The 71,566-nt window shown below is 36.9% G+C and overlaps 3 protein-coding genes across 4 annotated transcripts; 1 reads left to right on the top strand and 2 right to left on the bottom strand.

Annotated features, from left to right (window-relative positions):
- The first annotated feature begins 18,005 nt into the window (after nt 1-18,005).
- On the top strand, nt 18,006-40,984 carry LOC121405601 (cytochrome P450 4V2-like). 2 transcript variants are annotated; one of them, XM_041596530.1, is made up of 11 exons: nt 18,006-18,452; nt 18,894-19,012; nt 21,300-21,385; nt 25,394-25,587; nt 29,214-29,283; nt 32,879-33,005; nt 36,262-36,465; nt 37,200-37,302; nt 38,641-38,775; nt 39,987-40,166; nt 40,554-40,984. In XM_041596530.1, the coding sequence occupies exons 1-11, from the start codon at nt 18,287-18,289 to the stop codon at nt 40,715-40,717; spliced, it is 1,548 nt and encodes a 515-aa protein (XP_041452464.1). In that variant the 5' UTR covers nt 18,006-18,286; the 3' UTR covers nt 40,718-40,984. The 2 variants fall into 2 exon arrangements, with proteins under 2 accessions (XP_041452464.1, XP_041452465.1); XM_041596531.1 differs by lacking the exon at nt 38,641-38,775.
- A 4,085-nt stretch (nt 40,985-45,069) lies between these two features.
- Nucleotides 45,070-53,443, bottom strand: LOC121432266 (hematopoietic prostaglandin D synthase-like). Its single transcript, XM_041630128.1, has 6 exons — nt 53,321-53,443; nt 52,783-52,924; nt 49,828-49,920; nt 48,597-48,712; nt 47,016-47,123; nt 45,070-45,771 (listed from the first exon to the last, which is right to left on the bottom strand). Exons 2-6 carry the CDS (start codon nt 52,922-52,924, stop codon nt 45,601-45,603), a joined length of 630 nt encoding a protein of 209 aa, XP_041486062.1. The 5' UTR covers nt 53,321-53,443; the 3' UTR covers nt 45,070-45,600.
- Nucleotides 53,444-60,295: 6,852 nt separating this feature from the next.
- On the bottom strand, nt 60,296-64,961 carry LOC121432019 (cytochrome P450 2J4-like). The gene is made up of 5 exons (XM_041629832.1): nt 64,210-64,961; nt 63,726-63,875; nt 62,780-63,129; nt 61,489-61,951; nt 60,296-61,225 (listed from the first exon to the last, which is right to left on the bottom strand). The coding sequence occupies exons 1-5, from the start codon at nt 64,628-64,630 to the stop codon at nt 61,035-61,037; spliced, it is 1,575 nt and encodes a 524-aa protein (XP_041485766.1). The 5' UTR covers nt 64,631-64,961; the 3' UTR covers nt 60,296-61,034.
- Between the last annotated feature and the right edge of the window lie 6,605 nt (nt 64,962-71,566).

The raw sequence follows: 71,566 nt of genomic DNA, 5'->3' as shown, positions 1-71,566 counted from the left end.
TCTCTGCCAAATGGAATAGGCATCATGATGACCCTGTAACAATTTCATGAGATGTTGGGGGTATAACTAATGTCTTCTCACATTTTTAAAGCACAAAATAATTTTTTGTCTTTTGCATTTATATTTCTTTATTTTGACCTCACGTACCCAGTCGCACGCACCACGAACCGTCCTCTCTGAGCACTTCGCGAGGCGCGATAGTGCACTGTATCTTTTCCAAGAACCGTCCTCTCTGTTACGATGCCCACTGTGGCGTAAATAATTCACTTCAAGAAAATATAAAGATACGGGATGATTTGGAACCTGCACTGTCGAAAGAAAACGCCGGTAAATAATTTGCTCTCCTTGTAGGTGCACTTATTGCTGGTTTTAGAAAAGCTTTTCTTTAAATGCGTTTTCTGCCAAACTAACTTTCGCATCGAAGTGCGCATAGAGGACGGATCGTGGTGCGTGCGACGCAGTCCTTGATATATCATATACATGGTCATGTTCGCTTGAATAATTCAAATACCCATGCAGCTGAAATTTTCTTCAAAAGGAATGACTTTCTTTAGTGTATTAGTACAGTAGGGTTGTATAGTTGTTTATCGTCTTTCAGGAGACAATAAAACAAATTGGTAAATCGTAAAACAGGTCAGGCAGGAATGGTCAACATTGGCTCTCGATCCCAAGTTAGGGAAAATAGTCGGAGAAAACCCTCTTCATGCTCAGCGTCAGCCTCCCAATCCGAGGAAATTGCTCGTGAGCACTAGACTCCCGACACCTCAAAGAGGTAACATACATTGTGACAAACCCAGATGACAAATATGCAAACACATCATTACTGACACCACAATTTAAATGGCAAATGATGTTTCTCTGCGCCCGCAGAGACATGACTGCGATGCCAGTAACATGCTTTACTGTTTGTTCTGCGCACACTGCCATCATGCAATCTATATTGGTGAAACCAGCAAGAAATTCTGAATCCGCTTCAATAACCACAAGAAGAAACGTACCAACCTTCCTGTTGCCAGACATTTCTGCCTCCCTGGTAGCGGTAGCGGATGTGAAAGTGCATATTTGGGGGAGGATACAAATCAGCAAACGAGAGAACAGCAGAAATACGAGTAATTGTTAAATGTAGAATTTGTGAGGGTGATGGTATGAACAGAGATCTGGGATTCCTAAGCGGATATTCATTCTTTCGTTAGTTTCGTTGTGCCATGATGTTTGGTATCGTATCATACAAGAATTTATCTTATTGCTCAAAAATACCTATTCTTACTTCGTACTTTTCGGGGGAGAATCATTTTCTCTGAACCAATTTGATCTTCGTTCTATCATCTCATCGCTTAATTTTCTTATTGTTATGTAACGAGTAATGTTATTGCACAATATTTTCTTTACTGATTCGTAACAATTTGATCATCACAAGCAAGCGTTACTATGACTATAGTTGTTTCTGTGAAGGGCGCGCATCCTCAGCCAGTCATCATAGCAACATACAGTAATATGTCTGAGGATGCGCTCTCTGATTGGTCTGATACCACTCATTGTTAACTCCTGAAGAAGATGGAGGACCGTCGAATGAACAATAAAAACTTTATTGGCAATCAAAGCATTATCATCAGCATTATTTTGTTACCTTACTGAAGCCAATACATGAAACTTTAAGATATATGTATGTATGCAGAAAGAAAGAAGACTGCCCGAACCCTGAAAAATGCTTGGCCACCAATGTAATCTATATATGTATATATATATGTGTGTACAGTTATACATGTACAACAGCGTTTGGCAACTCTTTTTTATTTAAATATTGTAAAGAAATGGATGAAGAGAACAATGGTAGGCGTAGCTTAAATCAAGGTTCCCCAGAGCTATCTACCCTTTGGAAAAATTGGTGATGCCGAAAAAACCCTACTGTACTAATACATTAAAGAAAGTCATTCCTTATGAAGAAAATTTCGGCATCACCAATTTTTCCAAAGGGTAAATAGCTCTGGGGAACCTTGATTTAAGCTACGCCTGCCATTGTTCTCTTCATCCATTTCTTTACAATATATACATATATATAGTGCATCCCACAAATAGTAAAACCGAGATTTATCAATGATTTATTATAACTTAATCACAAATACAATAGACAAAGGACATGCCGTTGTAAAGCTTCGAATCTCCTCTTTCATCTGAAATTACTTAGATTATTCCTCATTCACACATGAGTGAGCAAAAACAATTTGAAGAATGGATACCAAAAACTTATTTGGCGGGGGGTATCTGAATTTCAAAAAGAAAATCACATGCCTAAAAACTGAAATATCTGCTATTTTATTTGATACCTTAATTACAGAAAATGGTCAAGAAGTAAAAAGGTTCTGTTCCCTCGAAACAGTGAATGCTTATATTTCCATAATTTCATTAAATAAACTTGTTTTCACCGGTTTCCCAAGGCCACAGAAGCTATCGCGCGGTTAACAAACGACTAAATGCATGGCTGATCGTCAACAAAACGCAGTGTCGAGTGAGTCTGGACGCTAGCCTGTAAAACCTCTTAATTTATGAAATTATTGAAATTAAAGCCTTATTTTAAACAACCAGAACTTCGTTGTTTTTTAACCATTTTCTGTAATTGAGGTAATAAATTACAGAACATGGACAACAACACAGACATGATAAATCAACTCAACAATGACAGTAAATATTATACAGGGGCAGAATTTACTGATTCGTTTTCGAAATCAATCATCTTTAGCCTTTTACATATTAACTCTAGAAGCCTCAACAATATTTATGAAAACCCTGAACACCACCTTGAACACCTCCTTCAAAAGCAAAGCTCTACTTGGTTGAAATGCAACAATTTGTCTTTAGATATAAACAAAACACATTTATGCACTTTAAACTTCATAATACTCATGCAGTTAACAATGAAATAAATGAATATTGACAGTGTAACCTTACAACAAAAACAACATTCAAAGTCTTCAGGAGTAACTATTGATGAAAATTTATCCTGGAATAATCATTCACGCCAAATCACCACTTCCGTATCCAGAGGTGTTGGGATAATTTCCAAATTAAAATACTTATTACCCCCCCCAAAAAAAAAAAAAAAACCTTTTCTTCTTTATAATATCTTGGTTCTCCCTCACATATCATATTGCAACATAGTTTGATGGTAATTGCGGAAATACAAACTTAATTCGGTTTTCTTGTTACAAAAAAAGAGCAGTTCGTATTTGTACAGGATCATAATATCTTGCTAGATCCAGTCCTTTATTTTTAAATCAAGAACATAAAAAATTTCAGATATAAATACATTTCAAGCTGCAATCCTTATGTTCAAATACAAAGAGGGGAAACTTCCCCCTTCCTTTCAAAATATGTTCACAATCTACAAAACCATCCACTCTTATCCCACACGAATCTATGCAAAATTTCGTTTGACAAATCCAAAACTAATAATAGCACACAAATCGATCCGACAATACAGTCTGACATTAAGTTTTTTTCTACACTTTATTCATTCAAAACTGTTTTGAAGATAAATACACTGTTAAAATATACACTGTAAAACTGCGGTGTTAAAGCTTGTGTATAGTTTTGGTAAATCCACCAAAATGCACCTACATGTATCACTATTCCAATTCATTGCTAGCTAATATGAATGGATATGCCCTATAACAGTTATGATGTGGAGGATTATGACAATGTGGTTTACAGGATAAATTTTGCGATTTTACATGGAAATTTAACTTGATCGGGTCACCCGATCAAATTAAAATATCTGTGTGTTTTTGTCTTTCAATTAAATCCTATTCCAAATCATGGAATGGGCTGAAACTTTCAAGATATGTTCTTTGTCTGTAACTTTTGGATATCTAATCACTAAATTTATAAGATAAGTGCTTGAATGCCCATTTTTTTAATTTAAAACAAGCATCGCCGAGAGAGGGGGCTATATATCCAAGATTTGAATATTTGAAATTGTCTCAGAGAAGTGCAGTTGGAAAAATATCTAACGGTCTCTACGCTTCAGTAAGACTGTCATATTAAATGATATTCGATTATCAATCACATTATTGACCCTTTACCAAAGCTATACACAGGCTTTAAAACTGACATCAATTGCTGTTAATAGAGAACCACACCCTGAGGTGTTAAAATTACACCCTAGAGATTAAACGTAACACCAAAGAGTGTAAATGTAACAACAAAAGGTGTTGTAATAACACCTGTAGGTGTAAAACTAACACCACCAATTTAACACCGGTGTAAAATAACTGGTGTGGTCTTCTATGTACACCTGTTAACACCATAGTTTTTGCTGTGTAATACCTAAATCTGTGTGTGTTTCGTACCAACCGATAATACACCACACACACACCCACCTGCACTCTCGCACACTTGCTTTTTATCAACATGATTATAACTTTCTCATTTGAATTTTTATTTCCCTATCTACTTTTTGGTTATATGTTCCTATCATATTGTGCAATAAAAGATAAGTCTCTTTTATTGCATTGTTTGTCTGAATTTCCTTCCCCTTTTATATATTTCTATGAGATGATGTTTGAAAATACAATAACAATAGAATACATTTGGCAGATATATATTTTTTCTTCTAAGAAAATTCCACCTGAAACATACTTTATTCCCAACGGAATCCCAATCGCGTGAAAGAGCTTAATTAATACGCTCTTTCATTAATTTTGATACCAAATTCGTCATGGTAGTATTTATATTTCTAAAGATGTACTTGTAGTAAATTTTACAATGCTGAGCAAGTGAACTAATTTCACTGAATTCCATGGGTGTATGTAAACTTTTGGCCTCAGCTGTATTACTGCGACATTCTTAAAGGGGAATGAAACCTTTGGAACAAATGTGCTTGTTTAGAAACAGAAAAATCAAAGAATAAGAATAAAGAAAGTTTGAGAAAAATCGGACAAATAATGAGAAAGTTATGAGCATTTGAATATTGCAATCACTAATGCTATGGAGATCCTCCAATTGGCAATGCGACAAGGATGTGTGATGTCACTGATGAACAACTTTCCCTTTGGTGGACTATAAAATACCCTCAAAATGTCTCTTTTTGCTTTTTCTTATGATGATACAAACTCTTTATCCATGATGTATTCTTAAAAAATATGTATTACATGCCCTCATGTAGAAAGAACATATGATCTATGGATAGATGTGATAAAAGAGGCAATTCAAGTGAAATATATACTAAAGTACCGGGAGAGTTGTTCACAAGTGACATCACACATCTTTGTCGCATTGCCAATTTGCTATCTCCACAGCATTAGTGATCGCAATATTCAAATGCTCATAACTTTCTCATTATTTGTCCGATTTTTCTCAAACTTTTGTTGACCTGTTTCTTTGATTTTTCTGTTTTCACACAAGCTATCTTGTTCCAATGGTTTCATTCTCCTTTAAGGTTAAGTTCGGGAAGAATTTGTTTCCATTTAATATAATATGAAAAATATGTACCTATGTATTGGGACACTAACATCCTGAGATAACTCCTACAGGCAAAGTATGGTTCTCTTGATTATTATGATAGTTCATGGGATATATACTATAAAAAAAAACGAAATCAAAAGGTAGTAATTATTCAATTCTCTTTGTCGTAAATGCAAATTGAATGCAATTTATTCTAAACATACATGTATACTAACATTTCAATCCACTGATTCTCCTCAAAGTCATTTAGTACTGATTTACATAAGCAATTAAAAACAGATCAAATTTGCCATTCAGTTAATCTAGGTAAATACTATAGGCGATCAAATTTAAGTAAAGCTCTCAGGGGGAAAACGATGTGAAATTGATTCTCTCTGCCATTTTTTTTGAACTGGAGTATAATACAGGGGACTGCTAACTGACTATATAAGGGCACATTTTTTTTCTTCATTTTTTTATTTCCCTCTGATAGGGCATATATTTGCATAAACATCTTAACAATGATATAATTGACGTAATACAATGCATATGGTCGCATGTCATAAGGTGGTCCAATTTCGCGAACAGGGTAAAAATGGTCAAAAATTTTATTTTTTGATATGTTATAGCTATTACCATTCTCTAAATAATGGAAAAGTTTTAAGTCTCAAATACCTTTATTTTTCCTTAAAATGACTAATTAACAGCTAATTATTACATAGACGTCAATGTAAATGTGAATTTTGAAATGTGTTTTTCTCAATTTGGACCTGCTGCACATAAAATGGTGTCAAAAGTTAATGTAACATTGGATCACCCTAGTAAATTGCAGTTGTAATCTTGAAACATCAATAATTATATCTGTACCAAAAATCGAATAATTATCTATTATTGTATGCATATTAATTATACTAATTAATTAACAGTATTTAATTTCACATTTTTGCCCCCAAAATACCTGTCACTGTATTTATATGCTTGGCAAAATGACAACATCATGGGTAGAAATGTTTGTTGCAATGATACACAACATTTGTACTAAAAATTAAGATTACAAATTAGATAATTAACCAAATCTCTCCGGTTTACTAATTGATTAGGTTGCAGATCAGAGCTGACATACACATGTATTCCATTGCTGCATATTTTCAAAATTGTCAAAGTTTTATGACATTTAGTTGTTCCCTGCTTTAAAACGTCCAGAAATATGAGGATAACAGTCATATTACATATTATAGTAAGTTGTTAATTAGGTTTAATTAATATTTTATCATTTACCGCATCCACCGGCTCCGCATCCACCGGCTCCGCCACCCCTGTTACTTCAAACTTAATGTGCTATAGCTTTTGTTCCTGATATTGTACTGATCTAATTCATAGTAATATATTTAGCCTATAGTTCTGGCTTCAAAATGAGATATTACTCAATAAATTTGGTCAAGATACTGTGATGTAGCAACAATTTATCCATGGCACCGTGTGGAAAATTGTTCATACGCCACCCTTTTTGCATACCCAACTTATGAAATGCGACCATATCATACACATATAGTGTAGGCCTATACAGGGTGTTTCAAAGAAAGGCAACTAAGGACACATTTCATTAAAGGGGAAGTTCACCCTGAAGAAAAGTTTGTTGTAAAAATAGCAGAAAAAAATAATAAAAAAGAAAGTTATTAGAATTCAAAGTTTTGGATTTGTGACGTCATAAACGAGCAGCTGCCCCATATGTTATGTAATATAAAATGCATGAATTTCAAATTTTATATGGTTCCCAATGACTTAATTTTGTTTCTATTCATGATCGGGTGTGAAATGATTTGTATATTAAGAAAACTACAGTAAAAACCATTTTAAATTTTCTGAGAAAATGAGATTTCATTATTTTTTTTACCATTCGCTATGTAGGAATGCTGCTCGCATATGACGTCACAAATCAAATAATTAAAATTCTAATAACTTTTAATTCTTTGATGAATTTTTCTCAAACCTTCGGCAATATTTCTTATTATTTTTCTGCTATTTTAACAACAAACTTTTTGTCAGGGTGAACTTCCCCTTTAACAATACACACAGAGTGCACTCTCACACACACAATTATAGTGATGTGTGTATGACATTGTGAAACACCAAGCTTTTATGTACAACCCATTTTAAACCTAAGTTGGCAACCACCATCCCCACCATCCTATTGAGAATGGAAACGCACGCATTTTGGCGTGAAGACCTTTTTTGTATATTACTATGTGTGCTTGCTTGTAAACGATTAAAATCAAGAAAAAATGTGACTCATTTTAAATGAAGACCCTGTTATTCAAGAGAGATAAAAAATAAAATTTTCCGTGCCTGCACAATTTTCTGCACAAGGCAAATATACCTTTTCCTTTCTAGTAGTTCCTTGTGATTTAAAAGTTCAACGACATTGGCTTGTCACTTAGTATCATTCCCTGTAGCTATTGGGCATGTGGCCTTTGTTACCATATTTCATATCTGATATACCAGAAATCCAACCACAAGTATATATATATGGGAATACAACATAATTTACAATGCAACACTCTGCCTTTGTTTTCAATCGGTGTAACATCAGGCATCTCCATCATATCTCTCGTGGCAGGTTCAGTGTTCACACTTATGATCTCGTTATATGAACATATTACAGACATATTCATCTCATTCCCCAACTCGTCCTCATCCCATGTAACCCGCACATGAAGGTTGACGTCTATCACGTTTCCGACGGATTCAGCAGAGCACTGTACGACAAAGGTTTCCGTTGCATCCAATGTAGGGGAAAATGCTAGGTGTCTTCCGATTAATTTCAAAGAATTAATTGACTTGGGTGATCTGTCCTCGTAAAAATCTTCATCGTGATAGTCAGTGACCCAATGGATGAGTGGATCGGGGTGCGAGGTTACAGGACATGTGATCACTATGTTAGAACTGTTACTCACGCTGCAGAATCCACTACGGAGAAGGGTCAATGGACATGGGTAACCATGTGCTATCAAGGACTCCAAACTATTCCCCTTCCCCACGGTGGCCGAACTAGCACAAGTACTATCTATTGTGAACGAGTCCTCAATGTCTATCAGCCATCGGTGCGAACAATCACATGAAATTGGATTTTTTGCAAGGAGCAATGAAAGTTCATAGGGTGGTCTGTCGGAAGTGCTTGAGGGCAGAAGGCTCTGAGGGATCTCATTCAAAGAATTGTCCTCCAAATTTAATATCCGCAATGAGTAGAATACAGGGTATCCTGGCCCACTGTCCCAATTGGAAAACCGGGAGAGGTCATTACCGGAGAGATCCAAGTGCTGAAGCGGATGAAATATGTCTTCTGTTGCTCCACATCCAGACAGAGCTTTGATGTGATTATGAGACAGTGTCAGCTTCTCGACTTGAGGAAACAAGGTTGCAAATTCCTTGACTTCAAGTACCTGGATGAAGTTACTGCTTAAGTTTAGTTGAATGGCACTTGGAGCAAAGATTCTTGGAATGGCTTGAAGGCCACTCTTACACCATGCAAAATATTTGATTTTAGAAGCATACACAACAGACGTTTCATTGAAAGTATTCAGCTTAACATCAATGAGAACTAAACAGACCACATTTGTCCACTCCTTTAACACAATCCCAGAAGTTTGATTCATTGGTGGAAACCTGAATTCCGTTTCTGGCGTTGAACAGCCGTCATCAAAGGTATTCATGATCTGGAGACTTATCAGTTCAATTAAAGTGGTGTGTGCATTGCAGAGAATGCTATTTGGAACTTCTAGATTATTGGAACCTTCAAGGGTAAGTGCAAGAAAGATCCTTGGGAAGGTGTCTAAGAAACAATTCAATATGGGCTGGGTCACCTCCGATCCCAATATACCCAATCTAAGCGATGACAACTGAATTGGACACGCTGTATGGAAGTGGACGAATGGATTTCCTTTTAATATCAAAGATCTAAGTTTTTCCAGAGTTGAAAATATGTCAAAATCAAGTTGTTCAATACGATTGTAACTTAAGTCAATACTGATAAGAAGAGGGAAATCACGTCTTAGAGTTTCAGGAATACTTGATATTCTGTTCCCCTTGAGCCCTAAAAGGCTTACCTTCATAAGTGTTTCTTGCAGTACAGGGAATTTGACAATATTGCAATATGCCATTGATAGTATTTGCAAGTTTGGCGTGTTAGCTAAAGCAGTGTAGTCGATAAATTTTATCGGGTTATAGTCGAGATATAGATCAGCAAGTTTTGGTAAAAACGGTAGGTCTACGATTTGCGATATTGAATTGTTTGAAAGGTCCAAGTGGCTTAAGCTGAAAGATCCTATCAGCGATGATCCATCAAGTTTCGCTATCATGTTGTTAGGACAGTTAAGGAAAACGATGTGCCTATTGTGTTCCATGACCAGAGCAGTTGTTATTCGATTATCATCAAGGTATATTGTTGCCGTATTTGTGGAAGAAAATGCTCCTTGGTTAATTCGCTCAATTTGATTGTTTGAGACATCAATAAATAGAAGTCTATGGTTACGAAACTGACCATCTATTTGCAGTATTTGGTTGGATCGCAAAGCAAGAACAGAAAGCTCATTTAAGTTACTGAAGTCTTTTGCAGACACAGATGCTATCAGATTGTACGACAGGTCGAGATTCTCAAGAAAATACAATCGTGAAATATCTGGAACGGCCTGTAGTAAATTATTAGTGATGGTTAATACAGCGAGCTTGGATAGGCATGAAATATCTCCAACTGTCTTTATCGAGTTTGAACTGAGATCGAGTTTTATCATTTTTGATGAATTGGTTAGTTGTAGGTGTGGAATCTTGCCGTCAGTGGCTGTGAATGAAATGAGGTTCGGAACCTTCTCTTGCAGTGATGATAGGCTTTTGTCTCCTTTGATGTGAGAGACGTATAATCTCTCTAGACTTGGTATAAATGGAAAACCTTGCGTTGGGTCTTCCTCGGTTTGATAACGTAAAACTGCACTCGTCAAATTCACGTTTTCAAGAGCAGAAAAGTTTGAGAGTTTGTTTTGTGAAATGTCGATGTTAGTGAGAGTATTTGAAAATGAATTCTGCTCAATTATGAAGATGACATTTAGGTAAAGCCGGATCATCTTTAATTGAGGCAGAGAGAACGTACCCATCGGAATAAGAGATATTCGATTTTTACTCAAATCAACTTCACGGAGTTGGTTCAAACCGAAGAAGGATTCACAAGTCAGAGAACGAATTAGATTGCCCTGAAAGGAAATGTAAATAAGGTTTCGTGGAAGGCTGTTCCTCTGAATGGTACGTAGCTTGTTGTGTCCTAAACTGAGGAATTCAAGATTTGGGACATCGACGTGAAAATCAGGAGGGATGGATTGAATAGCGTTGAACTCTAAGTGCAAAACATGCAAGGAATTAGATTTATAGAAAGTAGGGATTCGTTGAAGAACGTTTTCACTCAGCCCAATGCTCTGGAGATGTCTCAACCCTTGAAAAAGGAAACTGTCAAGCTTGATGAAAGCATTTCTAGACAAATCTAGCAGAGTGACGTTCCTGTACTTGCGTAAGTGGTTGGATCGTATTTCCAGTGGTATATCTGTTGAATGTTTACCAGACTGCTGCTCCTTTAGATAGTCTGCTCTGAAGCGATGCCATTGCTTCCCCCGGAGAAACACACCACGACAAATAAGTGCCGGACCATCACCTTGGCAAGAGCAGAACTGACATATGTCTACTTCTTGTTCTGTAATTGTCGCGACATTGGTGGAAAGGAAAATGTAAAGGAACAGCACAATTTCCCTGTCAAAGTGCGCCATCTGTCAACATACAAACAAACAAGAGAACAGAGATTGGAATGACAAGAGTCAAGCAAGGTGTTTTCAGATTTTATCATGCATCTAGACCAACTTGATATTTTGTAATTGACCACAGAGTTTGTTCAATAATTTTACAAGTAAATACCTCAGTCACATTTGCTGCGGCCGCCGTATATTAAGATCGAATAGCAATTATATGGTCGCGGCAGAATTTCCACGGCCACTTCATGGAGCAGTCGCCGTACGACGTATTTTTAAATTTATGGAGACAGAAAATCTGACGTATGTCCTGGAAATGTTGAGGTAGGGCGACTCTGCGGCGGTCGTATTTGGTAGAAGCAAAGTGGCCTCAAGGCACCCCTACGGCTGCCGAAGGGAAACTATACAGGGAGCATAATTATAATGCGTGGCCTGTCGCACTCATGATATTTTGTAATAGACGTTTCATTTAAAACAAAGTTTCGAATGTGTCGCACCATGCCTACCAATTAAGCAGAGAACACCAAAGGAGGAGAAAGGAGGAAAGAAGAACACCCTGCGATCCCCTAGGGCAGTCGTAAGACCACCGTACGCTCGACGTAAGACCGCTATATCCGTCCTACGCCATGGCTACGGCTAGTCTAATATCTACGGCGAGCGTAGAAATGAAAAAAAAAATGTTATAACTCCGCGATATAATTCTACGGCCATCTTTGCGGTCTGTAAGAAAAAAAAAAGGAATCCGCCGTAGACCCAGCTGCTGCTGCAGATTTTTGGGGGCCGTCGCAGAAATCTCTCGAATTCAGGTATGCCGCCATACGCCTGCCGTAGAGCATATGTGACTAATACCTTGGTCACATTTGCTCTATACGACAGCCGTACGGCAAGTCGAAAACAGCCGTTTTAATATTTTTTGTCCAACTACATATAGGTGCTTTGAATTTAAATTAATAAAATGGCAGTTTTCGACTCGCCGTACGGCCGCCGTAGAGCAAATGTGACCAAGGTATAAACGGGTTTCTCGGAATAAAGGGTAAACTCCAATAACCGTTACAACTACACTCGAAAAAAGGTGCTGGTTAGAAATCTTTGTCCCGTATTTGGAACCCTTTATTATTCCTCAAAGAAGCAAAAATTGGTTCTAAGCAGTCCTGATGATTTATTTTGGCTGTACAAGAGCCCCTGTACAACCAAAAATGTGCCAAAAGGATAGAACCAATTGATAATAACTATGGTGATGATAATAATAATAATGATAGTAAACTAATGGTAATAAAGGGTCCACACTTTTCTGCGTTTGTTATTTGGTATCGTAATACCCCAGTTTTAAGTAAGCCACTGTATAAGCGTTAAAACGTTCAAGGAATAAATCCTACCGGGTACACATTTGCCAATATGGACGAATTCATACCTGAAAATAATGTTAGTGGGAACTCCACGCTGAAAATGAATAAAGTAAAATTCTTCAAGCAAAACGCTGAAAATTTCATAGACATTCGAAGAAATAAAGAGCGAAGTTATTGAATTCTATGTTTAGCAATATTTGTGAAAACAGTTATATGCATCCGTCGTTAATGAATAAGAAATAAGTGGGCTGATGTCATGTCCCCACTTTCCCGTTCTTAATTTATTAGATAAAGTCATGTTTATACATGTGTGTATATGTCTCCCTTGTAACAACGTAAGTTGCAGCAATAAATATTTCATGCATTAGTTCAATCAGTTATCATTCATGATCCATGATGGACAAAATTTGAATAAATATAATTTTGTGTAATAAGATACAAAGGAATAAGTGGGAATATGATATCAGCTTGCATGCTCTTTGCATATTCATGAAGGCATGCATGATGTCACCTGAAGGAACTGTTTTTCGGACCCACATGTGATTACAGACTCGAATAAACATCAACAACTTAATAACATATTTGGAAATTTAAATACTTTTAACTTTTCAAGTCATTACTCTTTCTTCACAATCCTTTTAACAAATGGATTTCGAATATTCAAGTAAAATCGATCACAAACACCCAATACGTATGTCTTTGAAATGATATGATGACTGCAGAGGTATCAACTTTGGGTTGCTGACGACTACGCCATGCACTCCCAGGTTGCCTGGAAACAGTTCCTCTACACCAACGTCTAATCTGAGGTCGTCGGTGGAACTGAAGCCGGCAGCTCTCTGGGTATTCGAATCATCTAGCTCCTCGAATTCTGCCTGGATATCTAAGTGCAGCCCTAACGGAGATGTCTGCTGATATCTAAAAATGATCTCCTCTATTGCCTATATACATTTACCCTGTATTTATCCCATATCCCAATAAAGTGTTTCTACTGAGGAGAGACGAAACTAAACTTGTAAAAAGCAGATGAATTAGTAATAACATTATGTCCTCTGTTTTACCTTACCGAGTTAATTCCCCGCTTAGGTAAAAAAAAGAAAAGAAAGAAACTTCTGGAAACTGAATATATTTCTATCTAATATGGACAACAGACGATACACTTGATAGAATTGATTTGAATGGCCCAGACTTCTTGAATCGATATTAATTATACAGTGACTAAATCAATCTAGAGTTTTCTTCACCCTATTTAAATGTCAGCCCTAATCGAATAGCAAGGTTTCCTTATGTTAAAAACATACAAGCAAATCGTAATATAAACGCGAGAGACTGCCGTCTGGAATGAAAGCATGATTTTGAAGGCAGCCTCGGCAAAAAGAGGGGTTGAAAAAAAAACATTGAGACGCTTTGCAAATGATTCTTAATGCTTGGTTGCGAAAATTGGTATGCATGTACATTGATGCTATTGTATTCTTTTAAACAGCTCTTATGAAGAGCGTTGAGCAAAGATATTACACAGGATTGATTATCATCAAAAATATTTCAGGCCGTACACTTTCAAAAAAAATATTGGGTAAAAGTGCTTCATGAGGGTAATTGTGTGTCTAATCAACATTATTTGTTTTGGGGCATTTTTATTTATCCAGTGTGATAAAAAAATTTGCCCATTCTAAAGTAATTGCTGCTTATTTTTGAACCTTACTGGAAATGCTTCCAGCATTGAGTGAAATACTGCCCAAAGTTGGTTGGACACATATTGATAACCCTCGTGTTTGTAAAATTTTATCCAATATTTTTTTTTTACAGTGTAATTTGTGAGCTATGGTAGAGGTAAAAATGGCAGCAGTAGCCTAATTACAAGGTAAACAAGGAATCTGAGCATTGGCAAGGAAAAGAGTGGGCCTTTCCCGTCGGATTTCGGTCAAATTCCGAACTTTTCGCATTTTCATACGGAGACACTCTCTACAACGCACAAATTCCTCTGAAAATGCAATTTTGAGTCAAATAACAATGGAGAGAGCTTACACTTTAAAAACACTGAGATTTTAAGACAAAATTGGGTAGAAAAGAAACATTGCATGTTTGCTGGGTATTTTATTTACCCCGTATTGGGCAAAATGCGTGGTTAAGGGTAAATTTTAACGCAACATTGCGTAAAAATTACAAAATATCTGGTATCTTTTTACCCAACCAACATGCATGTTCCCATTTTACCCAATATTGGGTAAACCTTTTTTATAATGGACTCATAATCGTGCACAAAAGCATTATTCTTCCAGTGATTTTTAAGCCGATTTTAAAAGATTTATTTAAGAAGGCGCTGAAACCACATTTACTGATAGACTGTTCCAAGAACTAATTACTTAAAAAAAAAATAATTTCCTTATATCAAACCTTGCACTCTGCTTCTCAAGTTTCTGTGAACGGCCTTTTGTCCCCTTCCTTACTGCGTACAGGCAGGTTAAAGGGGAAAGTCACCCTGACAAAAAGTTGATTGTAACAAAAGCAGATAAATGATATATTCTATTGCTGAAGGTTTGAGAAAAATCCATCAAAGAATAAAAAAAGGTATTATTTAGTAGACGTATTATGTCTCAGTGGATAGGTCTCTGGACTTTGAACCACAGGGTCAAATCCCACTGCAACACTCGCGTTCGTTGGCAAGGCGTTTATCTACTTTTACCACTCTCCATCCAGGTGTAGTAAAATAATAGGTACCCGGTATTTAGGAATTCTTTGAATGCTCGAGCGCCCTATCAGGGTATCCGTGCTAAAGCCGAGGTAATAGTATACTGCGCTTGTATTAAGCGCTTAGCGCTATATAAATGTTGCATTATCATTATCATCATTATTATTGTTGTTATTATCAATATGTGATTTATGACGTCATACGCGGGCTGCTTTCCTATTATCCTATTATGAAATGTCATTTTCTAAAAAAAAATGAAAATGGTTATTACTGTACCTTTAGTATAATAGATAAATAATTTCACACCCGTTCACAAAATGAAAAAAAATCCTCATAAACCATTTAAAATTTAAATCTATGCATTTTATATTACAAAACGTATTACGGTTATGACGTCAGAAATACAAAACTTAAAATTCTAATAATTTTCTAAATCTGTAATGGATTTTCAAACCTTTCCCAAAATATTCCTTTACTTTTAATGCTACACTTTAATTTGGGACTTACAGTGCTTCTATAGTGACTACGAGTGCAGATTTTCTAGTTTAAATTTGAACTAGAATTAAGTACTCGTATACCGCAGTCACTATACTAAATTAGCGCATCATTTTTTACAATATATTTTCACAACAAACTTTTCTTCAGGGTGAACTTCCCCTTCAATGCCGGGAGTCATAAATACCATGTAAATACGTAATATTGCCAACCATTTCTCCTCTCATAAGTCTGTGAAGAAGAGATGACAGTTTCTATAATGATGCGAAAAAAGTGATTCTTATATTTACTATAGTAAATGAGAATATACGATTCAGATTTGTTTTGAAAAAAATAATATGGAAAAGGGGCTTTCTTTTAAATAACTGGAATATATTTCATGTGGTGAAATGGACAGCCCTCAATTAATTCGTTAATTTCGAAAAATTACTAAGGTTTAAAGCACCAGTGAGTTAGCATAGTTTTATGTTATTCGGAATATAAAATAGTATAAGAATATCAATATGCAAACATTTCTGACAGGCATTCAATCATTTCTTTATGCATTTTTGTACTTGATTACAATATTTTTGTATTAAAAAATATGTCTCGAATCTAAATTTATTTGGATCTCCTCTCGGGGATCGATGCCTCTTCGCTCCGACTTAACTAGGAATTTATTTAAGTGAATCAAGCTTTACTTACGGTTCGTAGTGAAAATATATCGATTGATGTCTTTCCTGCTTGAAGAATAGCAGAACTTTTTCTTTAGTTCACTGAATACGTGCAGCGAAACTTTGCCGATTAAAACCTGACGAGAAGTGAAACGAAATGAACAACAGATTGAAGGGATATAAAAATGCAGCCTTTCTTGCTGAATAATGTAATTGAAAAGAAGAGGGCGCAACTACCAATTTCTGATTTGATGGTGCGAATAGTGTGTTTGATATGACCTGTCTATATACGTTGTGCGTTTTTACGAGCTAAAAATATTTCTGATGTCACTGGAATTTATCATAGGAAAGGGGGTGTAAAGGCAGCAATGATCAAGACTGTTATAATCACATCATGGCAAGTTTTTTAGATAATTGACCTGAAAACGGGACTTTTCCATCACATTTTTAATAGTGAACATGAAACATATCTCATTAAACAAACAACGCGAGCGCGACCTCAAATTGTTAGATATATTGACCTGAAAAGTTTTTAAGTACATAAAAAAAACTTTTTGCAAACCATTATGGACCAGTTACGTATTCCACTAAATTGAAAAGCGCAAGCTGAAATATAGGAAATGCAGCATGGCGTGAAAATGGACATTTTTAAGACTATTTACATAAATTTATGAACACGTATATCACTAGATAAATTAAAGAGCTGAAATCTTCGGATGTGTTAACTCGAAAATGGGACATTTTAAGCAAAATTTTCAATCGAGAATATCAAATATTTCTTAAGTAGTGTGTTATAATTCAAGTGGGCTTATATTACAAGACTACATTGTTGAGAGTGTTACATTGTGGGTAATTAACCTGGACCGATAAGGAGGAGATGAAGACTTAAGGTGGGGCTATTAAGGCCTCTGGTTTTGGTGAAAAATAAATGTCTCACGTTCTGAGCTGTGGCAAACGTTTTTTTTTTTTAACCGGGGGTGCTGGTGTTCATTTCAATTCGAAAGCAAAAAGGAAAGAAAGAAAGGGTTTTCACTGCAAAATCGAATTCATATGATCCCGAGAAATTTTGAAAGCAAAAAAAAAGCGGGATTCCGCCAGCCATTTTGGTTACATTTTTATTTCGATTTTACACACCTAGATTACCTGAGGGCGCTGCCTATGGAGAATAATACTCGCAGCATGCACCCCCCAAAAGATTATTGGTGAGCACCCCTGCTTCCCGGTAGTCTGCCGTGCAGACCCTTCACTCGAGTAAAGGGTCTGAATTGCAGCCTACGCATGCCTTGTGTACTGAATGCCTTCTCGCTCTGAATTGAAGCAGCAAGTTTTGTATGTGCTAGTCTTTGCGTGGAGACACACTTGTTGATCAAAGTTTCAATCGGGTCTGTGTCTGCAGATTGGACTAGCTTCTCAGCGCCATGCTCACTTAGGACACAAAAGCAGAGCTTTACAAACAGAATTGATTGTTTTATACATTTATCGATATAGCGATATATGCCAATTTGGCACAAGACCAAGACTGAAGACACAGGAATAAATCAATTGCAATGAGAATGGACTTTCAACCCCAAACAAAACAGTATTCATTTGCGAAGCATATAGTTTTTACTCAATGTTCTTGGTGTACTGATAGGTCTATCATCAATTATGTTTTAGATCGGGTGCAAAACTCCTCTTTTCTCTGTATTGCCATGACTGACTATATTATAGAAGTATATAAACTGCTTGAATAGATACGTTTAGCCCGGTAATTATCAACCCTAAGGTCGTAAAGACGCTATCCATGCTATTTGTATATAGTTGGTAGTCATATAGCGGCAGTCATATACTAGCCACAAAGTGAGCCGAAAGAGTTCAACCAAACAACAGATATCATCGACCATGGAATACGGCCTCGTCCTCCCGTCCGTTCTCCTTATCGCCTTCGTAGCCTTGGCATCCATGATCGTCAAGGCCATCCGAATTTTTGTTTTCATCAGTAAATTCGAGGGACCCCCGGCGCTTCCTCTTGTTGGCAACGCCCATACGTTCAAGAGCGACCAGAGAGGTAAGTAAGATGGAAATGTTATCCTCACTGGTGTAATCGCTGAATGTGGGGGACGTTGGGGACCAACCCCCCCCCCCCAAAAAAAAAAATAATAATAATAATAATAATAAATAATGATAATAATGATAATAATAAATGATAAATAAATAGATAATGATGAAAATAAATGAACAATAAAAATATTTTAAATTTTTCGTGCAAATTTGATTTGCTTTGAGACTATTGGGGAATTCAAAATCGGAGAATAAAGCCGAATGTTTAATGCTTGTTTTGCTGATTATTATTCTACAGCGGTTATTTGTTGCATTCAGTTATGTATTTATTGATTTGCTTTCTACAATAAATAGTACCCTTTGTTGTTTTTCTTTGGATGATTGTCCATGTGTATCAATGACAAGAATCGCTGTTTTTTTTCATTATTTTTCCTCCACAACAAAACAGAGTTTTTTGTTGACATGAGACATTTGATGGATGAGTATAGGGCTAGAAGCGGAGGGCTAATGAGAATGTGGCTTGGACCTGTTCCGGCTCTGGTCCTATATAAAGCCAAACATATGGAGGTAAGTGACTTTTATTCTGATCTCTGGGCCCGTCTTACAAAGAGTTACCATTGATCCGATCAATCCCAACTATGGAAAGCCATCAACATCTAGTGATGTTTGTTCAAAATATTTTCTTAACTATGATGTATAGTCATGCATTCACTTTTTTTTCTTGAAATTTTGCTGTGCTTCTCTTTGTTTACAAAAGACATAATGCAAATTTCCTGTAAAAAGCAGAAGCGGATCTAGATGTAGGGTTGGGGGGTTGCAACCCCCCCAAAAAAAAAATCCGGGGAACATTTTTTTAAATCTTATCTTTCTTTAAACTTGTTATGTTATTTTATTCTATTTCTATGTATTTGTTTCATTTATTATTATTATTATTATGGAAAATGCAACTTAATTTTACAAATTTTCATGGGGGTTAATTTGGCAACGACCTCTATACCAAAAATAGTGGTGTTTTAGATGCAAGAAAACGCCACTTTCACACACAGATTTTCAAAAATTTTCCCTACTGTGGGAGGGGGGACACCCCCCTCCACACCCTCCCCCTCGCTCGCTTGGACTCGGTCGCTACGCTCCCTCGAATACCACCCCAACCCCCCCCCCCTTTATAGAAAGTTGGATCCGCCCCTGGAAAGAATTATGAAATTGACGGATTTCCAAAGAGTTACAATTAATTGGATCAATCGTAACTCTTTGTAAAACGGGGCCCTGATCTAAGGTGACTAGTCAACGTACTGATCTAATCCAAGTTCAATTTATCAGCTCACATTACATTCGAGTCATTCATAACGGACAGTGAATATTAATGTAAGAGTTTTCTTCATCATTAAACGCGAGGGAAGAACCACGTAGTTGTAATGTAAAGCAATTTTTTTTTTTGGGGGGGGCGTTCCATGATTTTAACACATACCATGGACTAAGTTAGACCGTACGTACTTCAGAAAACAAGCCTCAATGGTGTATCTAAGAATTTACCTGGGCCAAAACTGCTTCGATTGGGGGAATGGCCTTTTCTATTTCTTATTTTATGCTACAAAAATCTATATCGTGTACAAAGTCATTTCTTAACAATACCTTCCTCCATTATTGTGTTTTATTATTGTTAGATGCATTAAGAAAGAGCTAGCTACGGGAAAGTAGGCAGTTTGAATAATTATTGTTTCCTGGAGATTTACAAACAGATCTCTTGTCTGTCTGTGAACATCTTGGGATTAACTTGCATTATCATGATTATCTTAACGAGCGACTTACAAAACTAAAATTTGTCTGAAAAAAATAAGTTTTAGATAAATTATGGAGGCGTATTATGGAGAGAACAAGCTCTGGGGAAAATAGGCATAGTTTGATTAATTATTGTTTCCTGCAGAAACAGATCTCTGTCTGTCTCTGAACATCTTGTGATTATCTTCCATTGTATTGTTAATAATGAACGACTTACAAAACCGAACTTTGTCTGCAAATCTACAGTTTTGGATAAATTATGATGGTGAACAAAAAGTAGGCATATAGTTTGATTAATTATTGTTTCCTGTGCAAATATATCTCTGTCATGGATATCTTGTCATTATCTTTCAACATCTTGTTAATAACGAGCGACGCACAAAACCGAAATTTGTCTGCAACTACTGCAAGCCCAGTAGGGGAGAAGAAGCAGCTCTCACCCCACCCCTCCCCTCTCTCCCCCTCTCACATCCCCCCTTCTCTCTCTCCCTCTCTCTCTCTCTGTGACAAGTCATCTTACGAAAAAGATTCATGATTAGTTTCTTAATCAAATTTAAGGCTATAAAATGAAACGGATGTCTGGTATGTAAGAATGTGTCACCAATGCGAAATTAGTTTCAATTTGTTTAAGTGAATATAGGGCTCATAAATATATAATTACACACCCCGGCCCTCTCGTTAACAATATTGTAACCCTTCTTTATTCCATTTAGTTTTGCAAGCTCTTTTTTCACCCCTCTTTCTTTTCAAAATCTTTCAAAATCATAGCGGGTCGCCCCTACCTTTTTAATGTCCGCCCCTTTGTTCAGAAGACATACAGTTGTGCTCAAAAGTTAGTGAACCCCCCCCCCCCCGAAAATGCACTCCTTCATGCTGGGTGTTGAGAGAAGACAACAACACTACAATGTTTGGCAAGCCCAGAGAAACAAACTTTATTGGATGCGATATTTTGATACCTGACTTCACGATTGAATATCTAAAATTTGGCTGAACTTGAACACATTATGTTCATTTTCTGGATATGAGGTCCACTCACGTTTGAGCATCACTATAATATTGATTATCTTGGTATCAGGTCGTATTAAACAGCACACGTCATATCAGAAAGGGATACATATACAAGTTTCTTGAACCATGGCTTGGATTAGGGCTGCTGACAAGGCAAGTATAACTACAGTCTCTTAAACAAAAGTATTATTGTTATTATTATTGTTATTATTATCATTATTATTATTATTGATAATAATATAATTATAGTTGTTTTTATTATCATTATTATTACTATTATCATTGTTATTATTATGAAGATGATTATTATTGTTGTTGATGTTGCTGTTGTTGTTGTTGTTGCCATTGCTGTTGTTATCATCATCATTATCACCATCGTCTACATACTTCACTTTCCCTACGTACGGTCGTATATTTTCTTAAAGCTGTGTTTTACCACAAGTACTATGAAAAAGCCCGGAGGCCAATTTAATTCAATGGAAATAATTAATCATTCGATACATAAAATGTCCACGATGTATGACATGAATTATAAAACAAAAAATATAAATCCGGTGAGGGAAATGAAACTAAACTAAAGCATGTTTATGTTCACTTCTAAATTCTTTTCTTGCCACCCTTCATGGTGTTTGATAAGAACCGATAACATGGGTCTTATATTTATTACGTTTGTTTATATGATTTATAATTATGATTGATCAATTAAAGGTAAATGCTAGTTTTGGTGACGATATCAAAATGAGTTCGTACAGAATCCAATGAAATGACCACTAAAGTGTCTGTTTGTATAAATAAAACGCATGTGCCAAAGGATTCTGGAAGAAATTGTGTAATTGCTGAGAAATCAGCAAATAAGCACGGGATTCGGGTAGGGCGTCGGGCCCGACCACTGATCTCTATAAAAAATCTAGAGATCAGTGGGCCCGACGCCCTGAGCAATAATTATACATTGTCCCACGTGCGCTTATCTGTGTTGGGGATTTTCGGTGTGAACATTTTTCAGCGTAGATTTCAAGATTTCACAAAGTCCAGTTAATGTAACTGTACCAGATCTAGATCCTCGATGATATACTTGCAATTAAGCCTTGTTTTACAGACTTTCTCATGAAATCAGTGTTAACTGCAACTACTGGAATTTCTCTTTAAGAGGTGATTCTAAAAAATGGGCAAAAGAAAATAAGTGGGTGTTGAATTTAGGAAATATCATTATATTCCACCATTTTCTTTTTTTTTTCCTTTTTCTTTCTTGGTCATGAAATTTGTTGGGGTCCAGTGCAGCTCCAATCAGCACGTCTTTGCAAACTTTATTATGCTGATAAAATTGCAAGTACCTCTTAATGATCAAACTGCACGATCAATTATCAATGTACACAACGATAATGTTTTGTGATAATTATGAGATGGGAAATCGCAAGGGAGCAAAGTTTACTTATATATTCTAAATGTGTATTAAAGGGGTACTCCGGGCTGAAAGTATTTATATCTAAATAGAGTAAAATTCACAGAGCTATATAATTGCTGAAAATTTAAACAAAATCTGATAAGTTATTGAATTTTAATGTTTAGCATGATTTTTTGTGAAAATATAGGAATATGCACGTCATCATGACTATTCATTAGGTGGGCCGATGATGCCATATCCCCACTTTCCTTTTTCTTATAATTGTTTCAGTTTTTCATACATGTGTGAATAACGTGTCTCCTCTGTCATGAAATAAGTTGCAGCAATGAATATCTAATGCACTAAATCAGTTGTCAATCTAAATTTTTCAGTTCTTGGTAAAAGAAAAATTCAATAACCTAATTTCATATGATAAAAAACAAAAGAACAAGTGGGGATATGGCATCATCAATATGCTCATTGACTATTCATGAAGACATGTCTTGAACTGTTTCACCGGAATAATGCAAATCTTTAAGATGCCATAACTTTGTTATTCGTTGTCCGATTTTGATCAAATTTTCAGTGTTTTGTGTGTCTGATTTTTCTTTATCTATTTAATCCATATTTTCAACGAGGAGCATCCCTTTAACTGTGATCAAGCGTTGAAATGGATAATGTTGAATGAAACTGTAAATCTTCAAAATCTATCTAAGTTCATCTGAATGCTCCCCCGAATCATGGTTGGCTTTTGAATTGACCAGGATGGGAGCCGGCAAATCTGGCATTCGAGTAATAAGAAACAAATATGATCCGCTTAAACTGGTAAAAAAATAATAACCAGGCCTAAATCAAAGATACTCCATTTTTTAACAAATCTTTGTGTAATGGTGTCCCTGGAAGCATATACCAACTTTGCACAGGTTGCGGGTGGGGCGAGAGACGTAGGTCCATGCTGTACACAGCAAAAACTGTGGTGTTAACCGGTGTACATAGAGGACCACACCAGTAATTTTACAACGGTGTTAAATTGGTGGTGTTAGTTTACACGTAAAGGTGTTATTACAACACCTTTTGTTGTTACATTTACACTCTTTGGTGTTATGTTTAATCTCTAGGGTGTAATTTTAACACCTCAGGGTGTGGTCGTGAACACCAATTGGTGTCAGTTTTAACACCGCAGTTTTTACAGTGTAAGCAACTACCGTTTCCTGCATGTATGGTATACTTGCAATAAATGAGTCAAAATATGGCATAATGTTAAGATACACAAATATAAAGTTTTATTTGCTACAATAATGCAATGATTAACATAAAAAATGAGTAAAAATGCATCCAAAGGGAACATGTTTGCTGCATGTGCAGTTTTTTTTTCTTCCATATTGGCCAAAATGCATGTTTTAAGAGTAAATTTCAGCGCAACAGCGTAAAATTTACAAAGCATTTGGTATCATTTTACCCAGCAAGTTCCCATTTTACCTAGTATTGGGTGAACTTTTTTTAGAGTGCACTTACCCATATAATTTGCTATCAATTAATTCCAAAGGAAATCTCTTAATTCCTTCGAATCACATCTTATATTAAGTACGCCCCCATCTTTAAAATTCATTCCGGAAATTTCTTGTATGTGTATAAGAACAGAAGTTTAGATGTTTCCTATTCTTGTTTACAAACAGAGCACATCTCAGTGTCTATTACTTTCGCTTTCTTTAAAGGACAAGTCCACCCCAACAAAAACTTGATTTGAATAAAAAGAGAAAAATTCAACAAGCATAACACTGAAAATTTCATCAAAATCGGATGTAAAATAAGAAAGTTATGACATTTCCAAATTTCGCTTCATTTCACAAAATCAGTTATATGAACGAGCCAGCTACATCCAAATGAGAGAGTCGATGATGTCATTCACTCACTATTTCTTTTGTTTTTTATTGTTTGAAATATGAAATATTTTGATTTTCTCGTCATTGTCATGTGAAATGAAGTTTCATTCCTCCCTGAACACGTGGAATTCCATTATTTTAACATTTTGTGCTTCAGGCAAGGAGGTCCTAATCGTCAAATTCGTAAAAATTGAAATATTGTTTAATTCAAACAATTAAAAAACAAAAGAAATAGTGATGGAGTGACATCATCAACTCTCTCATTTGGATGTAACTGGCTCGTTCATATAACTATTTTGTTAAAAATAAGCGAAACTTTGAAATGTCATAACTTTCTTATTTTACATCCGATTTTGATGAAAATTTCAGTGTTATGCTTGTTGAATTTTTCTCTTTTGATTCAAATCAATATTTTTCTGACGTGGACTTGACCTTTAACTTTGATTTTACTAGTAAGCATCTTATATCGGGAATAGCTTTAAAAGGCAATGGGTATATCTAAAATAATTGTTATCTATAGTATACATGTGCTTTGACATCGAATATATTTCAGAAGTAGGGGTTTGATAACTATTTTCTTTTAATATCATTAAGATCTTGGTAGGCATTTTTGATACACAAAAGTTTGTATTTCCAAAACCTATAAAAATATCCAACTTTTTTATATACAAATATCGCTTCTCGACATATTGATATTTAATTCTCTGTGTTATAGTAGAAGCAATTAATCGCCACTTTAATTAACTGGCCATTTTCATCGACTAAACCTTAGATAATAAACCAATATCAAATAATTCTCTCACATTTGGCTATTCGTATCGTAGATAAACCACAACTTAGGCCCAAAATTTGAGTTAATCTCGAGCAATAATTTTGATTGTAATTATCTTTCTGCAGTTCCGGTCAGAAGTGGTTTCATCGTCGTAAGCTACTTACTCCGACCTTTCATTTCTCCATTCTTCAAAGTTTCCTGGATGTTTTCAACGAACAAAGTATGATCTTGGTCAAGAAACTTGAAGAGTTCACGGAGAACTCCGCCCCGGTCAATATATTCCCCCTTATTACTTATTGTGTTCTGGATATCATATGCAGTAAGTCACCAACCGCCTTTGGTTTATATACAGAAAGCTGTCGCTCCCCCATTCAAAAAAAAAGAAAGTAAAACAAAACATTCTGATCATAATTACATCCTCCAAAATCTTCCCCTTTCAATGTTTTTTTTAATTTGCGGCGGAATCTAGGGGTTGTTGTTTTCTCAGAGCATTTTTTTTATAAAAGGGAAAGACGATGACAATTCTAGCAAAAAAGTGGAAGAGGTATGATCTGCTCCGTGCATGTACCCCCCCCCCTTGAACGAGACCAACGTCAGTTTGAATAGCAGGTTAAGATTTTGGCGCTTTCCGACAGTGAGGTGCCACTATGATCAGAGAGTATAGGCAAGGGGGTAAAACCCTGAACTAAACAAGTTGACATGATGTACTTGGACATCCTTCTTCTGATCGTTGTCTTAATTTGTTTCCCAAATTAGCAACGTCCCCAAGGCCAGCTTGTCCGGGGCCATTCAAGACCGAATATTATGATATTATTTGATGGCAAAGGCCGCTGATTTCAGATGAACCCAAAATACCTGATATTTCTTTGCCCAGCGATGCTCTTTGCTCTAATTGGTTATGTAGCAGGGGCCGCAGAAGCGGGGGCTGGGGATGGGGGCTTCAGCCCCCCCCCCCACGTTTTCCCCAAACCGTGTATGAAAACAAAATGACCATAGGATTGTGATTTTTTGCACGGTAAGCCCCCCCCCCCCTTGAAAACCGTTCCGCGGCCCCTGTGTAGGCCTATCGTTTTCCAACACCTCCATTGAAAAAATACATGCTGATATACATGTTCAGTCATAGATATAATCCATATAAACCCACACCCACCAAAACCACTAACCATATTCATGTTAATCTTTTGAGGACGATTAGTTTTTGTTTAAGTTTACCTCAGGTTTTCCGATTGTTTTGAATTCAAGGTGTCTGGGAGTCTATCACTCTTAAAATTTTGGGCAACATACTGTCCACACAACAATTGGTTTTAAAAAGATATCACATTTTGGGTAGTTTTCACCCAAAGCGCACGCATCGTTGGTTCCCAGAATTGGATAAAGTTTTAACCATATGTTGTGTGGGCAGTACAATGTTGCCCAACATTTTTAAGAGTGTGCAGACTATTTATTTTATTTCAAACCAATCCGAATGGCTGGGCCAAATTCAAAGTTTTCATTATAGTTTGATGAAAAATGAAAGTGTTATCATGCAGCTATAAAATATGACATTTCCTCTTTCGATTCCTGCAACCTACTTTTGAATCATACAGCCAGAGTAATTTTACATCAAATATTTCATGATGAGTATATTCGTCTATGATTAATGAGCCTAGAATCTTGTGGACGGTACATCCATCCACTCCATATCCGAAGAACAGGCGTGGGAACAGTAATAATATAAAGATCAACATGGATAAAATATTCCCAGCCGGCCATCTTAAAACTTATCCCTTCACGTATAAAAGTTCATTATTAAAACATGATAAAATAAAACTCTTGGAACATATAGATGTATAACATGTATAATCAATATAAAATATCGTTTAGCAACTGTTCATTAAATGAAACATCCAAGTTGTGCAAACAGCAGTGGTTTTTTCACATTTTCTGACATGCGGACCTGTACTTTTACTTCAAAATGAAAGCTTATAATGTGAAATAATCACATTTGTATTTCCATAGTAAAATGGCAAAGATTTGCTCTTTCAAAAAATGAAATGTGATGTGCACGCGCAAAACATCTTTTTTTTACATTATACTATATAGCAGGGGTTTTAAAGTTTTTTTTTCTTTGAAGGGCCAGATGAGACTCCAATTAAACCTGAAAGGGCCAGGGTGAAGTGGATACTTAGAAGAAAAAAAATGTGCGCGAAGCGCAAGGACCCATGCGGTCGGGTCCTATATGCTCTCGTGTGCAAGCTGGCCCTTATTTGGGAGCATTCAATCCAACAAATTTATGACAGTTTCATATGGAACGTAGGCAAAATTATAAAAGATTTCAAAATACAGCGAGAGTCATTATTAATGATAAAAAATGTAGTACTTTGTTAAAAGAAATCTAGATTATACCTATACATACCTGGTATAGGGGAGACAGATGATCTCTTGAAGTATCAATATGTTTTTGTAGTCAAAGTAGAATGCATAATAGAGCATGTCTGTTGTAGACTCTAACAAGGGTGTCCATCTTCTAGTCACTTTCAATATGGGAAAAGTGACAGCAACAAGGTGTTTGAACCTTGGTACAAAAGGTGTAATTGCCAGACGAAGGCACTGGTGCAAATGTTTACTGGTCAAGCAGGGGCCGCGGAAGCGGGGGGGGGGGGGGGGCTCCAAAACCATGTACAAAAACGTAAAAATTACCAAATGATTGTGATTTTTTTTTGAAAACCGTTCCGCGTCTCCTGTCAAGGTATTCGATATGAGTTAGTTTTTGTGGAAAATGCACTTTCGCACTTGTATGTAGATCCAAACATGGTGAGAACAGCGCTGGTAATCTAATAAGAAAGTAGATCGAAAAGACAGAAAAGACTCCACTAAACATTGTTTAAAAGTCAAATTAATTTGACTGCCATTACTTTTATTACGGTTAGGTCTACATGGTTACAGAATGTAATCAAATTGAGCTATGTTTCATATTGTGACTTAAAAGTGATTTTAAAAAACAACCCAGCAGAGTCTCGTGGGCCGGATTGAGAAGCTCCGTGGGCCGGATCCGGCCCACAGGCCATAGTTTGAAAACCCCTGCTATATAGTATTGCATGCGTGCATGCATTGCAAAAAGTCTCCGTCACGTCATTTTCAGTGCACCTGCATGGTTTGAGCATCACGAACAAAATAAACGAATAAATATAAAGTAGGAAAGAAGGTGGATGGGCGTACTCGACAGTACACCCCCGCCCCTATCACTTTAAATAACATTTTTTTTTTTTAGAAACTGACAACATTCGGCATTTGCACTTCCCAAAATTCTCCCGGTCTCTCGACCCGGCCTTGACCAGAGGGTTGCGTCCGAGGACGTTCTCTCGCCCTCGAGATGACCCACAACACTGCAAATAAGACATTCTTCATACGGGGAAAGGGAGGGGGAAGAGGGGGCAGACTGCCCCCCCTGACGAGTCACAACCCATGCAAGGGACATATCCCTGCCCCCTCCCCTCTTACGAGTTACAACTGATCCCTGGCCAGCTCCTTCGAACTTGTATTTTTTTTTTCTTGCTTGTCAATTTTTTTTCTGGTACACGAAATCCCTTTAATTATGGTTGAAGAACTTCTTTTTTTTCTTGCTTGTAATTATTTTTCTGGTACGAAATCCTTTATTTGTGGTTGAAGACCTTTTTTGGCGGACGAATTTGCCCCCCCCCCCCTGTGGAAAATCCTAGGTACGCCACTGACAACGACGTTTCTTAGGGTTTCGTTCACCTGAACCTGACCCAAATAACAATGTACCCTCCTTTTTAAAGGAAAATACAACCTACTAAAGATTATTCTCAGACCAACGTTAAGATATTCATGTGAATAAACAAAATTATATTTTTGTATAAGAGCCGATGATTCATTGATAAAGTTATTTTACCAATTATGTTTTTTTTCTTTGTTATAATATATATATTTCATGTATACCCACAGTTACAGCGATGGGACGTTCTTCTAACGCACAAGGGGATGAGGATAACGAGTACGTGAAAGCAGTATCAAGGTAATAAAACAAGCATGCTGTTCCAATCTTCTTCTCTTTGTTTGATTATCATGATAGCTTTCATTGGATATTCAACGAGGATTTCCACAATATTTACAGACTGCACGCGCCCTGATTCAAGTCGCTGTTACGTTCTTCAGTTTGATTGGTCAAAAGTGCAAATCATCGTGATGACGCATGCGCACGGTGTAGCTGCATAGTCATCTTTTTATGATTTTTTTTTCTCTTTGATGTGAAGCTAACCAATATACATTGCAGATATCATTTTGTACGAGGATTTCTATCATAGATCCACATCATCCTCACCGAAACAGCTCGAGGTTAAAATAGGAGCCGCGGAACCGAAGAGGGGGCTGGGGTGCTTCAGCCCCCACCCCCTTTTTCCGCAACCGTGTACAAAATCGTAAAAATTACCATCTGATTGTGATATTTGCAAGGTCAGCGCCCCCCCCCCCCCCCCATCCCCACTTTCGGCTCAGCCCCACTTTCAAAACGCGAATATTTCTTGATACCCTTTGTTACGATCGGGGATGGAGGAATCTGACCATCTCCCCCCCTAGAATATTTTATGACATCCTAAATTCCTATATTCTGATGACTATGACCATAATGAGGTTACAAGACTTCTCCACAGACTGTCTGTGTGTGGCGAATCTAGAAAAAAAAAGATAAAAAGGAAACTTTAATTAAAGAAAAAACAAGAAGAGGTTATAAGCAAATTGAAAAAAAAATAAAATAGGAATAAATCAAAATAAAGTTCTGAAGAAAGAAAAAAGAAAGAAAGAAAGAAAGGAAGGAAGGAAGGAAGAAGGAAGGAAGAAGGAAGGAAGAGAGGAAGGAAGAGAGGAAGGAAGGAAGGAAGGAAGGAAGGAAGGAAGGAAGGAAGGGGGGAGGAAGGAAGGAAGGAGGGAGGGAGGGAGGGAGGAAGGAAGAAAGAAAGAAAGAAAGAAAGAAAGAAGGAAGGGGGAAGGAAGTAAGGAAGGAAGGAAGGAGGGAGGGAGGAAGGAAGGAAGGAAGGAAGGGAGGGAGGAAGGAAGGAAGGACGAAAGAAAGAAAGAAGGAAGGAAGGAAGAAAGAAAGAAAGAAAGAAAGAAAGAAAGAAAGAAAGAAAGAAAGAAAGGAAGGAAGGGAGAAAGGAAGAAAGAAAGAAAGATAAAAAGAAAGAAAGCAGGAAGGAAGGAAGGAAGAAAGAAAGAAAGAAAGAAAGAAAGAAAGAAAGAAAGAAAAAAAAGAAAGAAAGAAAGAAAGAAGGAAGAAAGAAAGAAAGAAAGGAAGGAGGGAGGAAGGAAGGAAGGAAGGAAGGAAGAAAGAAAGAAAGAAAGAAAGAAAGAAAGAAAGAAAGAAAGAAAGAAAGAAAGAAAGAAAGAAAGAAGGAAAGAAAGAAAGAAAGAAAGAAAGAAAAAAGGAAAGAAAGAAGGAAGGAAGGAAGAAAGAAAGAACGAAATAAAGAAAGAAAGGAGGAGGGAGGAAGGAAGGAAGGAAGAAAGAAAGAAAGAAAGAAAGGAAGAAAGATAGAAAGAAATTATGATTTTTTTTCTCTCCGGAATTTATTGATATGATGATAATGTACAAAAAGGATATATTAGCGCGTACCGTGACAGGTCAGGATTCATTTGCTGTAGAAATTGACGAGACAAAGGAAACGGAAGGGGAGAAATGCGAAATACATTTTGTAGGGTGGGCAGAGTGTTTTTTGAATCTGATAATGCTCTTGGTAAAGTTATGCATAGGTTTTGCCCAAGGCGTGGATTTGCACTTCAAACTTGATTTTCATCGCAGCAACAACAAAAAAATGTATGATGCAATAATTATGTTGAATTAAGGAGGTTTACGCAGTAAGCAATGCCTCTATTTATAGGTGACACTATTTTATTGGTACTGATTCTGATAAAGGTAGCATGTATTGGAATGTACATAAGACCAAAATGTGGTGGAAGACTCATCGTCATGGGTGGAAATCTGTCCCCTACCCAATGGTAGGGGGACCAGGGGCTGGAAATTTTGACAACCAATATAAGGTCGTTTTTACCAAACCAAAAAATTGACAAGCAAAAAAAATATGAAAAGGGTTTTCACCCAAAAATGTACGGTCATTGAGTCCAAAATACACTTATTATTGTATTTTTCTCCATCATAAAAGACCAAAAATAGTAGGGGGACACTTCATATTGTGTTCCCCCTAATAAAATAGTAGGGGGACACTTCATATTGTGTCCCCCCTATTATTTTTGGAGGGGGCGCCCCTTGGATTTCCGCCCATCCCCAACGTCGCAATTGTTTGTTGTTGTTTTAATTGACAAGCATGGAAATCGGACCGGTCGTAGTTTCTTGGACTGATTATTCTCTGTGTTACTTCACGCTTAAAATGTTGGGCAACATACTGTCCACTGTGTTTGGGTAATGTATGTTGGTAAATAAATATACTATTCTAGGCAATTATCATCCAGTTGAGCAAGATTATTACCCAATATGGACAGATTTTAACCAATAGTTGTGTGGATAGTATGTTGCCTAGTATGGTTAGAAGGGTAGAAACAATTGAAGGTACGAATTGGAACCATTTTGTTCTTTATTTGGAACCAAAAAAGGGGTTCTCAAAGAGTTTCTTAAAGTACTCAGGAACAGAGGCGTCGATCCTGGGGGGGGGGGCGATCGCCCCACCAGTGAAAATATTGGGGGGCAAACATATCGTTTTGCTCCCCCCCCCCCCATAATTCCGCATGTGCAAAAAATAAGATATGATTGTAATGTTACACAGACATCAGCAAGCGAGACGGAGATACACAACTCATTCTTTATTTAGAATCGTGCTTAAAATGTCCGCTTTTTCAGATTGGAATATATAAAAAAAAATTAGCTCCCGCTTCGCGCTCACATCATTTCTATAGCAAATCCTTATTTTTCATGATTAGATAGATGAACAGAATGACCCGTTTTCAGTTTTAAACACCAAAAGAATTCCCGCTTCGATTTGCAATAATATTTTGTTGGATCTTATTTTATTTATCTTGTTCTTTATTAAAAACTCAATATATATATATATATAAAACGTCTGCTACGTTATAATACGTTTAATAGGTATGAATATATGCTCTGCTTTATATAGCATTGAGCACTTTGCACAATCATCGGCATCTTCTCATCTATGAATATATATATATATATATATTCATATGTATGTATGTATAAATATATAACCTTTGCCGTTTTGCCGTTTTGCCTTTGGAAAGTTGATGATTTTTGCCCCCCCCCCCAATCTGAAAAATGGATCGACGCCCCTGCTCTGGAACCTTAAGTGCTATTATAGTTAACGAGTATTGCGATGAACGAAAGGGGGTTAAGGCGGGAGTATAATGACGATAATATTTTGCGTGGGTGGGTTGGCGTTTTTGCCTTATTTTTGAAAATTTACGAGAGAGCTAAGCAAGCGAATGGAAAAACTGATGAATTTCTTTTAATCAATGATCAAGTTAGAAAACATTACACGGAAATTAATCTTCCTTGGATGTTTCACTGATATTTATGACCATGTTAATTGTTTTCGAAGTTTTTGCTATTTTCTAATGATAATAATTTTCTCGATATAATTGCACAGAATGAGTGAACTGCTGACTGTAAGAGGAAAGAATTCATTGCTTTGGCCAGACTTCATCTTCAAGAAATTGGAGATAGGTAAAGAGCATGATCGCACGTTGAAAATTCTCCATGACGCCACAAACAAGGTAAGCTGGAAATGAAATATTCATTTGTTAAATGAGGGAATTACCTGTTCTGGGACCCGTTGCAGAAAGAGTTGCAATAAATATCTTATTTGCTTGAATAGCTCTGTTGTTCCTTTTTGATATGTTTTCTTTTAGCTTTGAATATTACTTCTTTAGGCAAGAACATTTTTTTTTAACCGAAGTATGGGAAACCCCCCTTTTTAAATTCCTTTCATTCTTTTAGCTTTGATTATTACTTCTTTAGGCAAGAACATTTTTTTTTAACCGAAGTATGGGAAACCCCCCTTTTTTAAATTCCTTTCATTCTTTTAGCTTTGATTATTACTTCTTTAGGCAAGAACATTTTTTTTTTAACCGAAGTATGGGAAACCCCCCTTTTTTAAATTCCTTTCATTGTGTTCTACAAAGGTAAGGTTATGGTGCCTTTGTAAAGTGGCCACGATGGGTGGGGGCTTGGGGTGACCCCCCCCCCCTTAATAAAAAAAATCACGACCAAGAAAAAAAAAGAGAGAAAAATAACAGAAACATACAAATTGAAATATGATATCATTTACTGAATATTGTGTCAAAATCACAAAATTTGATATTTTAATTATAAAAAGTGGAAATTTTTGCTTGCTCGCTTCACAACTGTTTAATACATTTTACCCGATCTGCCATATCTTGCTCCTTCAAAATTGACTCAATACAACTTTGCCATTGAAAGACATGAATCCCTTCCTGTTTGTCCAGTCCAGCACATAATTAAATTAGGTGAAGGATTCAATAACCCCTTGAAAATAGGATTCATAGTTTCCATAGCATTATTTTGTTTCACATACCAGTAATAAAAGGATTTGAATAATTTACAAATTCTTCCAATTAATAGTGCAAATCTTCTAACAAAAAGTCTTATTTTCTTACATATGAAGGACAATTCAAAGGTAAAAGAAGTTTGAATGACAAACAAAATAATTCAGGTAAATAAATAAATTTGTAAATGAAACTTGACAGCACAATTAGAAGGGTATGGCAAAGATAATGAAAAGATTAAGAGGAAGTCTGCTGATTAGCCAAAAGTCTGCTGATTAGCCAAAACATCAAATTTCTCATTTATGTCATCTTGGCGCAAGCCTCTCTTTAAACCCTCAACAAAAACTTCCCGTGTTCGCACAAGCATGAACAAAATTTATATTTTAAAACGGCATTTCAAAGATAAGATCTCAGAGCATCTATTAACATCAAATATAGATATAATAATTTGAAACATTTTTTATAGACTTTTCAAAACTGTCCCGTTTATTTATACGCACTGTATAATGTAGTAAATAAGTATAAGAACCTTGATCCATGAAGCAATAGTAGGCTTATGCAATCCTTTTAAGACGTCGAAATGGACATGATGTAAGTCCGCAAGCCTGGTAGGAAATAGTGACATAACTTAGATTCATCATCAGTTATTTTAATGTGTAAAGGGTAAAATCCATTTTGCGGACTCAAAAAAGATTTCTAAATTGCTTCACTCCATTAGTGGAGCTTTGTGTGCTTTCTAACTTGCTAATATTTCAAATCATGCAGTGTACATATCATGCAATAGATTATATTAAATATGGCTAGGACCATAAAAAAGTAAATTGCGTGTATAAAATGGCCCCAAAAGACAATTAAAACAAAAATTTGCACTAAAAAACATGAAACGATCGTTTTCAAATAAAGGCAAACCTCATCTGCAGATATTTACGCAAACACACTCACACAAAGCGGCACACACACCCTGACAATGTTATAAATTTATCATTAAGTAGGCCCTACATATTTTTTAACGGGATAAAGTTGAGCAATCTGTTAAAGAAGTTGGGAGTTGATTCCATTTTTATACCGTCCGGTAAAAGTTACTGAATTTCAAGAGTAAGAAAGATGGAAATGATATTTCTGTCGAGTAGCATGAATGAAAATTTGAGTTGAGTGAAAACATCATTTGCAATATTTCAGTCAAAAAATTTAGGAAATTACATGAATTATGTGAGAAGTCATGGGGCACTCTCTTGTTCCTTGATCTAAACAATAATATAATTTGTTTTGGCTAAATTCAGAGATAATCTTATCGGCTTTGAACCAGGTAGATAATTTTGCTATTTCCGTGTTTACCAACAACACAAGGTGTTTTTTTATGTTACTGTTACTAATAATTGCACAAATATCCTAGGTTTATTTGGATTCCCACATCACCCTTACTTTCCAGAAATAAGTAGGCCTATCAAGTCCACCCGAGGACACGACTGTACGCAGCATAGAGGACATAGTCCCTAGAAACTTTGAAATCTTACATTTTATTACTGAAAATTTTCACAATCTCTCTTAATAATAATATAGGTTATTTATATTGCGCACATATCCACCTTGTTAGGTGCTCAAGGCGCTCCTATATTACCCGGCTAAACTAGGCGTTCATAGCGCACACAGCTTTTTAAGGAATTACTTCCTACCGGTACCCATTTACCTCACCTGGGTTGAGTGCAGCACATTGTGGATCAGTTTCTTGCTGAAGGAAATTACGCCATGGCTGGGATTCGAACCCACGACCCTCTGTTTCAAAGTCCGAAAACTAATCCACTGGGCCACAACGCTCCTCGCTCTTTGTGCACGAAATCCCTCGAATTCACTTCCGACAATGCACAATTTCCCCCAAGACAACTTCAGTCGCTTCACTCCCTCGCGTCTCTCGAGTTTCTTGATTGTTGTATGCGTCTTGCCCCTCGGTCCCTGCCCCTTGGGGGAAAAAATCTGCGAACGACCATGCCCGAGGCTACATGATCTCTATTCAGACCGCCTGAAGTTCGTCAGTTCCAGGTATTCTCTGATCGGGAAATTTACCCCGATCAGAAAATACCAGGTATTTTGGTAATGTGCGTAATTTCCCTGAAAGAAAATACCCGCTAAATAGGTACTTGGCGAAATTACGAGAACTTTCGCGGGGATTTTTCCAAGGTCGCAGGTATTTTGGCGATGTGAAAGCAAATTACGGGAACTTTTAGCCCAGCGTGGCGGCGCCGTTGGTGGCTGCTGGGCTAGTGATTTTGAATCTCGCGCCTTGCCTGTTTATCAGACCATACTGCGCATGCTCGTAACTTCAGGAACTCATCCCGAAGGGCGAAGTCCCTGTTGGCAAAGTCCCTGTTGCGGTCTGTTATGCGTTATACAAAAAAGCTGTATAGAGCTGGAATTATTACTCACCATTTTTTTATCATAATGTTCATCACATTCGCATCACATCTAGATGATACAGGAAAGACTTCAGGATTCGACGAAAGACTCTCGGTCTTCTTGCAAGGATGATGATGATGGTAGTGGTGGTGACGGATCGGTTACAAGGAGACGCAAGAGAATCGCATTTCTTGATCTACTCCTTCAGATGCACCGAGAAGACGCGAGCTTCACGCTGGACGATATTCGTGAAGAAGTCGATACTTTCATGTTCGAGGTAATACATCGTTCCACTGTCACGATTCGCTCCACGATCGTAGTGATCGTAACAGATCGTAAGATGAGATCGTATCACGACGTGAGCAAGGCATTTTGTCTAAGCACGTTGCAGTTTCACCATTATTCAAATAAATGGAATTGTTTAATGCATTACGAATACCAATGTGAAACTTCTTTTATTAAGAAAAAACGTCAGTCGTGGCAATCGTATTGATCTTATAAAAAAAAAATTTGAATGGTCTGCGATGAATTACGAACGTGGCGTAAGGATCAGTGACATCAATATTCACTTTCTTGTGTAAACCATGCACTTATCTGTACATTGACGCGTGATGGGAGAGAGAAAAGGATAGTCAGGCGAGTCAATATGGACTTGTTGACCACCCTCATAAACAAAAGAAATTATTTTGGTCTTTCAACAATTTCGGTGCACAATTATCATTTCGTTTGGTTTCGTGGTGGCCCTTCTTGAATATAAATTCAATTATCACCAAGAGAGGGTGCTAGAATACCCACAAACGCAAATTTCGAATTTCCACCATGAATCAAATTATGAAAAACCAAATAAGCGTAGTCGGTTAGTGTTCACATTTGTATGTTTCGAATGTTAGGTCAAGGAGATCTCCTTGGTTAGATTATACCCAAGCGTGATACACACTGGCCATAACATTATTCCAAGTATTTTAGACTAGGTCTAACATCCTTTCTCTGATCTTACGCTCCATATCCCAGGGCCATGACACCACTGCTGCTGCAGCAGGATGGGCTATCTTTCTGATTGGACACCACCCGGATGTACAGGCTAGACTACACATGGAAATGGACCAGGTCTTTGGTAGGTCATGATAAACATTACTAACAGTTGAAAGTTTACTTTGGGCGGCTCTTTCTATGAGTTCAGAAATGTGGGGGGATGAATGAATGACCATGAATCAAGTGCATTGGCGGCGGAAGCAAAAAATTTTAGGAGGGGACAACCAAAATTTTTTTGACAAGCAAAAAAAAAAAAAAAAAAAAAGATTCTCAACCCAAAAATTTCAGGGAGGGCGTAGGAAAATAAATTGACAAGCAAAAAAAAAAAAAAAAAAAAAAAAATTAGGGGGGGACACGTCCCCCCTGTCCCCCCCCCCCCCCCGCTTCCGCCGCCTATGATCAAGTGGGTGCCTATAATCAAAGCATCCATTAAATGGTTCTCTTACATTGGCAAAAGGTGTGCTTGTGGCAGATCCAAGAATGGGCCCAGGCACATCCGGTCCGTGCCCCCCCCCCCCCTTGAGAGCAATAACAAATGTTCATTTATGTTAGGGAAATTTGTCGTGCATGCATACGCAAGTGAGGACTTTTCTTTTCTTTTTTTTTTCAGGGGGGGGGGGGGCTTGTCAATTTTTTCCTGACATGAATCACCATTGATTGTGAGGGAGTGAAGATTGTCATTATTACGTGTATTGTCCAAATTACAAGTCATTGACCTTCGGAACATGATTTTTCTTTGTTGTGTCCCTTCGTTGTGAATCATTTATGGGGCTGTAATTTGGTATATCAGGGAGGTGGACACTATACCCTCTTTCTTAAATCGTCATCCATAAAAGCAGTAAAAACGTCTCTACTTGTCATAAATTATGTAAATAGGACATGGCAAGACATGAAGCTATACCTCTCAAAAATGACTCAACGTGCATCCTCTATGTAGTATGATTATGCCACTCATTCCACTGAATGTTGTATCCTCGGAACAAAAATGGCACAGTCGTCGTAACCCAAGTTAAGGCTCTCGAGTGATACATTCCTCAGTGTCCCTATTCATACTATTAAAGTATGGTAATTGGTTGCCTTGAATAAATATGATAAACGGCCGCGGGAGGCGAATATACTTTCCGTACATGGAAACGCTATGGTACATGAATTATTCATAAGTTGAGCTAAAAAAACTGAAGTGCGCAGGCGCATGGACTCTATTCTATAGCTTCATCAATTTGTATATACATGAACGAACGGACGAGCACACTATTGTACATAAATGAATGAATGTATACAGTCCATGCGCCTGCGCACTTCAGTTTTTTTAGCTCAACTTATGAATAATTCATGTACCATAGCGTTTCCATGTACGGGAAAAATATTTGCGGCCGGCAGCATCGTAATTCATTAGTCTGATGATTTATGTACTTGACAGGCGATTCTCTGCGACCTGTGACGTCAGATGACCTATCCAGGCTTCCATATCTCACATGCGTCATCAAGGAAACCCTTCGTATCCTCCCTTCTGTACCAAGTATCTTCAGGAAGCTTGATGAAGACATCATCTTAGGTAACGTCCGTTCCACGATGCATTGAGCACTTACTTTCATGAAGCTACAGCCCCAACTGAAACGGTCTCTAATTAGACCGATTGTATGATCATTAATTTACCATTCAAATAACGCTAGCTTTCATCAGTTAGAGTCGTTTTCACTAACTGCGACAATAGAGGCTGTTTCAGAGAACACTATACCCCAATTTCCCCTTAATCAATTCTCTTCTCCAAGTACGACAAACCCACTGCCCCAAGAAAGCAATTTAAGTATCAAAACAACTCTTTTTTTTACCTCGGTCCGAAGATAACACAACAGCCCGAGCGCGGTCCCTGCAAAGCATGTCATCATTTTATTTACTTACTTTCCTTATTTCGAGGTCGATTTTCTACGTTCGAAATTGAAAATGAACTAACATTGGATTTCTGAATAGATTCAAGATTCAAATATTTATTGTCTGTAAAAACACAGAAATTCGGCCTCCGCTGGCATTAAAATTTACATGACAAACTTATTCAGCATTACATACAAAATACATAAATAATCAGTACAAAAATGACATTATACAATTCCACCAATTTTCAGCATTCTCTAGCACGCCCACACCACTGCAGATGCGCATAACAGCAGATTTAGCGGATCCGCGCCACAGCACCAGTGCGGCGAGCCAGAGAATACTGAAAAATCCAGATAAATAATGTAGTACGAATAAATTAGATTATGTGACGTTAAATAGAAAGCAAGGAATTCTGTAACTGGCACAGGAACAGAAAGTCATGGGACAGTGACAGAATTCCTTAAACAAAAAAAAAACAACAACAAAAGAAATACCATAAATAAGCCTTATAAAACATGCGATGTCTAATTTCATTCAGAAGGTCCTACTACAGGCAGAGAAGTCTTACGTAATAGCACAGCTGTTGTTTATCATTTCGTCCTTTGCTCAATGCTCATTTACTGGCCTGTGTAGGTGAAATTGAGACAACGGGGATTACCTGGCCCAGAAGGGTTTATCGGGGCTTGGAAATGTTATTGAGATTTTCAAACGAAATTTTGGGTAAAGAACCGCAGTTTGCAATCTGAACTGCGGTCTTTCTCCAAACGGGGGTTTGACGTAATGACTAGTAAAAAAGTATATGCCCGTCTAGATTTACATGAAACCATATTTGAATATTTACCTGACTACAATTCACTTTTTTTCACTACCTTGTGTCACTAATGATTATAGATGGGAAGGTTGTCCCGAAGGAGACTCTGGTGGCCTTGAGTATCTATGGTCTTCATCAGGACCCGGAAGAATTCCCCAACCCTGATAGGTTTGACCCGGATAGGTTTCTTCCTGAGAATGCAGAAAAGAGACATCCGTACGCTTATGTGCCCTTTTCAGCTGGACCAAGAAACTGCATTGGTAAGAGTCATCGGGACACCAGGTTGGGTTAGTCGAATGGCCACGAACGTAGAGGGCGTTTCCACTTTGATGCCGATGTTGTCGCCCTTTATGTTCGTTGTTAAATGGCCAAACTGTATTGGAGAAAGGGATTCGTGGTGGTTCAAATCCTTCTCTCTTTGGAGTCTGTGATTATTCTCTAAACTATTAGTGTGATTGATGGAATGTTCGCCTCTTGGATGGAAGGTCTTATGTAGTTTCGACCCCCTGATCGGCACTCTTGTCGGGCACTCGGCTTAGCATTCAGACCCCGAGTGAAGGGTTTGCACATCAGACTAGTTAAGTATGACTTCAAATACTTGCACTTTAAGTGATTTTTCTTTTTCATCACTTTATGAATGAACGCAGGTCAGAAATTTGCTATGATGGAAGAAAAGACACTCCTCGCCAGCATCCTTCGAAAATTCTCGATAAAATCTGTCCAGACCGTTGAGGAAGCTAAACCTGCTGGACAGCTCATCATTCGACCGATAGAAGGCAGTATGTTGGTTAAGCTCAGTAGGAGAAAGTAAAGAGATGGTATCAGTGGTAGGTTCAACAATAAAGAATTGTAGTTGTCATTGTCATTTGCATCTTGCCAAACAGGACCATCGTTTTCTGATTGGATTTTCCAGATTCAAACTTTAGATAAACCAAAATGAAACAAAAGGCATGTTACCAAACTATTTCATCCATTCACATTCGACTTTGCATAGAATGACGATTAATTTACACCAAATTTTGTTGATTCTCGTTTGATGATGACGATGGTGATTGAGATGATGATGGTGGTGGTGATGATGATGATGATGATGATAAGGATGATAACAATAGTGATGATGATAGCAAAAGACAAAAATGATGAAAGATATATGGATATTGCTAAAAAGAAGCATGCCTTGCATTACAAACGGACATGAATATAAATTACAAATAAAAAGAATCTCAAGATATTAATCAGTAAATGTAGCAGGGGACATCAAGAGGTAATTTTTGCAATGCACCGACAGGGCCGTAGCTAGAGGGGGGTATGGGGGTGTGACACGTACCCCCCAACATTCATGGCAGTCGGCAAAATGGAGGATAGGGGAGAAAAAGAAAGAGGGAAAGAAATGAAGAGAAAAAAGAAAGAAGGAGACAGGGGGAAAGAAAGAAAGAAAGAAATAAAAATAAAAATAGGGGTACTAACTTCGAAGAAGGTTATGACTTATAGAGTAAAGACAACCAGTTGGCAAATCCAAGTCCATGTAGCCAGGCTTCGAGCCCTACTAGTCAGCCGAATACAAAGGACAAAATCAGATGGAGCTATAATAACACACAAAGTAAGCCACCGGTCCTCGCCCAATATAAACAAGCTTGTAAGTTTGCAAATTATACCACAATCATTGACGATTTAACGAACACATTAGTTTTGTAAAATTAGAGGCAAGACTAGGTAAAGAAATAAAGGGTGGGATGAATTTCCAAGGTTTCATTTGAATAATCAAAGCCAAAGTATAGTTGGCAAATTATAAAGGGGGCCTTTTAAAGTGACAGAACACTTTGCAATCTACCAGTCAGCAAAGTGATGTACAAATACTGCCCCGTTTCAGATCTGAAAAGAACCGAACACAAGACTTAAAAAACTGGTAACTCTGCAGTTGGCAAATTCATTAAGACAAGTCTACAACTTGTAGACTTGTCTACTCCTCTCCCCCATCGGCTGGTACCCCCCCCCCAAAAAAAAAACCGAAGAAAAATGAGAAAAAGAGGGAGAAGAAAGAAACGTAGTGGGAAAGAAGAAACTATTGTACATTATAATGTTATATTATGTTATGTTGTATTACATTATTTTTTCATAATTTGACCCTAACCCTATAACTTCATGAATTCCTAAAATCAGTCCTTAAAATGTCTCCTTTTCTAATCTAAATATCAAAATTTTCAGCTCGCGCTTCGCGCTCGCATCATTGGATTTGTGAAATACGTATAGTCTTAGTAGATACCCTATTTGGATACCATGACTATGACTACAAAAACTCTTCATGTGTTTGGATGTGATTCTAACAAAATCAGCAATCGCTTAGCACTCGCATTCATCAGATGACTATGGTGAGATATGTATACTCTTAATGGATTCTAAAAAAAAAAAGAAATAGTCCTTAACATGTCCCTGTTTAGCCGGGGTCAATATATACATAATTTTCAGCTCGCACTTCGCGCTCGCATAATTTTGTTATTGAAATAGAAAAGGTCTTCGTAAATTCCTACAAAAAAGACTTTAAATGCTTCTCTTCAGGTCTGAATTTCCAAAATTTTCAGCTCGCACTTCGCGCTCGCAATATTTGGTTAGTCAGATGCGCATTTTAATCATGATTATAATGACTACAAAAAGTGCTTTATGTTTTCTTACAAAATCAGAAAATGCTCGGCACTCAAATTAGATGAGTATGGTGAAATGAGTATTCTTTTATTTGATTCCTAAAAATAGTCCTTAAACTTTCTCTGTTTGGGGTCAATAAATACAAAAATTTCATCTCGCACTTCGCGCTTGCATTGTTTGTTTAGCGAGACTGATAAGTATTTCTATTTTTTAAGAATTGCTATTATGTCCCTTTTTAGGTCTGAATATCAAAAATTTTCAGCTCGCGCTTCCCGCTCGCATCATTTGCTCAGTGAGGTACATTACATATCAGTTTAATGACATAGTCATTTAAATGTCTCTATAAGGTCAATAAGCCTATACGTGGCAATTGAGCACGCTTTGCGCACTCACTGAGTGACTCTAAATTTTTGCCAGTGCCCCCCCCCCCATGCCGTGGCCCACGTTACGCCACATTAGGGTAAATCATTATACTGCAAGTTAGCAACTACGGCACACTAGCCTTTCTATTTTGATCCAAAATATTTATTTTTACAGTGCAAATATCTTTGTATATCTTTGTATAATTTACCTTAAAGTATTCACCAAATGCCACTAATTCAATTCTAAAAATTCAAAATCTTTTTACATGTGATTATTGTAGGGGGGCACATCCCCATGAGACTCCCCCTGTGCTCACGTTGGCGCTGTCACACCAAATTTAGTTGGCAAATTTAGCTGGTACACCCCCCCCCCCCCAACAAAATGCTTCTGGCTACGGCCCTGTGCATCGGAGTTCGAGATTTAGAAAATAATAATTAAAAACTTACCGTATCCAGGTACCTCATAAGAAGGCGTCTATCTTCAATTTACAATGGATTGTAAAGAGGTGCGATTTGATCGATATGGATTTGAGAACTAATGAACAATCTTTTCGAAAGTAATGATTTTGCCAATGCCCTCCAGTATAGATTGTTTTTCCATTATGATAGCCTTTTTCATATCGCGCTGCATAAATCTAAAAAAAAAGTTTTGTTATCCTCCTGATTTTGATAGATCAACGCATTAAAGTAAATACAAGTTGCATACCAATACAGATAAATATTTCTTTGTTAATATGCCAATGTATGAAACGATTTCTGATGTACCTCGAGAAATAAATTCATATATTTTTTAAACATTTATAATCCTTTTATGCACTCAAAATGGGCTTATTTAAAGTGACACTGTGTTATGCAAATAATTGAGCCTTAAACCATCGAGAAAGTGACTGTATTAAATCATTTGAGTCTAATTTAGTGTTCCATATTTTCAGTTTTTTTCGCCTACAGGCTGTTATGAATGAACATTTAGGTCACTAAACATTTTAAAAGGGCGATAGAATGAACAATGATCATTGGAACTGTTTATTGTAGTTAGTTAAATCAATTGTAAGAATCATTATTCCGAAGACCACTTGCAGAATTTTATGTTCATAGTTAACCTCTTGCCTAATTATTTTAATTCTTATCTTGTGGGGATCTTTCATTTCCACTGACTTTAGACCATAATTACAAACCGTTCATACGTTACTATCAAAGTTGATGTGTTCGTAAAGCCCAATAATGTTTTTTAGACTTTTCAATTATGTACATGGTTACTTTTTTCTTTAGAAATTAATAAATATTTGTTGAAGCAAATCGTCAGTGTTCCTTCTCACATGTCTTTTTCTTGTGTGTGTGTGTGTGTGTGTATGTGTATGTGTGTATTTTTTCGTTTAGCCTGGTAGATATGAGACAGCGGTGGTGTAGAAAATGATTACCAACTGATAAAGAAGGCAAATTCTCCTTTAGGTATTGTTGAAATAAGGAAATATACAAGTCTGTAACCCGACCCCGGCTCAACGCACACACACACCCCTACACCCACGCACACGAATATCCTCACGACTTACTTCCGCCACTCGCACACGTGCATACACCCCTCCCCCCCCCCCATTGGCGGCGGAAGCCAAAAATTTTAGGAGGGGACAAGCAAAAAAAAAAAAGGTTCTCAACCCAAAAATTTGAGGGGGACGTAGGCACGTAGCAAAATAAATTGACAAGCAAAAAAAAAAAAAAGGTCATCAACAACAAATTTAGGGGGGACCGTCCCCCCTCCTCAAATTTAGGAGGGCACGTCACGTCCCCCCCCCCTCTTCCGCCGCCTATGCCCCCCCCCCCCTTCACCCGCCCCCCCCCCATCCCCACTCTCACACCCATAGACACAAACTCACACACAATCTTAACCCACACGCACATACACCCGCACACCAACATCCTCAACCCACAAAACACACGAACTTCATCACAGCAACATTACCCCACACGAACAGACACACACACTCCTACTTACACATCCTCACCCCCATTTTACTTAAAACGCACATTCTCTTTGAGCAAAATTTCACCCTCCAATGCACACACACTCACCCCTTACACACATACAGCCTCATCCTCATACACACACACTCACAGACATTGTTACCCTCTATCAGGTTCAACAAAGTGCAAGAAATGACGATATATGAATATTAAATAGAATTTATTAATGAAATCTTTCGGTACATTTTGAAAAAAGTATTCTGCCACTCTCAGTTACTGTTAAAGAATCAAGGTTAAGGGTTCAAATTTGCTCCACAGTGCTGTTGATCTAAACTATTAAAATGTTGAAAGTAATAAATAAACGTATCTCGCTATTCATCTCAACTGAACTCTGATATACACAATGAATCGACTGATATAAGACAGATACTTTGCGACTATCTACAAAATACATTGAAATATAAAATCATCTAGAATTCTTTCATTTCAATTTAATCACTAATTATTCAACTATGGTCTAACTTTTCTATTTGATATTGCCAGAGGGCAATCCGATTTTAGAACCGTCTCTCCATAATCGGGAGAAACATTTTTTTAGACCAATGGAAAAGTAGAGGGGTACTTGAAAAATGGTTTCACTTCCACACTCCCTTCAAATTGTCTATTTCCCAAGTATTCTATTCGGAAATTAGCACAAAAAAAAAATTAGGCAAAAAAAAGGTTAACGAATCATTTAGATGTCCATTTCTCCTTTGGGCCTCTTCTCCAACCAGGCGGAGACTTTTGGTTCTTTCTTCATGCGGTCAAGGAATTCCTGCATCGGTGGGTTCTTGGTCAACATGTCAGCGTATTTGGCGGCCAACTGCTCAAGGAGGTTGAAGAGGGCCAGATCGGCCAATGTAACCTGCACGGTTGACAGTGAATTTTTAGTATTATATCCATGGTTGCAAGATATTAAGCATCGAGTTAAGATTGAAAGGCATTTGTTCTGTGTCTACTGGCGAACAGTTGGTGGATTAAGGGACAATGCCCCCCCCCCCCTTAAAATATAATGAAAATGACTAATTAAACAGATAAATACATGAATGGAATTGAATAAAATATAAAAATAAAAATGAAATATAAAAATAAAATAAGATTTAAAAAATTAATAATAAAATAAAATTAATAATAAAATAAAATATAAAAATTCCCAACCAACAAAACAAAGAGGAATCAAGGAAATGAAAAGGGTAGTGGGAGATGCTATCATGTTTATACGATTTTCTAAATATTAATAATATTAGAAGACATTAGAGTCATAGAGTTGGTAGAGTGTCCACTGACGAACAGATGGGGGGGGGCTTATGGAGCCATGTCCCCCACCACAAAAAAAGAGTTTCACTACCAAGGAAAGAAAAAGAAAGAATCAGAAAAAACGGGGAAAGTTAAATATTATGTAATGTCAAAATGTGTCAAAAATTTGATATTTTGTATTTATTATTTTAGTGTCCCTAAGTATGGAAGAATATTGAGCATTCAGGATAAAAGGTTCGAGTTGTAGTATTTGCACCAGATTTGCACCGTGATATATTGTTCTTATCGATGCCAAACAGTTTTTTTGTAAGACCAGCAATGGTTTTATGAATCTGAACAAAGATCGAGGAGAATTGATTTCCAACAGCAGCATCTTTTGAATAGTATATTGGACCATAGACTCTCCATGATTTAACCAACAAACGTCACAGGTTGCTTTTTAACAAGATGCCATCTTACAATAAACAACTAAACCATGAATCAGAGTGGTATTCTATGGGTGTGGTAAGTACAATAATTTCCATTACCATCTGATAAATATCATATGCTTGAAGGTATAATCGTGTAGCATTAACAAAGTATAGGGCTAAAAATAATAACTTTCCATTGCATAAATCTCCCGACATCAGTCTTCCCATCCTTTTAGGACATGTACAATCATGATGGACTCTCTTGATGACTAGGTTTGAAGACAGACATCTTTCCTCATTTGTAATTTACCCTTTCTTGTAGTCTTCTCTTAGTTCTCTTTACTTTTATGTTTTGCTCTCTTCTAAGCGCCTTGAGCATTTAATCAAACTGGAAAAGATGCTATATAAGTCATATATATATTATTATTATTATGAAACCTACCGTATCTCCAATAAGGTACCCGGTTCCATCACCATTCTTCTGCAGACAGCGTGTGAATGCCTCCATGTAAGTATCAGACTTCTTCAAGAACTTCGTTGTCATTTCCTCCTGAAAACACGGAATAGGGGTAACTGAATATTTGTATGCTTTTATACAGTGTGTATAGTATCGGTTTATTTTCGATTCGTCTTATGCCAATTGCCAACTCGTCTACTACCATTGGTCTATCATCAGTTCCTCTACTCACCACATGGTCTACTTTCATTTAGTCTAATGGCATTCATCCTTATAGCCAGTTGGTCCGGTAGCCATTTAGTCCATATACCGTTTGGTCTAATTACTGAAGAGTTGTCCAAAATGAATGAAAAGAAAATGTGTATTTATAGACCAACTGGTTATTAGACGTAATGGTAATAGACGAATGGTAATTAGACGAAGTAATGATTGGGCCAAATGTCATTAGACTAAATGGAGCTAGATCAGATGGTGAATGGACGAATTGGCAATTTACCATCGTATCTGGTTATTTCAAGTGACTAAATTAACGACTAGCCACGATTTAGTTAAAAAAATAGTTACGATCCTTTCTTAAAGCAAAGAGTTACCTTGAAGTCCATGTTAGATAGATAATTACAATAGAAATAGTGTCATTTTTAATAATAAGCAGGTATATGATGCTTGATTAAGATCAAATATCTCTGTTGGGTAATTTTATAAAACAATCAGGTTTTTATATACTTCACTGACAATCCAGAGGTCATTGTAATTTGAGTGCACTACATAATACAGTATGATCTGAAAAAAGATGACTTTTCGGGAATTTGTAGGGCAATGTTAATACTATACGGATTCAGTATAATACACCACAACGGTCTATATGCTGAATTTATCTGATGGTAAGACTTTGTAATGATTTTTTTCTTTATGGAAGTGACAAAAAATAGCCGTAGCTACAGCCATTCAATGACGCTTTTTTTACGAGAGTGTCTCTTTGTTTCATTTCCTCGCTTTGACTCCTTGAAATCCTCTTTTCTATTCTTAGGTTGACTGCTGAAGATGGCGTCCTAACTTTTTGATTGAATCAACCATAGAGTATTTCGTTGAATTCAACATGCTCATCGATCGCAGAGACCATGATTTGCGAACGAGTGACGTCAGTCAACTATTGACCAATGAACTGCTTCATGGAATTAATCCAGAGATTTGCTGAAGTCTTTCTGGAAATGGATCAAAACGATCCTTAAAAGGATCGAATGAAGTGATCCGGAAGTCTACTCATATTGTATGTGACCCTGCCGTTCCGAGAGTGTATGAACCTTTGCAATTATGGCGCTAATGTGAGTTCTAGAACCATACAATGCAACAACTTTTGATGTCTGTTTATCCTTTAATCTTCCTCGTTTATTAACCTTTATTGTACCCTTCATTTTTTCCCCTCCATATCATTATTTTCCCCTTCATATTATCATTCTCCCCTCCACATTGTTTTTTCTCTTTATTGTGCCCGCTGAAAATAGGGCTTACTGAGGGCAGCAGCCCCTTGAACCTGAAGATACGCCAAGGGCAGGAAAAAAAACTCACCTTTCTTTTTTCGTCTTTCTCGAACATGAGATCAAACATCTCGTTCAGCATGTCAGTGCAAAGGTCGCTCACCATATCAACTACGGCCATTTCTTTCTCATCTTTACCAGCAAGCCCTAAAAAGATATTTTGATTCATGCATTGATTGGTGTCGGTGCAATTGTGGGTTTTCTTCGTTGTATTCATAATATATTTCTTTTCTTGATTCATGTCTCAGGTGTGGATTAATCAAAGATAAATACCATAGTAGTTTAGATGTACTAAAAGGGGAAGAACTGTGATGCATCTCTGAATTGATGATCCTTATCATTCCAAATTGGCATGATTTATTAGGTGTTATTTGAAGATACATATTTTCCTTTTAGGTCTAAACGGTACCATAGTACAGGGTCCCGTAACACAAAGGTTATCGATCAATCGTACGCTTGATTTCCACGATTGATTGTACATTGTAGTCAATGCAATCAATCGTAGAAAAATGTTTTACAATTGATTGCTAAGCTCTGTGTAAAGGGCCCAAGATGTGGTAATCTTTTGTTTGACACACACATTTTGACACAGATTATCATTTTTTCTTTCATGAATTTAGTTTCCTCAACTATAAGGGCATTTCCCGCTGGAAAGAACACCGTGACATGCAATTTGCTCACACAGTGGATCAATGTGTTCTTTGGATATGATTTGTTCTACCATCCCCACCCACCCACACACACCCACACACCCTTACTTCCAAAGTGACGTTCATGGTTAAGAATTTTGTGCTGTATTCGAATTTTCCATGGTACGTTGCTTCATATTTTGCTATAGAGTTTTGAAAAGGAAATAACGTGTCACATCTGTTATCAAAGTATAACTTTTTATGCTAACATTTTCTGAAAAATAATTCCAAGTGTATTCGTACATAATAATAATTATACTTGCTTATATAGCGCCTAACACTTACTTTGTCAGAAGTCTCTAAGCGCTCTACAGTATATGCAGCATAATTACCCTGGCTTTAGCAGTGCAGCTGTTTTGCGCGCTGCGTTTCAAGGAATAAATTCCTGCCAGGTACCCATTTACCTCACCTGGGTCGAGTGCAGCACATTGTGGATCAATTTCTTGCTGAAGGAAATTACGCCATAGTTGGGATTCGAACCCACGACCCTCTGTTTCAGAGTCCGGAGACTAATCAACTGGGCCACAACGCTCCACGTGTATATTATCTTCGCTTTACTCCTGATTATCTTACCATATTTCTTTGAAAGATGACGTGCTATGGCCATGCTTTGTATCATAACCATACCATCAACCTCCAACACGGGAACACAGCCCATGGGAAATCCTGCAGAAAATATCAAAACAAAATAGAAAATATGGAAATAGTATGATTAATTCTTGTGTGACATTAATTTGTCTCACAAAACAAATTTCCAATAAAATTAGCAGTGCATAAAAGTCCAGCTTAGACAAATGAATTTTATTGAATGTATTTGGACACATAGGTGGTAGAAGCGGGGGGGGGGGGGGTACCAGTTCCCCCTCCCCCCAAAAAAAAATTGTCGATAACCTTTTTTCTGCTTATCAATTTTGTTTCCTGCGCACCCCCCCCCCCCCCTGAATTTTAGGTTGATAACCTTTTTTTTTGCTCGTCAAAATAAATTGGTGTTCCCTCCCTAAAGTTTAGGTTGATACCTTTTTTTTACTTATTTTTTTTTTTGCTCGTCACATTTTTTACCTGTGTCCATCCCCAATTTTCAGGTGGACCCCCCCTCAATTTGTTTTGGCTTCCGCCGCCAGTGTTTGAACATCATTGGAATCTGCCACTATTCTTGTTCAGAACAGAAGTACAAAATAATTGAAAACGTATATATATTATTTGAGTAACAAATAAATAAGGCATATATAACACATAATCATCGAGTTAGAGGACTATCTCACTACATCTATTGGTGTTACGTAAGAATTACGCAGCAGTTTTCATAACAAGGGGGTTGTTTTGAAGTTATAACCGTCTCCAACCTCCCCGACGATCTTTATAATTTTGGCTTCTTATTATTCTCTTATGAATGTTGCACTTTTCAGATTTACTTCTGTATTCTTCTGTTATGAATACTTTGCATTCTTATGAACACTTCTGTGGTCTTCTCTTTTTGCATTCTCTTCACCTCTTCAAATTGACCCAACAGTGGTCGAACACCATGCAGTCAATCCCCATCGCAAACATAATTTGCATATAGCTTACTTTGAGATTTGTCAATGAAAAGTTGATTTTGTATTTCGTCTTTTCTCTTTCTCGAGCCTCCTTTTTATCATGTTTATTTTTTGCGTTAGGGCCGGCTTTCAAAGGAGGGTGTGGAATTTGGAGGAATGTATAAGCCACAGAATATCCTGCCATGCTTACTGCATTCATACCCATTTGTTTGATCATCGCAAATATACGATTTTCCAATGAGGGGCCCGTTGCAGAAAGAGTTGCGTTTAAACGCAAGTCAAAAAATCAATTGCAAGTCAAAAATGCGCGCTGTTGATTGGTTGAAAATCAAGTTGCGCGTGATTTTTAGAGTTGCGTTTGATTGTAACTCTTTGTGCAACGGGCCCCAGATCAAGTATTTAGAAGCGACTTGTGAACCCCACTTATCTTTATACTTGATAATCTGACGTGATGTAACATACATAATATAAATCATTGTATTTATTTTCTAGTTATTCACGTATTCAATCTTTCTTTACTTTTTAACTTTTAGATGTAAAAAATTTGATTATAAACGATATTTTAAGATTTTCAGATTGACAAATTTTTATAAGAAAGTTTGAGTTGATCATTATGATAATTACATGTTAAGAATTTGGTGTTGAAGAATCGCTGTATATAACAATCATATATAAATTACACGCTTAAAATGTTGGGCAATATACTGTCCACTGTGTTGGGTAATGTATGTTGGTAAAAATATATATTCTGGGAAATTTCTATCAAATTGAGCAAAATTATTATTAGTTTTCATTGCCCAAATTGGACAGATTTTAGCCAATAGTTGTGTGGACTGTATGTTCCCAATTATGGTTGAAAACTGGGCCTTTTTTCTACCCAACCTTTTTAAGATTGTAGAATGACGTGATGAATGAATCTATTACCCATGTTTACAAATTAGTGTCAATGATTTGTATACCTGGCTTAAGATAGTTCTTATAATCATCATGATAATGATTATGATACAAAGGATTGGGGTCTACATGCATTTACAGCACCGTGGCATGATAAGAGAAGTTGCTTAAACTCTTAATCTAATTGATATAAATCTTAAACCTGTATTTGCACTTGATGCTCTGTCACACCGATAAAAACAGTCTCCAAATCAACTATTGTATGCAATGTTCATGGTATATATCATTGGAAATAACGTAATAGCTTTTGGCGGCATTTAATAAAACACTGCAAAAAAATCCGGTGTCGATTCAACACAAGCCCGGAAACTAATCGTTTTCACCATTATCACCATCATTCTCATTCATATCATCTCCATCTTCATCATTATAAAAATATTAAGAAAATAACATTTCCATTCTGCTTTATAAAATGTCTTTATTACTTTAATGAGTTTTATTCCGGGGTTGTCATTTTATTCAAGCAATGATCTGCTTAAAATGACCATCCTTCTCCTGCAAACTTTGTAATTTTTGTGGGTAGTAGATCATTTTTGTTGAATGAATTTTTTATTTAGTATTATTTCTTAATGATTCCTACCAAACTCAATTACCTATATATTGTGTTTGTTAAGTAATGAAAATTGTATGAATACGAATGTTATGAATGCAGATGAAGACAATATATAAAATAATGTATGTCCACACCAGAGAAGTAGATTCCGGGCTGATGGTAAATCAGGGATCCACATTTTACCAGCTTTGCTTTTCAGTGGACCCCTCCATTCTTCTCATGATATATAATTATATTGATTTGATTGTATTTAATTATAGTGATTATATTAGTTGCCGATTAAAATTTGACATGCATGTTAATTTATATTTGAATCACTAATTGAATATGTATATCATTTATTCAATGATGAATTCTGTTCATGCTTTTATTCGAATTGAATTGATTTATCTTGTAATTATTTGTATTATGTTGAAGATTGAAAAATGAATTGAATTGAATTAAACACCGGAGTGTTTGCAATGTGGCATCATCCGGTGTACTTACTCTTCCTATCGCCCTTGATGCTATCCCATGTTGAGCCCACGATGCGGTCGTCTTCGTACTCGACTCCAGCTTGTGCGAACACCAGACGGATTATCTCTCCTCGACCTCGGACATCGAAATATGTGAGTTTGTATGTTGGCATCTATTGGATGGTGGTGGTGACGACAACGACGGTGATGATATCATGCATATCAGTGAAAACAATAGACGTGACAATATGAATTAAGAATGCTGATGATAAGAGAAACATGATACAGAATAAGAGAAAAGCGCAAAAACATAGGAAGGGGAAGGAGGAAAGGAAGAAAAATAAAGAATAGGAATAAACCATGATCAAGATAGATTACCAATATTCCTAAGGATAACCGAGTTCCATGATCACAACACTATTTTGATTCAATCTTACTAACCTGATTCAATAGAAATAAAGACAAATAACACTGAAACAATACACTTTTAAACTGCATAAAGCGATCTATTGAAATAAACAAAAGTGATTATTAACACTGTATTATAAGATGATCTAAAAATACGGTACCTTTGCTGATTTAGGAGCAGTCACTGTTCGGGAGAGCGAGAGAGAAGACGCCAAAGCGAAGACTGATCTGCTGCGTGGAACAAGCAACTTACTTGCTGGCTGTAGTGCCCGGTTTCACAAAATCTGTTTTACAGTTTACCACTGGTGAACTCATAGATTGGTCAAAGGCAACGTAGTCGAATGGGCGTCTTGGATTTTAGGGGCGAGGCATAGTTGTGATCCAACAAGAAAGTGTATTCGATAAGACAATAATAAATCCCTAAAAAAAAGTTTGGAAATCTAAGTTTGGACAGAAATTCTCCCAACTCCCAATTTTACACAATGTATATTTGAGATCATTTAAAAGATCATTTAATTCTCTTTAAAATGATACCATGCTTGTTATGATCATGCCATCACGGAAAGAGCAGGATTCAAGTGTTGGATGAGGTTTGAATCGAAAAGCTGCAAAACGAGCAGAAATAGTCATGACACGTCAATACAGAGCATGATTCTTGTTTGTGTCAATAGAGATGAAAATTCATTCAAATTAAGCCCCTGCTTTTTCATTTCTTATGTTTTGTTATGGTTTATGGAGTGATGGTTTGTTTGTTTGTTGTGTGTTTGCTTGTGCAGACCTTGCCCCATATTTCAAGGCACTGCACCTCCATGTGAACCATAATCATATCATGTAGGATATTATTTTTAAGAGAATTAAATGATCCATTCACTAATATCAACTATACATTGATATTCACTAAAACCGAGAAGGGATTATCGATCAAAGTCAGATTTCCAAACTTTTTTTTTTGAGGAGTTTATATTATTTCAGAGGAATTATGGCCCAAAAATGTTCAAGAATACATAAAATTATCAACGAGACATTTTCAAATGGATTTATTTTCAGTTGTATATATCCCATACATTGATGAGCTATACGACTGTCTTCAACATAAGATTGTCCCACTCCGATATTCTCCAAATGCCTGATCTGGAACAAAATCCTCTTTGAAGACAAAGGCACTGTTCCTATTAAATAATAAGTGGAAGTAGCTACTATTTTATTTTCAGATAGAATTTAGTTGACACATCACCACCACCATAAATCCTCCTTGAAGACAAAGGTACTGTTCCTGTAATGTAATAAGTACATTTAGCTACTATTTTATTTTCAGATAGAATTTAGTTGACACATCACCACCACCATCACCATCATCATCATCACTTAAATATAGATAAATAAATGCATATCGCATATTTTTCTCGTTTATACGAAGTCATCGTAAAGCTTGCAAGATATGAAACTTGAGTAGATATACAGGTACGCTGTTACAAAACATTTTCATTTATTATAAAATTGTAAAACATTTAAATCGGTTAAAACTCATATTTACAAGAACATATTAATTGAACTCAACTCCCCTAAAAAAAGAGAGAGGGGGGAGATCTTTATCATATACCATACATCCTTCTGGCAATCATAATTAATGTCATAACTTTTCCTTTTCCAGATCACTTCTAATACGCTCTAGGGATCGGATCGTTGCTGGGAAAATGGGATCAAACACAACTTGGTTTTCGACCAATGAAATAAGGTGCGTTCAAACATTAAACTCAAATCTGGCCCCTGGACCCGGTAACACAAAAATTAACGATGAATAGCAAATATACACTTCTGATTAACATTTTAACCAAATGCGCATGTAACGTTGATCTTGATTGGTAAGTCCATCTATCAATTGATCGCTAATCTTTGTGTTTATACGGAGCCAAGATCAAACTGTACGTGGCAGTCAGTTACATAACAAGTGCAAATAGGACCACTTTGCATAATCACTGTAAGAGGCCGGGTTTACATTAAAAACCGTGTCATAATTGGGCTGTTCGAATTTAATGATTCTTCTTCAATTATCAATCTTCAAATAATAAATGCTACTCAGAGGTACTCATTTCAAATTTGTACTTTTGCTCCAGGGGATAATAGGGGGCATATTTTCATTCATATTATGAATGGGCTGTAAAACGTTATATGCCGGGTTATATGTGGGGTCATTCAGACAAACATTTGCTATCACATGGAATATCATTAGTTTCTCTTACACTCTGATCTTTGAAAGAAAGTATTCGTGTATATATAGCCACTTCATTCAAAATTTCATGAACTGATAAATATGTAAGGCCTTCCAAGCGCAATCAACAAAAACCTCTTTGACCATGTTTGAGCGATGGCCTATAAAAAAATAAGGTCAAATGTATAGATTATCTAAAATTGGGTTAAGATTAGGGGCGGATTCTGTCATTGTCCTCTTAGAGTAAAGTAAACGATGCTACATCGTGTATGACTATGTACTTATTTACGTAATTCAAATATTATTTCAATAGCCTAGTTTTTTTTTAACAATCAAAGTGGACAAACATCGTAGGTATTAGTACACTGTAAAAACTGTGGTGTTAAAACTGACACCAATTGGTGTTAATAGAGGACCACACCCTCAGGTGTTAAAATAACACCCTAGAGATTGAACATAACACCAAGAGTGTAAATGTAACAACCATAGGTGTTGTAATTTAAACACCTATAGGTGTAAAACTAACACCACCAATTTAACACCGGTGTAAAATAACTGGTGTGGTCCTCTATGTACTCTTTAACACCACAGATTTGCTGTGTACTTGTATATCCAGAGCCACGTTCCATTGCCCGTTGTTAGCATGCTTAAACGTGGAGCGTTGTGGCCCAGTGGATTAGTCTTCGGACTTTGAAACAGAGGGTCGTGGGTTCGAATACCAGCCATCGCGTAATTTCCTTCAGCAAGAAACTGATCCTCAGTGTGCTGCACTCAACCCAGGTAAGGTAAATGGGTACCGGTAGGAAGTAATTCCTTAAAAAGATGTGTGCGCTATGAACGCCTAGCTTAGCCGGGTAATATAGGAGCGCCTTGAGCACCTAACAAGGTGGATATGTGCGCAATATAAATATCCTATATTATTAGTATTTAATACAGATATTACAATGTAAAGATTAAGCATGCATGTATTATTTTGGACGACGATTGTGCTTCTTCATAAACAGTTGAAATGGTTGATTTTATACCAGGCTCCCTTGTAAAGCAGGCCATTCCGCTTGATTGGGACAACCCTGACCTTTATTTTTAAAGTAATACTGAATAGATTAACAATACCACTCTTCGCATTAAAATTCAACCAACTTAAATTTGGGTAGCCAATGCTACTTTTGTACTATAGCTTATCTATCGAAAATAATTGAGAATGATTAGCAATGATCCCAAGAACAGAATGGAGACTTTGGCAAATTTCTTTACTTCAGAGCATAATCTATCCTGCATCACAGCAAAAACTGTGGTGTTAACCGGTGTACATAGAGGACCACACCAGTTATTTTACACCGGTGTTAAATTGGTGGTGTTAGTTTTACACCTATAGGTGTTATTACAAAACCTATGGTTGTTACATTTACACTCGTTGGTGTTATGTTCAATCTCTAGTGTGTTATTTTAACACCTCAGGGTGTGGTCCTCTCTTAACACCAATTGGTGTCAGTTTTAACACCGCAGTTTTTACAGTGTAGCATGCTTAAATACAGATATTACAATGTAAAGATTAAGCATGTATTATTTTGGACAATGATCGTGCTTCTTCATAAACAGTTGAAATGGTTGATTTTATACCAGGCTCCCTTGAAAAGCAGGCCATTCCGCTTGATTGGGACAACCCTGACCTGTATTTTTAAAGTAATACTGAATAGATTAACAATACCACTCTTTGCATTAAAATTCAACCAACTTAAATTTGGGTAGCCAATGCTACTTTTGTACTATAGCTTATCTATCGAAAATAATTGAGAATGATCAGCAATGATCCCAAGAACAGAATGGAGACTTCGGCAAATTTCTTTACTTCAGAGCATAATCTATCCTGCATCACAGCAAAAACTGTGGTGTTAACCGGTGTACATAGATGACCACACCAGTTATTTTACACCGGTGTAAAATTGGTGGTGTTAGTTTTACACCTATAGGTGTTATTACAAAACCTATTGTTGTTACATTTACACTCGTTGGTGTTATGTTCAATCTCTAGGGTGTTATTTTAACACCTCAGGGTGTGGTCCTCTATCAACACCAATTGGTGTCAGTTTTAACACCGCAGTTTTTACAGTGTAGCATGCTTAAATACAGATATTACAATGTAAAGATTAACCCTGTCATGACCATAGGCATGTAGATGTGCAATAAGTCAATGGAATTTACAAGGCCTAGTACTGAGAGGGTTAAGCATGTATTATTTTGGACGGTGATCGTGCTTCTTCATAAACAGTTGAAATGGTTGATTTTATACCAGGCTCCCTTGAAAAGCAGGCCATTCCGCTTGATTGGGACAACCCTGACCTGTATTTCTAAAGTAATACTGAATACACTGAATAGATTAACAATACCACTCTTCGCATTAAAATTCAACCAACTTAAATTTGGGTAGCCAATGCTAGTAATCCCTTAGAATTTAGAATTTTACAAATTTCTGTTCTTCAGAGCATATCTTGTAGTCGTGCACTGGCCTACAGATGAGGGAGGGGCTTAGGGACATCGGGCATCTAAAATTTCATGACCAAGAAAAAGAGTTATTTTTTTAAGGGGAAGGGTGAAGTATGATATATATATATTTAATATCACGTCAAAATCTATCTCGATGAAGTATGATTTCTGTTAAAAAATGTCAGGTTTTGCTTGTTCGCTTCGCTCGTCCGCAGCTCTTATGAAATTTTGTCCCGTATGAACTGTAACAAATGGGTCACTTTTCTGTTATTTTTAACACATCGGGTCATGTCTGCGAGGGAAATAAAGTAGGAAATCAAAGCCCCTTATTGAAGGAAATACAAAGTATATGCTCGATATAAAGTATGAAGGATATACAAAGTATATGCTCGATAATAAGCCAGTTCGTAGTTCCATTCTGCGTATGATCAGAAGATTCTGCGCATGATCAGAGATAGGTCATTTGTACTAAAGTGACATGGTGGTTTAAAATCTAATTAGATAAGCACCAACTTTGATGTCCTGATCATGTATTCTTTTGAATTGTGTTTTTCATTCACATCCACAAAGAGCAACAATGATTCACAGTTTGTCAAGTACATTGTACAGCATGCTATAATATGCATTCAAAGTAGAAATACAACAAATACCTTCATGGAGGTTTAGTGGTGTACTATTCTAGTCACCCGGTCTATTCAATTTCTTCATCCTGCTATGTAAGGCATGCATACGTAATATCTTGCTTTGAAATCTGCCTATCACAATGAAATAAATGAAAGGTCATTTGACCAAAATTGTCCATGAAGTAACTACGAACTGGTCTATATGTTTGATATGATCCTTGATTTTTTTTTTCATTTTATGTCCCCAACTCTATATGGCACAAGCAACCTAACAGAAGTTAACGTTACCTCAAGTTTGAATATTCGTTTTGATAGCAAAGTTGTTAAAATAAAGGCACCATTTTATGAAATTTGTTAAAAATAACAATTTTTGCAATAAAAGTTAAAAGCTACTGAAATTGCTAAATTGGCTGAGGTTAAACTTGTTTTACGCCACTATGCATTTGCTTTTTAATAATTCTTTATGAAACGAAACCAAGAATCATGTTTTATCTTCATGGACCAACAAAACAATTATATTGTAAAACAATTATGAGAAATATAAAACTCAATTAGTTTGCCATAGATTTTACAGGGCGTCTGATAACGCCATCAACGGTAGCTTAGAGCGGATGATGAGAATGAAAAAAATAAATGGATTAGTTTTTTTTTTACAGCTGAGGTTTTCATTTGTAATTCGTCCCCACACGGGAGAGGGGGAGTGGGTACTTAGCCCTATTGGTGTAGACATACACACACACACCATCCCTCTCACATACACACGTACCCTCAAGAGCTCACACACATGCACAAATAATCCCAACCCAAACGCACCCTCACACGCACAGACACACACTATCAAGCTTTCTCACTTTCTTTCTCCCTCTCTATCTCCCTCTGCGAAGCCAGGGGGCTATTCACAAGAAAGGACACCCCACCCTCCCCCCCGCAGTGAAAGTGCTTAATGTGCATTTTTTGATGTTCTTAAAGGCAAAAGTTCCAACTTCTAAATAGATCCATACCAAAAGTCGTCTAAATCAAATGTAATATTTATTTCATTTATGTGCAATGTCAACTACCCAGTGATCAATGACTGACACAATTTCCTTCAAATATCATATGGGTTACCGGGAAAAATATGATTTATGATTTGTTCGAAACGCATATAATATAATTTGCTAATGATTTGAGGGCATGTGTGTGGGTGTGAGAGCAGGCCAGCGTGTGAGGGTGTTCGTGTATGTGTGTGAGGGTGTGTTTGTGGGGGTGTAAGGATGTCAATGTGCACGCCTGGCATACCTTGGCAAATTTTCTAATCTTCTTTCTCTCATGAATGAATTCAATATTCGATTTTAAAAAGTATTTCCACTGATGGATACACCATAATTTACCATGTATTTTCATGTTCTTATCTCTCTATATTCAGGTGTTAGTAGAGATTTAATACTTCAAAATAAGCATAAAACAGACACATATCGGTTTAATCGTTGCTTTATTTCCGAATAGGTAAAAGTTTATCTTTACAATGATACACTCATTGTTTACAAATGTGTTAGTATCACGGGTGGAACCGAGATGTCGTGATGTGGGGGGGGGGGGTCAAAACAATATTCAAGGTAGATCTTTTTTATTCTCAATTGAATAACATGGATAATACACATTAATTGAGTCACATAACCCAGATATAACTTTTGTATACCCTTCCTGTTCCCCTTCTTCCCCTTTAGTGTTGAGACAGTTCCTTTGTCACACCTGTAGCGCTGTCCATGGTAAATATTACCTAAGTAATACTTTAAGGTTGTATGTTTGCATTGGAAATGTTAATACTGCATTAACCATACTACACTAACAAGAAAATGTACACTATATACAGATAAGAATATAAACACAAGTTCTTTAAACAACAACCAAAAACTATAACATCCATTCAACATGAATTTTAAACATCAGCATAACGTGTTTCTTTTGCTTCCTTCGTCACTATGGAAACGAAATGATATCAAATAAGTGTCAACAAACGTATTTTCCAACCGTTATTCTCACTCTCAGCCATATAATTCTTGAGTTTCCCATTACTAATTGTACCATGACATAATTATGAGCGGTAAACAATATACTAATATGTTTTGGGGGTTTTTATGTCGAAAGGATTTTAAGAAGTCCATCGTCACTGACGTAAGCTTTAGAAAGATTAAGGTGAATGATTATTCATTTTCAACTCTCTTTCTTGTCTTAGTGCTTAGTATCATTAGATTTGCTAACTTCTATGACACCAAAAAGTATACTCTGTCGTAAATATGGGTTGGTCAAGTTAAGAGTCTACATAAATATGGTACGGTTTTCTTCATTCCAGAAAAGAACGTCGATGAACACGGTGAAATGCGAGATATTTTTTTATTGATAAAAAACTGGGTACTGCATTCTTGTCACTAGACGGAATATTGTTCTGTTCATCATTCCTGTCTTGTTCAAAGAGCTTAGCTCATTTTGTGCTAATGAACAAAAATACAAATCCCCATTGATGGCCATGAAACCATCTTCCTCAAGCAATGAGCTGTTACGCACCGAATTTACAGTACTTCACTCTTCGTTGAAATTGATAGGACGTCCCTCGATGAAGTAGTGATTGGGCCTCCATGTTAGACCAAGAACTCCTTGAAGATCAGCCTTAGCTCCAGCTGGGAGTCTTAGATCGAAGTTCTGGACCAGGAAGGTAGTGAAAATGAACATCTCCATCCGGGCGAGTTGTTCCCCAGGACATTGCCTCTTACCTAAACAAATGTAGTGGTAAAAAAGATAAATATTGTCCAATCTATGTATATACATGGGGTTAAGAACATTGAGTCACTCTAACCAAATTGATTATTTTCTCTACTTTTATATTTTTAGATATTTGACTGAAGATATAATTCTTTCGTGGAAAATTATTTGAATGTGTTCTGTCTTGATCTTATTCAAAACCGATACTTCATTCTACATGTATAGTTCTTTACTTTCTCATGAATGTGTAAATTCCTCAAGTCAAGAAACTCACCATAGCCGAAAGGAATTGGCTCCATGCCCCTCTTAAATTTGCCTTCGTCATCAAGGAATCTTTCTGGTCTGAAGACATCGGGATCCTCCCAAAGGGTGGGGCTCTTGGCGAAGTGATGGAGATTGGCTGCTACGGCGCTTCCCTTGGGCACGTCAAAGCCTCCGATCTTACAATCCTGTGACGTCACGTGAGGGAGATGGATGGGGACGGCGGGGATGAATCGCATGCACTCGGCGATGGTCGCTTCGGTTAGAGGGAGATGCTGGCGATCGGCGATGGTTGGGAAACGCTCTGAGCCCACCAGGTCGTGAATCTCATGTCGCATGCGCTCTTGGGCTTCAGGGTTCGTGGAGAGGAGGTAGATTGTCCATCGGAGAGTTGATGCTACTGTCTCCCATCCGGCAAGGAGAGCATCGAAACAGCTCACAACCAGGTTTGTATCGTCAAACGATTTGAGTGTATTCTGTGAAATGAACGAAAGAACCATGCAATTAGATTAACGATTCGAGTTTTAACCTATAAAAAATATTCTATGAAATATGATTATCAAAATAATGTGGATTTCCTAAAGCCAAATGATTGCTAACATGGGATCTAAGTTTTATGGGGTCGTCTCGTCACCCCTGGAGGGACCAAAATCTTGCAAAATCGTCATTCACTTCAGGACTGACAGGACAAATTGTCTTAATATAAAAGATGAACACCTATATGGCCCGTTTCATGAAGATTCACAACTACTGTAACTTTGCCATTATGGCAACTTCCATAGAAACCTTGATAATACTGCTGAGCTACTCTACCATCGTAGTTTTCACAAAGGCTGAGTTACCATATTATGAAATATGTTATTTCTATGATGTCTTGCTAGGCAAAATCATCATGGTAAGATTCATGACTTAAAAAGTAACATTCGCTATTAAATTGATTGTTTTTACTTTAATAAATAAATAAATTGTAACAAAAAAAGTTCATTTGCGCATCAATCATGAATGTGCACTGATTTATATCCTTAATATGTAAATTGTTTATCATGTTTGTTAGAAGAGATGTTGCCCATAGACATGATGTCGGGTGTCGAATTGTTATCTGAATTCTTATCACGAACCTCCCAATCCTGTCACATAGTCTCTTCTTTCATGTTAAAATTGTGGCGCAGTCACACCAACCAAACCAAAGGCACATCCACAATGATATGCCATTCGAAATAACGTAATAGCTTTGATCGATCTCTGGTCGGTTTCGTTGGTGTGACTGGGCTGATACGATGACAATGATGACCGTGATGACTTACCGCATCGGCACCGGCCATCTCCTTCAAGTATGCTCCGATGTAATCTTTAGCTTTTGCATTTGGGTCAGACTTGAAGTGCTTCCTGTGTTCATCGATCGATTCGTGGATGAAGTCCACGATGGCAAGGGTGAGGCGGCGAATCTCGTAGTTTACGGGAAGCGGGAGTCGAGCGAAGACGGGATTGAGGCTGAAGAGTCCCGCTGGACCGCTGATGTCGAAGAGTTTTCCCGAGCAAGCCACAATATGCTGGAATTTCTTGTCCTCCCATTTGTAAGTGACCCCGGTGATGATTCGGGTGATGATGTTGGCAATTGACATATTGACCATGATTGCCGGATCAAATTTCTCACCTATAGCAATTGAAAATATGGATGCGAAAATAAAAACCTCGGTGCCAAGAGTATTAGGCATATCCCATTTGCTTTTTTTTACACTACTTGAAAAATGACAGGGGCGGTCGCCCCCAGCAATTCCCCCTGTGGTACCTGCTACCCCCCCCCCCGGAAGTATAATGTGGTGCTGTTATAGTAAGCGGTTTCCTTTTATTTAATGGAATTATAAGAATCACTGTTTATCAAATATTTGCTGTAAATAGAACGATTTTAGAATCAACTAAATGGGAAATTTAGCCTAGAATATATATGCTATCATGTTTCAGAACAATTGAGAGAGCGTAAGGGCAGTCGTTCGTGCTAAATTGCTTCGTTGAAATTTTTTTTTGTAGGACATACAGAAGTGAACTGATATTATTTGTCAAAGTTTTCTGTAGACAGAATTATTTGAATATCGGCGAAATGTGAAATTGAGAGAGGAATAAAATTTAGGAAGTGGTTCGTCCTAACACCTAAAGTATTTAGTTGTACATGGACTAAGATTTTTGTAGGATATAACTGATATTTTTCTGGAGTTTATTTCTCGAAATTCTCTCTTATCTTTGGGGGCTCACCTTTCAGGTTCTTCACCTGTGTGACGATGTTCCTGACCTGATCACTCACAATGTCCTCTAACCTGGACACACCAATGTCCACTTTGCGAAAGACAGAAACAAAGAACTTCCTCTGTTCCTTCCACGATCCGCCATTGGCAAAGGCGATTCCTGGAGAAAAAAAAAGAAACATGCATGAAAATGTCTTTCTTTACACGTCACCATTAGTCACATTGATGATGATGATGGTACTTAATGCCATTAAAATAGAATCACTGGTAATTGTCAAACCCTTTTGTGTAACTAATGCAAATGTTTTGCATTTTCACAAATAGGAGATCAGGAGTCTAAGAGCAACATGATTTATAAAATAAGAAATCAAATGGGCCTGCCATTTTATTCGTCCCAATTCCATTATTTGACATCTTCTTAATAAGCGCAGATCAATAAGTGCCGTGTCACACATTATCAAATCTCCTATGCTAGTTATTTCGCAAATACTCACCATTGTTTTCTCGACCAATGACATGATCTAAGGCGAAGAAAGGAGCTCGGTCACAAACCTCCGTATTCTGGAAAGTCTTCTGAACGACATCCATGTCGTTGATGATGACGACACCGGTGCCGAAGATCTTGAACCAGAAGACGTCGCCGTACTTCTTGCTCCATTGATTGACGAGTTCGTGTTGGTAAAGCTTGGAGAAGGCGACGGTGAGTAGGTTGCCGAGGAGGGGTATGCCGCTTGGGCCTGGTGGTCGGACGAGCTTCTTCGACGAGACGTCCTTGATACGGGTAAGACCGAAGAGGACGAGCAGGATGGCGGTGAGTCCAGCTGTCAAGACGGCTGATAGATGGTGTGTTAAGAAGTCAGCTGACATCACATGCGACATCTTTGAAATGTTCATGGATTCTCCCCAGTTATCCATCTCAGACTTTGTGTTGGTCTTCTATTTATCTTAGGCCCTTCTTATATTCTTTTCGGAATATTCATAAATACGATTACGCCAGCTACAAAAATATTACCTTCAGCAATATGAAGATGGCAGATTAATTGAAAAAGAGTCAGAGATTAAAAGTTTTAAAGCAGATGGCCAAGTTCCCTTGGTTCGTCACAGAATCAGAAATCAGAAGTTAAAGCTGATCGGCAAGACCTTTGGAGGCTGTTGAGTTGATGAAGACAAAAAACGACTGCCACGAGAAACTCTTCGGGTATGGTATATCCACAGCAATGCAAGTGACTTTTATACACCTGCGCCGCCCACAAACCTTGATCCAATGACAAATGAGTAGGCGTAACGCACGATGAAAATGTTTTGATATAACCAGAAATACTAAACACCTCAACAACTATCAAGCTAAAATAATCTAAATAAGAGGATTAGTACTGTGTACAAATAAGACGGAGTATTTGAATGTCTAATTTTGTTCGCTAATCGCCCCAGTGTAAATCACCATGCTATTTTGGGGGGATCTAATTACAGAAATGTAATTAAATGCCCATGTCAAATCTTCCAGTTGCCTATTTTTGGCCTGTTTTTTCACTCTGACTAGATCATTATCTACCTTGTGATACATGTTTAGATCGGATATATATTTATATCCCAGTATCTTTTTTGAGTAATCACAACAACCGAATAAATTCAGCATGTTTAAATAAATCCCATAACATTACAAAATGACCTTCATTCTAATTTAAATAATGTTACTCGCTTTAAAAGTTTGACAACCCAACAGCTCTATTTTTCTCCTTCTTCTTAAAAAAATAGACGAGGTTATGATGGTGAACTGTCATGACCTATAAACTATAAATCAGTTTTATATTGTCAGAAATAAAGACGCAGAAGTTTTAGGTTGTAAGAAGTTGAATGGATATCGATGGACCTTCTTCTCAGTCTTCTTTCTCCTCGTTTTATCCTCACTTTCGTTCAATACCGATTCTTCTTCTTCTTTAGCCTAGTTTTTGGTCCTGGGTCATTTAAAATATTTTTTTCATTGTTATGTTCTTTGCCCTTTGGAAATTGAGGCCGCCATTCCATAGGCCGCCATCGACATCAAGCATCCAGCTCAGGTTGACGGTCTCCTTCGTTAAAAAGTTATGTCTGATAATTTTGTAAAGTTTTTTATGTAATACTTTTAGATCATGTTATTGAATGTGCATAAGTTAACAAATTCCACATTTACCCATCTGGGTTGAGTGCTGCAGAATATGGATCTTTGCAGTATCTTGACATCTGTATGTGGCAGGATTTGAACCCGTAGCCTTCTCATTAAGAGATATGTATGTGAACATGATGAAGCTTCCAGTTCAGTAATAACATTTCATAAAATTCATTTGAATCATAAATAGACCGTAAATAGACCAACAAAAAACTGGGTCGTATACAATGGCAACAAAAGCCCGTGAGTTATCTGATCTAGCTTTTGTTTGTGATTTGTTTGCGTTTGCGGTATAGTGAATAATTAATCAGTGATCCAGATACTCGATATTGATTTCTTTGTAAAAAGCATTGTCAAGATTGTATTGTGCTTCTTTCGTGTCTACCTAGAGTTAGGTCAAGGTTGACTTTATCCCAGTAAAAACGCTGTTTAAGATTTTATACAACAGTGTTACCTCACAGTATATGTTTAACCGTTCAAACAATCATGTTTAATTTATTGAAAATTAAACTTTGTTGCTTAGGATTTAAACACTTGTTTAAACTGTTTAAACAATTATGGTAAGGTTCATATAGTAAACAGCGTTGTATATTTTTACTGTGTAAACCTACTAGATTCAATGGTGTAATGAGCCAACAATTTTGAAGGGGCCAGATATGGTGCATCGGGCAATTTTTTTTAATCAAGCGAGCGAAGAGAGCAAGCAAATATCTTGACATATTTGTTACAAAAATCAAATTTTGTGATAGATTTTGATACAATATTCAGAAAAAATATATATCATTCATACATTAAGTGACTGGAAATGATTACTGAATTAGTTATCTTCATCATCATTTAAACATGAGAAAAAAATCCCAGTCAAGATAAGAATGTAAATGTAATTCTGAAATTGAAATTGTAATTCTGAAATTTAACACAGGTTTAGACCATACTGGCCTTAAACCCGGCTTCCATACGGTCCTCTGAGTTCGTGACATAAAAACACCTATTCAGAAAGGAGATTTTGGGGGCCACAATTGGGTTAATTATCATATAAATCAAAATGAACTGTAGCTTTGGGGTTTCAGTTTTTAAATGATTGCATTTCAATAATCAATGCCGACTGGTGAAAGGACCCGATGATTATTAATAAATAATAGCTGTATTTATAAAGCGCTTTTTGCCTGAGGATAGAAAGCGCTGCTATTATTACCCCGGCTTTAGCTCGAGCTCCGGCCCATCACCGTCGCTCAGTGCATGCAAGGAATGAATCCTGTCGGGTATCCATTCACCTCACCTGGGTCGAGTGCAGTACAGTGCAGATAAATTTCTTGCTGAAGGAAAACACGCCATGGGTAGGATTCGAACCCACGACCCTCTGTTTGAAAGGCGAGAGTCAGAAACACTAGACCACGTACGACGCGCCCGCATTTATGATGGATGCGAGGGCTTCGCTCTTATGAAAAACCAAATGAGATAGTAAAATGCCAGAAAATTGTCACTTTTATGAAGTAAATTTTATTTCAATAAAAAAAAATGTTCCAACAACAGCTTGCGATCCTAGATTTGAGATTACAATAGGCCAACAACATTTTTTTAAAACGATGCGCAGTATATATTTAGGCATTTTTTTTAATATACCCTAATCGTAAATCATCCCATTTACCTATCTGTGGGTTTTTCTCTATAGAACTCAAGAATAGAGCAAATCCTGTCATTAAATTGGAGATAAGGTAACTCAATGTACAAGAGTCAAAACTTCACTTTTGAATTAAGTATATGCCTGCATGGAAGAAATCATTATCTATCTTGATTAATAAATCCGTTGATCAATAGTCAACGTTGAACCAAGAGGTGAAGAGTGCAAAAGTCAGGAAAATAGGGGTATGCTGCAATTTGATAGTTTGACGTGCTCCTTATTTTCAAGATAGCATCGATTAACACGTCAATTGAGAATAAATAGATAGATAGATAGACAGACAGACAGACAGACAGACAGACAGACAGATAGATAGACAGATAGATAGATAGATAGATAGAATTATAGATAGATAGATATATAGATAGATAGATAGATAGATAGACAGACAGACAGACAGACAGACAGACAGATAGATAGATAGATAGATAGATAGATAGATAGATAGAATGATAGATAGATAGATAGAATGCATTTGGAATGATTTGAAAAATACGTGATCTTGCGTGCTTAGATCGAACCCGAGTTATACAATACATCATCCGTAACTTTGCGATCTGATTTCGGAAGAATTATTTTTGTAATGGCCTTATATAATTAGGATTGAAAATTTCAACCTGTGAAATCTGAATGATCAAGCTTAGTCCAAATAGTGTTGAAACAAATCCAGGCAACTGCTTAGCCTTCCCATGGGAATGGAAAAACGAATTCAATTAGAATTTGCAGTGACGTCACAGCAATGTCGACGTCGGCTGCTGCAATTTGAAGTCGAGTTTTTTTTTTATTTACTTCTACCCAAAGGCTTGTTGTATGAAGGAGAATAATTTTAGTAATCCATGCATTACTCGAAGTTGAAATTATATAATTTTACTCAAAGGACAAGTCCAACCCCATCAAAAATTGGTTTGAATAAAAAGAGAGAAACAAAACAAAAAAGCATAACACTGAATATTTCATCAAAATCTGGTGTAAAATTAGAAAGACAGGACATTTCAATTTTTTCTGAAGTTCACGAAAAATTATATTAATATCCTGGTCGGTATGCAAATGAGGGGGCAGGTAACATCATCCACTCACTATTTCTTTTGTATTTCATTACATGAAATATGAAATATTCTAACTTTCTCCTCGTTGTAATATGAAACAACGTGAAACATGTGAAATTATCATTGTTTTAACATTTTGTGGTTCTAAAAAGAGGATCCTTATTGTCAAATCTGTAAATATTGTATAATTCAAACAATAAAAAACAAAAGAAAATAGTGAGTGGGGGACATCAGAGACTTTCTCATTTGCATATCCCTGAGTTAAGCACGTAACTGTTTTGTGAAAAATATATAAGCGAAACTTTAAAATGTCATATAACTTTCTTAGTTTGCATCCGATTTTGATAAAAATTTTCAATGTTGTGCTACTTTGATTTTTCTCTTATTCTTCAAATCATTTTTTCTCTGGGGTGGATTTGACCTTTAAAATCAACTTTCATTATTCAATGCAAAAGGCGATAGTTGAAAAAATATAGATCGTAATCGGAACGCATATGATTATAGCATAGTAAAGAAAAATATAAAGTGCAGCGGACCCCCCCCCCCCCACACACACACTTCCATGTGTATAGGGGGAAGGGTTTTCATTTATAAGCTTATTCACTGGGAGTTAGAATATAAAAAGATAAACAAACATAAGGTAGAGAGGGAAACATTATCTCTCACAATCATAGCACTATCATGGAGTCACAAATCAAATTACAGTTGCTATTGTTTCTTTTTTAAATCTATTTTTAGATATAACATTCGATACAATGTTAGATTCTTGTATACATTCTGATAGTGTTATGTAACAATAAACATTTAAACATTATGATAACCTCTTGCTTACTTAAATGCTATTTGATTTATTTTATCTATTCAACGTACATCTTATTTGTTATATAACATTGCGGGCTTTGATTTGACATGATTGCGCATGTTTTCCTTGCATCGGTCAACGAGGTTTGGATTTGGGGCTTTCTAGTTTTAAAAAACAATGTAATTTTGTAATAGATTTTGACAGACTGCTCCGAAAATTATATCAAATTTCACTCTTTTGCCTTTCCTTTTCTTTCTTTTCTCCCTTTATTTCTTAGTCGTGAAACTTTTGGGGGCATGACCACCAAGCACCCCCCCTCACACACACACACTCCCTCACACACACACACACACCATAATGTACGCCAGTGCTAAAAGGCGCTGCTATTATACAGCGATGATACTGATCAAACCGGTGTATTATACGCAACGATTAGAAACATCTGTTTTAAATTTGATCGTTATATAAACATTGTAAAATGATGCATTATTATTATGATACACAGTAAAAGCTATTGATAGGCCTACAACTTAGTTTACTCTATGAACATACCAGGTATCTAACATTAGTTTAACACAGTTGTTTTTAAACAATAAGTAACCAAATGGTAAAATGATATTAATGTTATTTGACTCTTTATTAATATGAGTCAGGCGCGTACGCAGGATTTTTGAAAGGGGGGGTTCGAGCTGATTTTTTTTTTAATCTCCCGCCCAGTCTCTAAAAAGTGATGAGCGGGGGGGGGAGGTGATGATTTTTTTTCTTTTTTTTTTCAGCGCTGCAAATAAGACAATAACATTTAAGTGGGGATGGGGTATGTAACAGTGCGGTCATGATCCGCGAGCGAGCAGAAATGTTCTCGTTTTTGCGTTGAAAACATAACCTTTTTGTCAATAGTTTGTTGGTATCATAGTCGATGCTACATGTCCTTCGGATCGTAGCACTCATGATATGGCCTTGATCAGAACACTAGAAACTTGAGAAATGTCATGAATAATTACGAGCGAGCGGAGCGAGCGAGCCGAAATGTTTGCGTTTTTCCGTCAAAACATACAATTCTTCTCAATAGCTTGTTGGTATAATGATTACATATTAGTTGATGATACATGTCCTTCTGCTCGTAAGTCTCATGATATGGCCTTGATCAAGAGACTAGAAACTTAAGAAATTTCATAAATGATTACGAGCGAGCGGAGTGAGCGAGCCGAAATTTTCGCGTTTTCCCGTCAAAACATACATTTCTTGTCAATAGTTTGTTAGTAAATCAAGTATTAGTCGATGCTACATGTCCTTCTATTCGTAACACTCATAATACGGCCTTGAACAGGAGACTAGATACTTATGGAATTTCATAAATTATTACGAGCGAGCGGAGCGAGCTAACCGACATTTTAGCGTTTTCCGTCATTTTGGTTTTCATATTGGTAAAACATATTTTGTAAGAAAACGTATGTCTTTGTCTTGGTTCACTTGTATTCATAAGTATACATCATGATAATCATGTATGGCCTTGTTAATGGCGATACCGTGATCATGTCGGCGACATGCGGAAATAAAAGATATAATAAAATGGAGCGAGCGAAGCGAGCGGAAATTTTTTCTGTGTTTTTCGTCGGAAACATGAGATTCTGTTCATTATTGCTGTCATATACATTATTGGGTAGGGGAACTGTCCGTAACCAGACCAAGGAGTTATCAGGCGCTTGCCCGATAACTCCTTGACCAGACCGACCTCTGGGGAGACAAGCAAGCAAGCAAAAAAAAAAAAAAAAAAAAAAAGGGGGGTTTGAACCCCCTAACCCCCCCCCCCCTTGCGTACGCGCCTGATATGAGTGATGATAAGTAATCAAAGTGATGAAAGGGGAACTAATAGGCCTATATACTGTTAAAAATGACTACGGCTATATACACTTCCATTATTCATACTTGGCCTACTACGGTTATTCGAAGTAGTATTCAAATATGACGATGGCCGTGGATAGTATAGTTTCTCAGAAAACGGTAACTTTTTTCATGTAAGGAATTTATCTCCGAATAAGAAGATATGTATCACTTAAACAGCCTTTAACAAAGCAATTCGTCATCTATAAATATATCACTGTTTTGTGAAAAATAAGCGAAACTTTAAAATGTCATAACTTTCTTATTTTACATCCGATTTTGATGAAATTTTCAG

The sequence above is a fragment of the Lytechinus variegatus genome, chromosome 18 (assembly GCF_018143015.1).
Source record: "Lytechinus variegatus isolate NC3 chromosome 18, Lvar_3.0, whole genome shotgun sequence".
NCBI classification, from domain to species: domain Eukaryota; kingdom Metazoa; phylum Echinodermata; class Echinoidea; order Temnopleuroida; family Toxopneustidae; genus Lytechinus; species Lytechinus variegatus.
The sequence above is the reverse complement of the archived record's forward strand: the minus strand, read 5'-3'. Positions and strand labels throughout refer to the sequence as shown.

What these genes read in the sequence shown, in the direction of transcription:
- LOC121432019 (XM_041629832.1), bottom strand. Translation starts at nt 64,630, where the DNA reads ATGGATAACTGGGGAGAATCCATGAACATTTCAAAGATGTCGCATGTG. An exon ending in CATTGGTCGAGAAAACAATG is followed by an intron (nt 63,876 to 64,209) that starts GTGAGTATTTGC and finishes TTTTTTCTCCAG; the next exon opens with GAATCGCCTTTGCCAATGGC. An exon ending in GCCAATTCCTTTCGGCTATG is followed by an intron (nt 61,226 to 61,488) that starts GTGAGTTTCTTG and finishes ACATTTGTTTAG; the next exon opens with GTAAGAGGCAATGTCCTGGG.
- LOC121432266 (XM_041630128.1), bottom strand. Translation starts at nt 52,924, where the DNA reads ATGCCAACATACAAACTCACATATTTCGATGTCCGAGGTCGAGGAGAG. An exon ending in CATCAAGGGCGATAGGAAGA is followed by an intron (nt 49,921 to 52,782) that starts GTAAGTACACCG and finishes TATTTTCTGCAG; the next exon opens with GATTTCCCATGGGCTGTGTT. An exon ending in AGAAAGACGAAAAAAGAAAG is followed by an intron (nt 47,124 to 48,596) that starts GTGAGTTTTTTT and finishes CCGTGTTTTCAG; the next exon opens with GAGGAAATGACAACGAAGTT.
- LOC121405601 (XM_041596530.1), top strand. Translation starts at nt 18,287, where the DNA reads ATGGAATACGGCCTCGTCCTCCCGTCCGTTCTCCTTATCGCCTTCGTA. An exon ending in ATAAAGCCAAACATATGGAG is followed by an intron (nt 19,013 to 21,299) that starts GTAAGTGACTTT and finishes TCTTGGTATCAG; the next exon opens with GTCGTATTAAACAGCACACG. An exon ending in TGGACCAAGAAACTGCATTG is followed by an intron (nt 40,167 to 40,553) that starts GTAAGAGTCATC and finishes GAATGAACGCAG; the next exon opens with GTCAGAAATTTGCTATGATG.